At 51.7% G+C, this 61063-nt stretch overlaps 2 protein-coding genes across 4 annotated transcripts; both read left to right on the forward strand.

Moving 5' to 3' along the window:
* Positions 1–710: 710 nt before the first annotated feature.
* On the forward strand, positions 711–16573 carry cyp2c8l (cytochrome P450 family 2 subfamily C member 8 like). Of its 3 annotated transcripts, none has more exons than XM_031903194.1 (10): positions 711–918; positions 2340–2523; positions 3296–3458; positions 6371–6517; positions 7437–7597; positions 7730–7906; positions 9947–10088; positions 10592–10779; positions 15313–15454; positions 15837–16573. In XM_031903194.1, exons 2-10 carry the CDS (start codon positions 2344–2346, stop codon positions 16028–16030), a joined length of 1494 nt encoding a protein of 497 aa, XP_031759054.1. In that variant the 5' UTR covers positions 711–918; positions 2340–2343; the 3' UTR covers positions 16031–16573.
* A 21245-nt stretch (positions 16574–37818) lies between these two features.
* Positions 37819–60491, forward strand: LOC100497899 (cytochrome P450 2C20). The gene is made up of 10 exons (XM_031904454.1): positions 37819–37898; positions 46389–46571; positions 46919–47081; positions 50883–51029; positions 53022–53182; positions 53440–53607; positions 53991–54132; positions 57619–57806; positions 58129–58270; positions 59179–60491. The coding sequence occupies exons 1-10, from the start codon at positions 37866–37868 to the stop codon at positions 59370–59372; spliced, it is 1521 nt and encodes a 506-aa protein (XP_031760314.1). The 5' UTR covers positions 37819–37865; the 3' UTR covers positions 59373–60491.
* Positions 60492–61063: the final 572 nt, after the last annotated feature.

Genomic DNA, 61063 nt, shown 5'->3' on the forward strand with positions numbered 1-61063 from the left:
AAATAAATGCCAGTTGTACTGGAACTAGACACCAGTTAAAATGGAACTAGATGCCAGCTGTATTGGAACTAACCGCCGGTTGTATTGGAAGTAGATGCTAGTTGTATTGAAACAGGACGCTGGTTGTACTGGAACTAGATACCAGTTGTATTGGAAGTAGACCCCGGTTGTACTGGAACTAGATGCCGGTTGTACTGGAACTAGATGCCGGTTGTACTGGAACTAGATGCCGGTTGTACTGGAACTAGATGCCGGTTGTACTGGAACTAGATGCCGGTTGTATTGGAAGTAGACGCTGGTTGTACTTGAACCAGACGCCGGTTGTATTGGAAGTAGACTCCGGTTGTACTGGACATAGACGCTGGTTGTACTGGAACAAATGCCGATTGTACTGGCACAAATGGCGGTTTAATTGGAACTAGACGCCAGTTTAATTGGAGTCTTGTGAAACAATTCGCCAATGGGAAATGTGGAAATTCGCTGCAATTCCATGCCTGGCAAAATAATTCACTCATCACTAGATGCCATCTGAACTGGAAGTAGACGCCCCTTGTACTGGGGCCGCCACACACCGCAGTTACACAGCAGCTGCACCCGGAGACAGGGGAGCTACAACTGAACTTTGTTCTACTGTAAAGTTTATTTACATCAAGCTCCGCCCAGTCTAGACATTCCGCAAGTCCATTTCATGAAAACTCTAATGATTAAACCCGATTCCTCAGTGAGACCTGTGGGGGCTAAAGCAGAGTGGTAACGTTGGGCAGAGCATACTGTGCAGCCATTGGGCAAACTCAATAATCTTCATTGGGCAAGGGGAACTAGTGGGGGAGCTGAATCCATCAGGGAATGAGCTACTCTGATTGGACAAAGAGCTGACAGGAGGTGTGACCTGTTGTTGACTGGCCAACAATATTCCAGGTGAGCCCCGTTCCCTCCATTATAAGACTTGTACCCAGAGCAGCAACACCCCCAATGCAAATGTATTCCTGAATAATCAGAGCGTGAGTAGGGGATTGGGTAGGGGGTGAGTATGTATAATAATGGGGGCAGTGTGTGAGTAGGGGATTGGGTAGGGGGTGGGTATGTATAATAATGGGGGGCAGTGTGTGAGTAGGGGATTGGGTAGGGGGTGGGTATGTATAATAATGGGGGGGCAGTGTATGAGTAGGGGATTGGGCAGGGGGTGAGTAGGGGATTGGGCGGGGGGTGAGTAGGGGATTGGGCAGGGGGTGAGTAGGGGATTGGGCAGGGGGTGAGTAGGGGATTTCGCAGGGGGTGAGTAGGGGATTTGGTGTGGGGTATGTATATGTAATAATAATGGGGGCGGCAGGGGGTGAGTATGGGATTGGGCAGGGGCGGGTATGTATAATGGCAGGGGGTGGGTAGGGGATTGGGGGGGTGAGTAGGGGATTGGGCGGCGGGTGAGTAGGGGATTGGGCGGGGGATGAGTAGGGGATTGGGTGGGGGGTGAGTAGGGGATTGAGCAGGGGGTGAGTAGGGGATTTCGCAAGGGGTAAGTAGGGGATTGGGTGGGGGGCGGGTACGTATAATAACGGGAGGGCAGGGGGTGAGTAGGGGATTGGGCAGGGGCGGGTACTTATAATAACAGGGGGGGGCAGGGGGTGAGTTGGGGATTGGGCAGGGGGCGGGTATGTATAATAACAGGGGAGGGCAGGAGGTGAGTAGGGGATTGGGCAGGGGGCGGGTACGTATAATAACAGGGGGGGCAGGGGGTGAGTATGAGATTGGGCAGGGGGTGAGTAGGAGATTGGGCAGGGGGGTATGTATAACAATGGAGGGGGGGCAGGGGGGGAGTAGGAGATTGGGCAGGGGGTAAGAAGGGGATTGGACAGGGGGGTATGTATAACAATGGAGGGGGGGCAGGGGGTGAGTAGGAGATTGGGCAGGGGGGGTATGTATAATAACGGGGGGGGGCAGGGGGTGAGTAGGGGATTGGGCAGGGGGCGGGTACGTATAATAACAGGGGGGGCAGGGGGTGAGTATGAGATTGGGCAGGGGGTGAGTAGGGGATTGGGCAGGGGGGGTATGTATAATAACGGGGGGGGGGCAGGGGTGAGTAGGGGATTGGGCAGGGGGCGGGTATGTATAATAACAGGGGGGGCAGGGGGTGAGTAGGGGATTGGGCAGGGGGCGGGTATGTATAATAACAGGGGGGGCAGGGGGTGAGTATGAGATTGGGCAGGGGGTGAGTAGGGGATTGGGCAGGGGGCGGGTATGTATAATAACAGGGGGGGCAGGGGGTGAGTAGGGGATTGGGCAGGGCGGGTATGTATAATAACGGGGGGGGGACCAGTTCTGATACTTATTTCCTCTCACAGAACCATGGAAATCCTCTCCATCCTGACTTTGTTCTTCATCTTCCTGCTCACCCTCCTCTTCCTCTCCTCCCTGTGGAGACAACAGAAGAGAAGTCACGTCCTACCCCCGGGCCCAACCCCAGTCCCACTGCTGGGCACCCCCAACTATTTATACCGAGATGGGATTCTCAGATATTACCCCGAGGTGTGTTCTACATTAATGTCTGTCCCACTTCCTATGCTGATGGTGAGATCCCCTTTCCTCCCCACCCCCAATGTATCACTCATTCCCCCTCTCTTGGTAGGGAATCCCATAACCTGACTGCCCTTACAGTAAGGAACCCCTTCCTATGCTGATGGTGAGATCCCCTTTCCTCCCCACCCCCAATGTATCCCTCATTCCCCCTCTCTGGGTAGGGAACCCCATAACCTGACTGCCCTTACAGTAAGGAACCCCTTCCTATGCTGATGGTGAGATCCCCTTTCCTCCCCACCCCCAATGTATCACTCATTCCCCCTCTCTTGGTAGGGAACCCCATAACCTGACTGCCCTTACAGTAAGGAACCCCTTCCTATGCTGATGGTGAGATCCCCTTTCCTCCCCACCCCCAATGTATCACTCATTCCCCCTCTCTGGGTAGGGAACCCCATAACCTGACTGCCCTTACAGTAAGGAACCCCTTCCTATGCTGATGATGAGATCTCCTTTCCTCCCCACCCCCAATGTATCACTCATTCCCCCTCTCTGGGTAGGGAACCCCATAACCTGACTGCCCTTACAGTAAGGAACCCCTTCCTATGCTGATGGTGAGATCCCCTTTCCTCCCCACCCCCAATGTATCACTCATTCCCCCTCTCTGGGTAGGGAACCCCATAACCTGACTGCCCTTACAGTAAGGAACCCCTTCCTATGCTGATGGTGAGATCTCGGGCCAGTACCACCATAGATAATTCCCTTTTGCACATTTACGTTCCAGTTTCACAAGAAATACGGCGCAATGTTCACCCTCTGGCAAATGACAGACCCCGTTGTGGTTCTCTGTGGTTACGAGACAGTGAAAGACGCTCTGATCAACCACACGGAGCAGTTCAGTGACCGCCCGCTGTATCCGGCACTAGACAGTTACACCAAAGGATTCAGTGAGTGAGACCCTGTTATTGTGTATAGTAATTACTCGACTGGGGCGACTCTCTGGGACTCTCTCGGACTCTCTCAGACTCTTTTGGACTCTCTTGGACTCTCTCAGACTCTCTTGGACTCTCTCGGACTCTCTCAGACTCTCTTGGACTCTCTTGGACTCTCTCGGACTCTCTTGAACTCTCTCGGACTCTCTGGGACTCTCTGGGACTCTCTTGGACTCTCTCAGACTCTCTTGGACTCTCTCAGATTCTCTTGGACTCTCTCGGACTCTCTCAGACTCTCTCGGACTCTCTCAGACTCTCTTGGACTCTCTCAGACTCTCTCGGATTCTCTCGGACTCTCTTGGACTCTCTCAGACTCTCTTGGACTCTCTCAGATTCTCTTGGACTCTCTCGGACTCTCTCAGACTCTCTCGGACTCTCTCAGACTCTCTTGGACTCTCTCAGACTCTATCGGATTCTCTCGGACTCTCTTGGACTCTCTCAGACTCTCTTGGACTCTCTTGGACTCTCTTGGACTCTCTCAGACTCTCTCGGACTCTCTTGGACTCTCTCAGACTCTCTTGGACTCTCTCGGACTCTCTCGGACTCTCTCGGACTCTCTCGGACCAACACACCAGCACAATGTTACATGGCACTAAGGGTTTGAATTGGGCTGAGCTTAAAGGGCAAGATTTTTATAATGAATTGCTAATAGAGCCCCCACTCTGGTTGGGGCACCAACTGTGCTGCCTGCACTTGGGGGAGGGGCTTCTGGGACCAAGCATGCTAATTAAGGTGAGTGTTATGTGATGTCACAAGTATGCGCATAATAAACACGCCAACAAGCACCTCCCCTGCGGGTAACAGCTCCGCCCCCATGAACTGTACATGGCAGAGTGGGCCCTACGTTTGCTATAAATCGGTTACACCACTGGGGCAGAATAGGCAAAATTACTGGAGAAGGAGCTGTGTGTGTCTCAATGGCAGGGGGTATATGAGGACAATATTGAGTGTTCTACTGCCCCACAGTGCTCTACTGCCCCACAGTGTCCTACTGCCCCACAGTGTCCTACTGCCCCACAGTGTTCTACTGCCCCACAGTGCTCTACTGCCCCAGTGTCCTACTGCCCCACAGTGTTCTACTGCCCCACAGTGTTCTACTGCCCCACAGTGCTCTACTGCCCCACAGTGTCCTACTGCCCCACAGTGTTCTACTGCCCCACAGTGTTCTACTGCCCCACAGTGCTCTACTGCCCCACAGTGTCCTACTGCCCCACAGTGCTCTACTGCCCCACAGTGCTCTACTGCCCCACAGTGTCCTACTGCCCCACAGTGCTCTACTGCCCCACAGTGTCCTACTGCCCCACAGTGTTCTACTGCCCCACAGTGTTCTACTGCCCCACAGTGTCCTACTGCCCCACAGTGTCCTACTGCCCCACAGTGTTCTACTGCCCCACAGTGTCCTACTGCCGAACAGTGTTCTACTGCCCCACAGTGTCCTACTGCCCCACAGTGCTCTACTGCCCCACAGTGCTCTACTGCCCCACAGTGTCCTACTGCCCCACAGTGCTCTACTGCCCCACAGTGCTCTACTGCCCCACAGTGTCCTACTGCCCCACAGTGTCCTACTGCCCCACAGTGTTCTACTGCCCCACAGTGCTCTACTGCCCCACAGTGTTCTACTGCCCCACAGTGCTCTACTGCCCCACAGTGTCCTACTGCCCCACAGTGCTCTACTGCCCCACAGTGCTCTACTGCCCCACAGTGTTCTACTGCCCCACAGTGTTCTACTGCCCCACAGTGCTCTACTGCCCCACAGTGCTCTACTGCCCCACAGTGTCCTACTGCCCCACAGTGTTCTACTGCCCCACAGTGTTCTACTGCCCCACAGTGTTCTACTGCCCACAGTGTTCTACTGCCCCACAGTGTTCTACTGCCCCACAGTGCTCTACTGCCCCACAGTGCTCTACTGCCCCACAGTGTTCTACTGCCCCACAGTGCTCTACTGCCCCACAGTGTTCTACTGCCCCACAGTGCTCTACTGCCCCACAGTGTTCTACTGCCCCACAGTGCTCTACTGCCCCACAGTGCTCTACTGCCCCACAGTGCTCTACTGCCCCACAGTGTTCTTCTGCCCCACAGTGTTCTACTGCCCCATAGTGCCCCACAGTGTTCTACTGCCCCATAATGTTCTACTGCCTCACAGTGTTCTACTGCCCCATAATGTTCTACTGCCTCACAGTGTTCTACTGCCCCACAGTGTCCTACTGCCCCACAGTGTTCTACTGCCCCACAGTGCTCTACTGCCCACAGTGCTCTACTGCCCCATAATGTTCTACTGCCTCACAGTGTTCTACTGCCCCACAGTGTCCTACTGCCCCACAGTGTTCTACTGCCCCACAGTGCTCTACTGCCCCACAGTGTTCTTCTGTCCCACAGTGTTCTACTGCCCCATAGTGCCCCACAGTGTTCTAGTGCCCCATAATGTTCTACTGCCTCACAGTGTTCTACTGCCCCATAATGTTCTACTGCCTCACAGTGTTCTACTGCCCCATAATGTTCTACTGCCTCACAGTGTTCTACTGCCCCATAGTGCTCTACTGCCTCACAGTGTTCTACTGCCCCATAGTGCTCTACTGCCCACAGTGTTTTACTGCCCCACAGTGTTCTACTGCCCCATAGTGCTCTACTGCCCCATAATGTTCTACTGCCCACAGTGTTCTACTGCCCCATAATGTTCTATTGCCTCACAGTGTTCAACATCTCAGTTTCCTCTCACAAGGGTAGAGATAGGCCGGTGCCACAGAAAGGGTTGGCAGACTCCAGTTTTGCCCCCAACAAGATAGATGAGAAAGACCCATATTTGTGAAACTTTTGGATTAGAACAAGCTTAGAACTACAGATAAATCGATGCTCTTGTTCCCCTGCAGATTTTCTCAGTTCCAACAACCACTGGCGCCTGTTCCGGAGATTCATCCTGATGACCCTGAGGAACGTCGGGTTGGGGAAGAGGTCCCTGGAGGAGAAAAGTCTGAAGGAGGCCGAGCTGCTTGTTGAGGCCGTGTCTGAGATGGGAGGTGGGTCCAATGGAGGAGTGAGGCCGACAGGGTCATTACCCTACATATTTCCTCATAGTATCATTAATAAAAATGTGAGTGTAAACTCATGGTCTCATCCTTGGATCTCAGGTGTAAGCCCTTGCTTATGGTGGAGGCCAGGGTGTTGTGCCACTATAACTCTTGGGTGAGTGTTCTTGAACGTAACCATGAACTGTTTATTAAACTAAACCAATGAGTAACAGCAACAATAATGCAGGATTCACTCACAGTAGCACCAATCAGGTTTATTCTCACAACACTGGGTCAGTATGGTTCTATCCCCACTGGGTCAGTCAGGCACAATATGTAGCAACATCAGAACCATGGGTTTTCCCCAGCTTTTGGGAATCTCCTTCCAAGTGGAACCCAGGCAATGTTCATATCTAGCCCTGAGTCTGTACACTTGTTCCCTACTTCTGGGCAATAGTAAACCCAGGATCTCTAATGCCACTGACAAACCTCGTTGGAGCCAAAACCTGCTCTCTAGCTAACTCTATCTGTTACACCTAGTTTGACCTATTACAGAGTATATCCTAATCTATCTAGAGCTAAATCTAGGCCTAGGGGATCTGACTTACCCACAATTCTCAGCTTTACTTGCCAACCAACCACACGCTTCATACTTGACTGTTCCATCCGGGAGGCTGAAACAGCCCAAGTTTTAACAGGAGGTTCCTTGTTTGAGACCCGGTGGGGCTTCTCATGGGCCTTCTCATGCAAGGGGTTCCCCCAGACCAGAATGTCTCAGAGGAGAAGCAGGAAGGAGTTATGAGTTGGTCTTTTGGGTCACAGAATGGTCGGCATTGGCCCTGTATCTGTTATATAAAGGCAAATCAGTGTCAAAGTGCCCAACAATATCAATGCTTCAAGTCTCGTGTTTCTATCTACTGTCCTCTAGCAAAGTCTTTCAACCCAACCCAACTGCTAAGTTCTGCTGTAACCAACGCCATCGGCACCATCCTGTTTGGGCAACGTTTGGACTACAAGGACCAGAAACTCCTGGATCTGATTAGCCACATAAGGAAGCACTCTGACAATATCTTCTCTGCCAAACAGCAGGTACATTGGCTTACTGCCCCCCTTGCCCCAGTTGTGCTAATACCTTGTAGAGTTTCCCTTGTGGGACATAACCCGGAATCTGTAGATGAAATGGATTGTGGGTAACAAATCTCTTTCCTATGGTCTCCTCAGATCTGCAACATGTTTCCCGTTCTGCTAAAGTTGCCCTACCTGGGGCAAATAATTATGAAGAACAGCCTGTGCCTAGTGGCCTATGTGAGAGAGCAGCTGGATTTCCACAAGGAGACTCTTGATCTCTTTGCCCCCCCGAGGGACTTCATTGACCATTTTCTGCTGAAGATAAAGGAGGTGAGAACAGAAAGGAGACATTTCCCTCTCACCCTAACAATGATGGACGTTTGTTCCAGTGAAACGAGATTGAGCGCCAGGGGCGGGCCTAATGACTATTGTGCCCTAGGCAAGCCCATTGGTTCACTGCGCCCCACACGTAAGAGGCGGAGGCCGGGCACGACAGCTTTCTCTCTAGAGTTTGGGAGAGTTCAAGAAAGCTGTCTTGCCCTGCCTCTGTCTGTCTCCTGTGGGGCACAAAAGTTTCCTCAGGAGCCTCTGGAGGTACAGAAGGCCGGAACTAGGGGTAAATAGGCAGAAGAAGTTGTGCCCCCAAGTATTGTGCCCTAGGCACTTCTGCCCCCCCCAGTTCCCACCCTTGGGAGAGAACAGAGCCCTTTAAAGAAGAAGGAAAGGTTGAACATTAGGCACCCCCAGTCATTGTAATCACTTGCATTTGTTATCAGAAAACTGCCCCGGCCTGGGGTACATGTGGGTGAGCGTTCCTCATCCTTCTTTTCACGATGGGTGCGCACACAGGAGATTTTTTTTCTGTATTCGTCACTCTACTGCGCACGTGTCAGCCCCGGAATTTGGAAGAAAGGAGAAGGGAAGGAAGAGGATCACTTGCTCACATGTACCCCAGCCTGGGGCAGTTTCCTGCTAACAGGAGCACCAACCTGGGGTATCAGGCAAATGGTTACAATCACTGACGGGGCCTAACATTTGGCAGCCCCCCTGGTCATTCAACCTTTCCCTCTTTAACAGTCAAGTGAACCCACAAAACCATCAATTTCTAGCATGAAAATGAGCTACAGTTGACACAAAAGCTGACACTTTATAGCATTGTATCTGCACAACAGGCGCTACAGGAGAAAAGAATATTGAATGACTAGTAATATATATAGGCAATAGGGCAGTATAAGATAGAGACAATATAGGGTATAGGAATAAAGAGAGAATATACGGTATAGGAATAAAGAGAGAATATAGGGTATAGGAATACAGAGAGAATATAGGGTATAGGAATAAAGAGAGAATATAGGGTATAGGAATAAAGAGACACTATAGGGTATAGGAATAAAGAGAGAATATAGGGTATAGGAATACAGAGAGAATATAGGGTATAGGAATACAGAGAGAATATAGGGTATAGGAATACAGAGAGAATATAGGGTATAGGAATAAAGAGAGAATATAGGGTATAGGAATATAGAGAGAGAATATAGGGTATAGGAATATAGAGAGAATATAGAGTATAGGAATATATAGAGAGAATATAGAGTATAGGAATATAGAGAGAATATAGGGTATAGGAATATAGAGAGAGAATATAGGGTATAGGAATATAGAGAGAATATAGAGTATAGGAATATATAGAGAGAATATAGAGTATAGGAATATAGAGAGAATATAGGGTATAGGAATATAGAGAGAATATAGGGTATAGGAATATAGAGAGAATATAGGGTATAGGAATAAAGAGAGAATATAGGGTATAGGAATATAGAGAGAGAATATAGGGTATAGGAATATAGAGAGAATATAGAGTATAGGAATATATAGAGAGAATATAGAGTATAGGAATATAGAGAGAATATAGGGTATAGGAATATAGAGAGAGAATATAGGGTATAGGAATATAGAGAGAATATAGGGTATAGGAATATATAGAGAGAATATAGAGTATAGGAATATAGAGAGAATATAGGGTATAGGAATATAGAGAGAATATAGGGTATAGGAATTTAGAGAGAGAATATAGGGTATAGGAATATAGAGAGAATATAGGGTATAGGAAAATAGAGAGAATATAGGGTATAGGAATATAGAGAGAGAATATAGGGTATAGGAATATATAGAGAGAATATAGGGTATAGGAATATAGAGAGAATATAGGGTATAGGAATATAGAGAGAATATAGGGTATAGGAATATAGAGAGAGAATATAGGGTATAGGAATATATAGAGTGAATATAGGGTATAGGAATATAGAGAGAATATAGGGTATAGGAATATAGAGAGAATATAGGGTATAATATATTATTCTCTCTGCGCAGGAGAAGGGCAATAAGGATTCCAAGTTCTGTGACACGAGCCTCATCATGTTTATCTCCAGCATATTGGCCGCCGGGTCTGACAGCACCACCGCCACCCTCAAGTACTGCCTGGCGATCATTGCGCGTTTTCCCCATATTCAGGGTAAGGGGGGGTACATTGGGGGGGGTTACCCCTAGTAGTGATAGAGCAGCATTCATTATTTTGAAAGGGGGAGAGCAATGCAAGAGTTAAGTGTAGACATAGACCTTCATATCTCCCAAACCCAATAGTGACGGTCTAAAACTGCAAGTATCTCACTCACATAAATTGCAAAAGATATTGGGGCAGTTGGAATATGCTGACACCCATACATCTCTTGGGTTTAGATCTCATGTAATGGAGGAGAATAAGGACCTTGTTCATCATGTGTTTAAGATAATGAAGCCCCCATGTAACATTACCCCCCCCCCCCCCCCCCACGACAGTCTCAGGAACTCATCTTCCTGTTGTTACTTTCTTTATTCCTTTATTAATAATCTGTATTTAAGAAAAACAAGTGCATTAAAGGGGAAGTAAAGACAGAGATTCTCATGGGCTGAGCCAGGGTCAGGAGTTAGTAGCAGTGAGTGGGGGTTCAGTGTGTCCCCATTCTGTCTCCCCTCCAGCCAAAGTACAACGAGAGATCGATGATGTGACGGGGTCCCAGCGCCCCCCAGGGATGAGTGACCGCGCCCGGATGCCCTACACCAACGCCGTCATTCATGAACTGCAGAGGCACCTGGATCTGGCGCCTGCAGGGTTCTATCGTTCTCTGACCCAAGACATAGCGTTTCGTGGCTACACCCTGCCCAAGGTACGGAGAGATTTGGGAGATCGGGAAGTGTCGGGACGGGAATTCCCTGTATAATAATTTATCGTTGCTGGACCTGAAAGGGAACAGAGAGAAGCAACAAAACACATGAAGGGGCTAAAGGGCAGATTTTGCCAGTTAGTTTCCATTGGACAAAGTGCATTCTGGGTAGGATTAAATGGATTCATTAGTTTAGTATAAAGAAGGAGGGGCCAGTGACAGTGACCCTCATGTTCATTTTGGAGGGGGCGGGGCTTGTTTGAATGATCAAAGACTGTGGGAATAAAAGGGAATTTAGGGACATTTGTATCAGATTTACTCAAACCCAAAAGGTTGAATCCTGGTAGTGGGGATTATAGGGGTGTAAGGCAGGGAGGCCCCCCCATTCTCCAGGAAAAGGACTGGAACATCCATAGCATTAGGGGATTTCCAGAAACAGAAGGGTCTCTAGATTATGTATTTAGTTATGCTTCTGGCTATAGTTATGGTTATGGTTAGTGTTATGGTTAGTGTTATGGTTCTGGCTATAGTGATGGTTATGGTTAGTGTTATGGTTCTGGCTATAGTGATGGTTATGGTTAGTGTTATGGCTATAGTTATGGTTATGGTTAGTGTTATGGTTCTGGCTATAGTTATGGTTATGGTTAGTGTTATGGTTCTGGCTATAGTGATGGTTATGGTTAGTGTTATGGCTATAGTTATGGTTATGGTTAGTGTTATGCTTCTGGCTATAGTTATGGTTATGGTTAGTGTTATGGTTCTGGCTATAGTGATGGTTATGGTTAGTGTTATGGTTATGGCTATAGTGATGGTTATGGTTAGTGTTATGGTTATGGCTATAGTGATGGTTATGGTTAGTGTTATGGTTATGGCTATAGTGATGGTTATGGTTAGTGTTATGGTTATGGCTATAGTGATGGTTATGGTTAGTGTTATGGTTCTGGCTATAGTTATGGTTATGGTTAGTGTTATGGTTATGGCTATAGTGATGGTTATGGTTAGTGTTATGGTTCTGGCTATAGTTATGGTTATGGTTAGTGTTATGGTTATGGCTATAGTTATGGTTATGGTTATGGTTAGTGTTATGCTTCTGGCTATAGTGATGGTTAGTGTTATGGTTAGTGTTATGCTTCTGGCTATAGTGATGGTTATGGTTAGTGTTATGGTTAGTGTTATGGTTCTGGCTATAGTGATGGTTATGGTTATGGCTATAGTTATGGTTATGCTTAGTGTTATGCTTCTGGCTATAGTGATGGTTATGGTTAGTGTTATGCTTCTGGCTATAGTGATGGTTATGGTTAGTGTTATGGTTATGGCTATAGTTATGGTTATGGTTATGGTTAGTGTTATGCTTCTGGCTATAGTGATGGTTATGGTTAGTGTTATGGTTATGGCTATAGTTATGGTTATGGTTAGTGTTATGCTTCTGGCTATAGTGATGGTTATGGTTAGTGTTATGGTTATGGCTATAGTTATGGTTATGGTTAGTGTTATGCTTCTGGCTATAGTGATGGTTATGGTTAGTGTTATGGTTATGGCTATAGTTATGGTTATAGTTAGTGTTATGCTTCTGGCTATAGTGATGGTTATGGTTAGTGTTATGCTTCTGGCTATATTGATGGTTATGGTTAGTGTTATGGTTATGGCTATAGTTATGGTTATGGTTAGTGTTATGCTTCTGGCTATAGTGATGGTTAGTGTTATGGTTAGTGTTATGCTTCTGGCTATAGTGATGGTTATGGTTAGTGTTATGGTTAGTGTTATGGTTCTGGCTATAGTGATGGTTATGGTTAGTGTTATGGTTATGGCTATAGTTATGGTTATGGTTAGTGTTATGCTTCTGGCTATAGTGATGGTTATGGTTAGTGTTATGGTTATGGCTATAGTTATGGTTATGGTTATGGTTAGTGTTATGCTTCTGGCTATAGTGATGGTTATGGTTAGTGTTATGGTTAGTGTTATGGTTCTGGCTATAGTGATGGTTATGGTTAGTGTTATGGTTATGGCTATAGTTATGGTTATGGTTAGTGTTATGGTTAGTGTTATGGTTCTGGCTATAGTGATGGTTATGGTTAGTGTTATGGTTATGGCTATAGTTATGGTTATGGTTAGTGTTATGCTTCTGGCTATAGTGATGGTTATGGTTAGTGTTATGCTTCTGGCTATAGTGATGGTTATGGTTAGTGTTATGGTTATGGCTATAGTTATGGTTATGGTTAGTGTTATGCTTCTGGCTATAGTTATGGTTATGGTTAGTGTTATGCTTCTGGCTATAGTTATGGTTATGGTTAGTGTTATGGTTAGTGTTATGCTTCTGGCTATAGTTATGGTTAATGTTATGGTTAGTGTTATGCTTCTGGCTATAGTTATGGTTATAGTTAGTGTTATGCTTCTGGCTATAGTGATGGTTAGTGTTATGGTTAGTGTTATGCTTCTGGCTATAGTGATGGTTATGGTTAGTGTTATGGTTAGTGTTATGCTTCTGGCTATAGTTATGGTTATGGTTAGTGTTATGGTTAGTGTTATGCTTCTGGCTATAGTTATGGTTATGGTTAGTGTTATGGTTATGGCTATAGTTATGGTTATGGTTAGTGTTATGGATACAGATTTGAATATGGCTTTATGGATATGATTATGGTTTGATATTATTGATTCAAATGTTCCTCTCTAATTTCTCCCTAGTTCTTCTCCTGTTCCTCTCTAGTTTCTTTCTAGTTCTTCTCTTTTTCATTTCTAGTTTATCTCTAGTTCTTCTCTTGTTGCTCTCTAGTTTATCTCTAGTTCTTCTCTTGTTGCTCTCTAGTTTATCTCTAGTTCTTCTCCTGTTCCTCTTTAGTTTCTTTCTAGTTTTTCTCTTATTCATTTCTAGTTTCTCTCTAGTTCTTCTCTTGTTGCTCTCTAGTTCCTCTATATTTTCTCTCTAGTTCTTCTCCTGTTCATCTCTAGTTCTTCTCTTGTTCCTTTCTAGTTTCCATATAGTTCTTCTCTTGTTCCTATCCTGTTCCTCTCTAGTTTCTTTCTAGTTCTTCTCTTATTCATTTCTAGTTTATCTCTAGTTCTTCTCTTGTTGCTCTTTAGTTCCTCTATACTTTCTCTCTCGTTCTTCTCCTGTTCCTCTCTAGTTTCTTTCTAGTTTTTCTCTTGTTCCTCTCTAGTTCTTCTCTTGTTTCTTTCTAGTTGCCGTATAGTTCTTCTCTTGTTCCCATCTTGTTCCTCTTTAGTTTCTCTCTCGTTCTTCTCCTGTTCCTCTCTAGTTTCTTTCTAGTTTTTCTCTTGTTCCTCTGTAGTTCTTCTCTTGTTTCTTTCTAGTTGCCATATAGTTCTTCTCTTGTTCCTATCTTGTTCCTCTTTAGTTTCTCTCTAGTTCTTCGCCTGTTCCTCTCTAGTTGCTCTGTTGTTTCTCTGTAGTTCTTCATTTGTTCCCCTCTTGTTTCTTTCTAGTTCTTCTCTTGTTCTTCTCTAGTTTCTCGCTAGTTCTTCTTTTGTTCCTCTTTAGTTTCTATCTAGTTCTTCTCTAGTTTCTCGCTAGTTCTTCTTTTGTTCCTCTTTAGTTTCTTTCTAGTTCTTCTCTAGTTTCTCGCTAGTTCTTCTTTTGTTCCTCTTTAGTTTCTTTCTAGTTCTTCTCTAGTATCTTGCTAGTTCTTCTTTTGTTCCTTTTGCTAATCTTTCAAAAGTTTCGTGAAACGGTGAAAAATTCGTGAAACGGCAAAAATGTCGCACGTCAAAAAAAAATTGTTGCCCGCGGCTAATCTTTTGTCGTACGGCTATTCTTTTGTCTAATTTTTCCGCAGCAAATTTTTTCATACGTTTCGCGAAACAATGTGCCAATGGCGAAACGCTTAAATTCGCTGTGAATCCATGTCTGGCGAAACATTTCGCCCATCACTACTCTTTAGTTTCTTTCTGGTTCTTCTCTTGTTCCTCTCTAGTTTCTTTCTAGTTTTTCTCTTGTTCTTCTCTAATTCCTTTCTAGATGCTCACTAGTTCTTCTTTTGTTCCTCTTTAGTTTCTTTCTAGTTCTTCTCATGCTCCTCTCTAGTTTCTCCCTAGTTCTTCTCATGCTCCTCTCTAGTTTCTTTTTAGTTCTTCTTTTGTTCCTCACTAGTTTCTCTCTAGTTCTTCTCTTGTTCTTCTCTAATTCTTCTCTAGTTTCTCTCTAGTTCTTCTTTTGTTCATCTTTAGTTTCTTTCTAGTTCTTCTCTTGTTCCTCTCTAGTTTCTCTCTTGTTCCGCTCTAGTTTCTCTCTATTTCTTCTCATGTTCCTCTCTAGTTTCTCTCTAGTTCGTCTCCAGTTCCTCTCTAGTTTTTCTTTAGTTCTTCTCTTATTCCTCTTTAGTTTCTCTCTAGTTCTTCTGTTTTCTGTGCATTGGAGTGGTTCCCTGAGCATGCTGCATACCAGACACTGGACATGTTATTGAATTTGTTACTATATTTACTATAAGTCACCCAAGACTTATCACTTTACATGTATTTGTTCCATGGAATGTATCTGCTTAGAATAGTTGAAAGGGACCCAGCTGTGTTGGTCTCTGACAGGGCACCCGGATCCTCCCGTACCTCTCCTCTGTGCTGTTCGACCCCTCCCAGTGGGAGACCCCCGATGAGTTCAACCCGGGGCATTTTCTGGATGAGAAGGGACAGTTCCGGGCAAAGCCGGCTTTCATGGTATTTTCGGCGGGTGAGTATTGGCTACAAGATGGGTCAAAATGTGTCTGTGCAGCTCTGGGGCCACAAAGGAATTCTAGGGGTTCTCTTCCTGCCCTTCAGCACTACATTGTTAGATTGGAGCTGTACTTCCTGCAGTACTCACTGGTATTTAGTACTCTGCACCCCAACTTCCTGTTTGTGGGCCTTGGGTTCAATCACAGCCAAACTGTGCCGGGTCCATAGAGATGGGAAGGCTGAGACGGGAAGAACCTGACTGCACAGAACCCTCAACCCAACAGAACTACATTATTCACTATATAAATACTGTGATTCTGTCTGTTTGGCTTGAGATTTCCTTGTTTTTCTTGCCCTTTGTGCCAAATGTGCCCATATTGTGCCCCCTCTGCCCGCAGGGAAGCGCGAGTGCCTGGGGGTGAGTTTGGCCCGGATGGAGATTTTCCTCTTCTTCTCCGCTCTCCTCCAGAAATTCTCCCTCTGCCCAACGACTGGGGCCCAAATGGACATGAAATCTCTGCGCTTCAACAAGAGAACGATCATCCAGTCCTGGGAGATCTGCGCCATCCCTCGCTCCTCCCACACCGACTGATTGGCTGATAATTTAATGGTCATGTTACCCTTTAATTCGATCAATAGGAAAATCAATGTACCACCTATTATGTGCTGTACGTATAATTATATGTATCGTGGGTAACAGGGGTGCCATTGGGTGGGAGTCAGGTCTCCTCCGGGTCTGTTATGGGCTGGCTCCTGCTACATTGTGTCTGAGTCAGAACCAACAGTGCACTCTATAGCCAAGTGCCAACTTTATTGGTATGACCCATGTGAGGGCCACACGTGATCTGTTTCTAAGGCCAGAGATCTGTGGGTGAAGCAGCAGGAATCCTGGGAAGGGAAGTTTCACTGCTACTTTAATTATTTGTGCCAATTTGGGTCCCTAAGTCACTGACCCCCTGTATTAATGGCTAATCAGTCTCACATCAACAAAACCTTATTGTACAAAATGTTCTGATCAAAGGGTCACAGAATGACCTGAGAAAGGAATGCTGGGTAATGTATAACAAATATTGTGCCCTGCGTGTCCCTTCTTAATGGCACTTTGTCTAATTAAAATGTTCTGAACGATCGGAAACATCTGAAAATGCATTTAACAGTCTTAACAAACAGTGAGTGTAGGAGGCCACTCATTTCAATGATAAAGATCCGAGACAGGTGGGGGCGGGACAAACTCCTATACAGGTGGGGGCGGGGCAGACTCCTATACAGGCACAGGTGGGGGTGGGACAGACTCCTATACAGGCACAGGTGGGGGTGGGAGAGACACCTATACAGGCACAGGTGGGGGCGGGACAAACTCCTATACAGGTGGGGGTGGGACAGACTCCTATACAGGCACAGGTGGGGGTGGGAGAGACACCTATACAGGCACAGGTGGGGGTGGGACAAACTCCTATACAGGTGGGGGCGGGGCAGACTCCTATACAGGCACAGGTGGGGGTGGGAGAGACACCTATACAGGCACAGGTGGGGGGGGGACAGACACCTATACAGGCACAGGTGGGGGTGGGACAAACTCCTATACAGGTGGGGGCGGGGCAGACTCTTATACAGGCACAGGTGGGGGTGGGAGAGACACCTATACAGGCACAGGTGGGGGTGGGACAGACACCTATACAGGCACAGGTGGGGGCGGGACAAACTCCTATACAGGTGGGGGCGGGGCAGACTCTTATACAGGCACAGGTGGGGGTGGGAGAGACACCTATACAGGCACAGGTGGGGGTGGGACAGACACCTATACAGGCACAGGTGGGGGTGGGACAGACACCTATACAGGCACAGGTGGGGGCTGGGACAGACACCTATACAGGCACAGGTGGGGTGGGACAGACACCTATACAGGCACAGGTGGGGGTGGGAGAGACACCTATACAGGCACAGGTGGGGGTGGGACAGACACCTATACAGGCACAGGTGGGGGTGGGACAGACACCTATACAGGCACAGGTGGGGGGGGGAGACACCTATACAGGCACAGGTGGGGGGGGACAGACACCTATACAGGCACAGGTGGGGGGGGGACAGACACCTATACAGGCACAGGTGGGGGGGGACAGACACCTATACAGGCACAGGTGGGGGGGGACAGACACCTATACAGGCACAGGTGGGGGGACGACAGACACCTATACAGGCACAGGTGGGGGTGGGACAGACTCCTATACAGGCACCGGCAGGGGCGGGACAAACTCCTATACAGGTGGGGGCTGGGACAGACACCTATACAGGCACAGGTGGAGGTGGGAGAGACACCTATACAGGCACAGGTGGGGGCGGGACAGACACCTATACAGGCACAGGTGGGGGTGGGACAGACACCTATACAGGCACAGGTGGGGGTGGGACAGACACCTATACAGGCACAGGTGGGGGTGGGACAGACACCTATACAGGCACAGGTGGGGGTGGGAGAGACACCTATACAGGCACAGGTGGGGGTGGGACAGACACCTATACAGGCACAGGTGGGGGGGGGCAGACTCCTATACAGGCACAGGCGGGGGCGGGACAAACTCCTATACAGGTGGGGGCTGGGACAGACACCTATACAGGCACAGGTGGGGGCGGGACAGACACCTATACAGGCACAGGTGGGGGTGGGGCAGACACCTATACAGGCACAGGTGGGGGTGGGGCAGACACCTATACAGGCACAGGTGGGGGTGGGACAGACACCTATACAGGCACAGGTGGGGGTGGGGCAGACACCTATACAGGCACAGGTGGGGGTGGGACAGACACCTATACAGGCACAGGTGGGGGTGGGACAGACACCTATACAGGCACAGGTGGGGGTGGGACAGACTCCTATACAGGCACAGGTGGGGGTGGGACAGACACCTATACAGGCACAGGTGGGGGTGGGGCAGACACCTATACAGGCACAGGTGGGGGGGGGGGGGACAGACACCTATACAGGCACAGGTGGGGGTGGGACAGACTCCTATACAGGCACAGGTGGGGGTGGGACAGACACCTATACAGGCACAGGTGGGGGTGGGACAGAAACCTATAAAGGCACAGGTGGGGGTGGGACAGACTCCTATACAGGCACAGGTGGGACAGACACCTATACAGGCACAGGTGGGGGTGGGGCAGACTCCTAAACAGGCACAGGCGGGGGCGGGACAAACTCCTATACAGGTGGGGGGCTGGGACAGACACCTATACAGGCACAGGTGGGGGCAGGACAGACACCTATACAGGCACAGGTGGGGGTGGGGCAGACACCTATACAGGCACAGGTGGGGGTGGGGCATACACCTATACAGGCACAGGTGGGGGTGGGACAGACTCCTATACAGGCACAGGTGGGACAGACACCTATACAGGCACAGGTGGGGGTGGGACAGACTCCTATACAGGCACAGGTGGGGGCGGGACAGACTCCTATACAGGCACAGATGGGGGTGGGACAGACTCCTATACAGGCACAGGTGGGGGTGGGACAGACTCCTATACAGGCACAGGTGGGGGTGGGACAGACTCCTATACAGGCACAGGTGGGGGTGGGACAGACTCCTATACAGGCACAGGTGGGGGCATGACAGACTCCTATACAGGCAAAGGTGGGGGCGGGACAGACTCCTATACAGGCACAGGTGGGGGCGGGACAGACTCCTATACAGGCACAGGTGGGGGCGGGACAGACTCCTATACAGGCACAGATGGGGGCGGGACAGACTCCTATACAGGCACAGGTGGGGGGGACAGACTCCTATACAGGCCACAGGTGGGGGTGGGAGAGACACCTATACAGGCACAGGTGGGGGTGGGAGAGACACCTATACAGGCACAGGTGGGGGTGGGACAGACACCTATACAGGCACAGGTGGGGGGGACAGACTCCTATACAGGCACAGGTGGGGGTGGGAGAGACACCTATACAGGCACAGGTGGGGGTGGGACAGACACCTATACAGGCACAGGTGGGGGTGGGACAGACACCTATACAGGCACAGGTGGGGGCGGGACAGACACCTATACAGGCACAGGTGGGGGCGGGACAGACTCCTATACAGGCACAGGTGGGGGCGGGACAGACACCTATACAGGCACAGGTGGGGGTGGGACAGACTCCTATACAGGCACAGGTGGGGGCGGGACAGACACCTATACAGGCACAGGTGGGGGCGGGACAGACTCCTATACAGGCACAGGTGGGGGCGGGACAGACACCTATACAGGCACAGGTGGGGGTTGGGCAGGGGCAGATTTTGGATACTGAGCTCCTTTAAAGGGCAAGTCAACCCCAAAAATAATGTTTTCCATAATGAAAGAAAACATAATTCTCAGCAACTTTCCAATATGAAATAATTACAAATTTGTAGCACTTTCAATGTTATTTGTAAATGTAATTGTTATTGAAAGCTGCATTTGCTGAACTCCTGGTTGTTACATTTTAAACAATGTTGCAAAGGTCGGTCTCCCCCAGCGAGTCAGGTCTGTCAGGCTGCTGCCTTGTGTTACACTGTTTCAGGGGTCAGTCTCCCCCAGCGAGTCAGGTCTGTCAGGCTGCTGCCCTGTGTTACACTGTTTCAGGGGTCAGTCTCCCCCAGCGAGTCAGGTCTGTCAGGCTGCTGCCCTGTGTTACACTGTTTCAGGGGTCAGTCTCCCCCAGCGAGTCAGGTCTGTCAGGCTGCTGCCTTGTGTTACACTGTTTCAGGGGTCAGTCTCCCCCAGCGAGTCAGGTCTGTCAGGCTGCTGCCTTGTGTTACACTGTTTCAGGGGTCGGTCTCCCCAGCGAGTCAGGTCTGTCAGGCTGCTGCCTTGTGTTACACTGTTTCAGGGGTCGGTCTCCCCCAGCGAGTCAGGTCTGTCAGGCTGCTGCCCTGTGTTACAGTGTTTCAGGGGTCGGTCTCCCCCAGTGAGTCAGGTCTGTCAGGCTGCTGCCTTGTGTTACACTGTTTCAGGGGTCGGTCTCCCCCAGCGAGTCAGGTCTGTCAGGCTGCTGCCTTGTGTTACACTGTTTCAGGGGTCGGTCTCCCCCAGCGAGTCAGGTCTGTCAGGCTGCTGCCTCGTGTTACAGTGTTTCAGGGGTCGGTCTCCCCCAGCGAGTCAGGTCTGTCAGGCTGCTGCCTTGTGTTACACTGTTTCAGGGGTCGGTCTCCCCCAGCGAGTCAGGTCTGTCAGGCTGCTGCCTTGTGTTACACTGTTTCAGGGGTCGGTCTCCCCCAGCGAGTCAGGTCTGTCAGGCTGCTGCCTCGTGTTACACTGTTTCAGGGGTCGGTCTCCCCAGCGAGTCAGGTCTGTCAGGCTGCTGCCTTGTGTTACAGTGTTTCAGGGGTCGGTCTCCCCCAGCGAGTAAGGTCTGTCAGGCTGCTGCCTCGTGTTACAGTGTTTCAGGGGTCGGTCTCCCCCAGCGAGTCAGGTCTGTCAGGCTGCTGCCTCGTGTTACACTGTTTCAGGGGTCGGTCTCCCCCAGCGAGTCAGGTCTGTCAGGCTGCTGCCTCGTGTTACACTGTTTCAGGGGTCGGTCTCCCCCAGCGAGTCAGGTCTGTCAGGCTGCTGCCTTGTGTTACACTGTTTCAGGGGTCGGTCTCCCCCAGCGAGTCAGGTCTGTCAGGCTGCTGCCTTGTGTTACAGTGTTTCAGGGGTCGGTCTCCCCCAGCGAGTCAGGTCTGTCAGGCTGCTGCCCTGTGTTACAGTGTTTCAGGGGTCAGTCTCCCCCAGCGAGTTCAGGTCTGTCAGGCTGCTCCTTGTGTTACACTGTTTCAGGGGTCAGTCTCCCCCAGCGAGTCAGGTCTGTCAGGCTGCTGCCTTGTGTTACACTGTTTCAGGGGTCGGTCTCCCCCAGCGAGTCAGGTCTGTCAGGCTGCTGCCCTGTGTTACAGTGTTTCAGGGGTCGGTCTCCCCCAGCGAGTCAGGTCTGTCAGGCTGCTGCCTTGTGTTACAGTGTTTTCAGGGGTCAGTCTCCCCAGTGAGTCAGGTCTGTCAGGCTGCTGCCTTGTGTTACAGTGTTTCAGGGGTCGGTCTCCCCCAGCGAGTCAGGTCTGTCAGGCTGCTGCCTTGTGTTACACTGTTTCAGGGGTCAGTCTCCCCCAGCGAGTCAGGTCTGTCAGGCTGTTGCCTTGTGTTACACTGTTTCAGGGGTCGGTCTCCCCCAGCGAGTCAGGTCTGTCAGGCTGCTGCCTTGTGTTACAGTGTTTCAGGGGTCGGTCTCCCCCAGCGAGTCAGGTCTGTCAGGCTGCTGCCTTGTGTTACAGTGTTTCAGGGGTCAGTCTCCCCAGCGAGTCAGGTCTGTCAGGCTGCTGCCTTGTGTTACAGTGTTTCAGGGGTCGGTCTCCCCCAGCGAGTCAGGTCTGTCAGGCTGCTGCCTTGTGTTACACTGTTTCAGGGGACGGTCTCCCCCAGCGAGTCAGGTCTGTAAGGCTGCTGCCTTGTGTTACACTGTTTCAGGGGTCGGTCTCCCCCAGCGAGTCAGGTCTGTCAGGCTGCTGCCTTGTGTTACACTGTTTCAGAGTTTCAGTCTCCCCCAGTGAGTCAGGTCTGTCAGGCTGCTGCCTTGTGTTACAGTGTTTCAGGGGTCAGTCTCCCCCAGTGAGTCAGGTCTGTCAGGCTGCTCCTTGTGTTACACTGTTTCAGGGGTCAGTCTCCCCCAGCGAGTCAGGTCTGTCAGGCTGCTGCCTTGTGTTACACTGTTTCAGAGTTCAGTCTCCCCCAGCGAGTCAGGTCTGTCAGGCTGCTGCCTTGTGTTACACTGTTTCAGGGGTCAGTCTCCCCCAGCGAGTCAGGTCTGTCAGGCTGCTGCCTTGTGTTACACTGTTTCAGGGGTCAGTCTCCCCCAGCGAGTCAGGTCTGTCAGGCTGCTGCCTTGTGTTACACTGTTTCAGGGGTCAGTCTCCCCCAGCGAGTCAGGTCTGTCAGGCTGCTGCCTTGTGTTACACTGTTTCAGGGGTCAGTCTCCCCCAGCGAGTCAGGTCTGTCAGGCTGCTGCCTTGTGTTACACTGTTTCAGAGTTCAGTCTCCCCCAGTGAGTCAGGTCTGTCAGGCTGCTGCCTTGTGTTACAGTGTTTCAGGGGTCAGTCTCCCCCAGTGAGTCAGGTCTGTCAGGCTGCTGCCTTGTGTTACACTGTTTCAGGGGTCAGTCTCCCCCAGTGAGTCAGGTCTGTCAGGCTGCTCCTTGTGTTACACTGTTTCAGGGGTCAGTCTCCCCCAGCGAGTCAGGTCTGTCAGGCTGCTGCCTTGTGTTACACTGTTTCAGAGTTCAGTCTCCCCCAGCGAGTCAGGTCTGTCAGGCTGCTGCCTTGTGTTACACTGTTTCAGGGGTCAGTCTCCCCCAGCGAGTCAGGTCTGTCAGGCTGCTGCCTTGTGTTACACTGTTTCAGGGGTCAGTCTCCCCCAGCGAGTCAGGTCTGTCAGGCTGCTGCCTTGTGTTACACTGTTTCAGGGGTCAGTCTCCCCCAGCGAGTCAGGTCTGTCAGGCTGCTGCCTTGTGTTACACTGTTTCAGGGGTCAGTCTCCCCCAGCGAGTCAGGTCTGTCAGGCTGCTGCCCTGTGTTACACTGTTTCAGGGGTCAGTCTCCCCCAGCGAGTCAGGTCTGTCAGGCTGCTGCCCTGTGTTACACTGTTTCAGGGGTCAGTCTCCCCCAGCGAGTCAGGTCTGTCAGGCTGCTGCCTTGTGTTACACTGTTTCAGGGGTCAGTCTCCCCCAGCGAGTCAGGTCTGTCAGGCTGCTGCCCTGTGTTACACTGTTTCAGGGGTCAGTCTCCCCCAGCGAGTCAGGTCTGTCAGGCTGCTGCCTTGTATTACACTGTTTCAGGGGTCAGTCTCCCCCAGCGAGTCAGGTCTGTCAGGCTGCTGCCTTGTGTTACACTGTTTCAGGGGTCAGTCTCCCCCAGCGAGTCAGGTCTGTCAGGCTGCTGCCTTGTGTTACAGTGTTTCAGGGGTCAGTCTCCCCCAGCGAGTCAGGTCTGTCAGGCTGCTGCCCTGTGTTACACTGTTTCAGGGGTCAGTCTCCCCCAGCGAGTCAGGTCTGTCAGGCTGCTGCCCTGTGTTACACTGTTTCAGGGGTCAGTCTCCCCCAGCGAGTCAGGTCTGTCAGGCTGCTGCCCTGTGTTACACTGTTTCAGGGGTCAGTCTCCCCCAGCGAGTCAGGTCTGTCAGGCTGCTGCCCTGTGTTACACTGTTTCAGGGGTCAGTCTCCCCCAGCGAGTCAGGTCTGTCAGGCTGCTGCCTTGTGTTACAGTGTTTCAGGGGTCAGTCTCCCCAGCGAGTCAGGTCTGTCAGGCTGTTGCCTTGTGTTACACTGTTTCAGGGGTCAGTCTCCCCCAGCGAGTCAGGTCTGTCAGGCTGCTGCCTTGTGTTACACTGTTTCAGGGGTCAGTCTCCCCCAGCGAGTCAGGTCTGTCAGGCTGCTGCCTTGTGTTACACTGTTTCAGGGGTCAGTCTCCCCCAGCGAGTCAGGTCTGTCAGGCTGCTGCCTTGTGTTACACTGTTTCAGGGGTCAGTCTCCCCCAGCGAGTCAGGTCTGTCAGGCTGCTGCCTTGTGTTACACTGTTTCAGAGTTCAGTCTCCCCCAGTGAGTCAGGTCTGTCAGGCTGCTGCCTTGTGTTACAGTGTTTCAGGGGTCAGTCTCCCCCAGTGAGTCAGGTCTGTCAGGCTGCTCCTTGTGTTACACTGTTTCAGGGGTCAGTCTCCCCCAGCGAGTCAGGTCTGTCAGGCTGCTGCCTTGTGTTACACTGTTTCAGAGTTCAGTCTCCCCCAGCGAGTCAGGTCTGTCAGGCTGCTGCCTTGTGTTACACTGTTTCAGGGGTCAGTCTCCCCCAGCGAGTCAGGTCTGTCAGGCTGCTGCCTTGTGTTACACTGTTTCAGGGGTCAGTCTCCCCCAGCGAGTCAGGTCTGTCAGGCTGCTGCCTTGTGTTACACTGTTTCAGGGGTCAGTCTCCCCCAGCGAGTCAGGTCTGTCAGGCTGCTGCCTTGTGTTACACTGTTTCAGGGGTCAGTCTCCCCCAGCGAGTCAGGTCTGTCAGGCTGCTGCCCTGTGTTACACTGTTTCAGGGGTCAGTCTCCCCCAGCGAGTCAGGTCTGTCAGGCTGCTGCCTGTGTTACACTGTTTCAGGGGTCAGTCTCCCCCAGCGAGTCAGGTCTGTCAGGCTGCTGCCTTGTGTTACACTGTTTCAGGGGTCAGTCTCCCCCAGCGAGTCAGGTCTGTCAGGCTGCTGCCCTGTGTTACACTGTTTCAGGGGTCAGTCTCCCCCAGCGAGTCAGGTCTGTCAGGCTGCTGCCTTGTGTTACACTGTTTCAGGGGTCAGTCTCCCCCAGCGAGTCAGGTCTGTCAGGCTGCTGCCTTGTGTTACACTGTTTCAGGGGTCAGTCTCCCCCAGCGAGTCAGGTCTGTCAGGCTGCTGCCTTGTGTTACAGTGTTTCAGGGGTCAGTCTCCCCCAGCGAGTCAGGTCTGTCAGGCTGCTGCCCTTGTGTTACACTGTTTCAGGGGTCAGTCTCCCCCAGCGAGTCAGGTCTGTCAGGCTGCTGCCTGTGTTACACTGTTTCAGGGGTCAGTCTCCCCCAGCGAGTCAGGTCTGTCAGGCTGCTGCCCTTGTGTTACACTGTTTCAGGGGTCAGTCTCCCCCAGCGAGTCAGGTCTGTCAGGCTGCTGCCTTGTGTTACACTGTTTCAGGGGTCAGTCTCCCCCAGCGAGTCAGGTCTGTCAGGCTGCTGCCTTGTGTTACAGTGTTTCAGGGGTCAGTCTCCCCCAGCGAGTCAGGTCTGTCAGGCTGCTGCCTTGTGTTACAGTGTTTCAGGGGTCAGTCTCCCCCAGCGAGTCAGGTCTGTCAGGCTGCTGCCTTGTGTTACACTGTTTCAGGGGTCAGTCTCCCCCAGCGAGTCAGGTCTGTCAGGCTGCTGCCTTGTGTTACACTGTTTCAGGGGTCAGTCTCCCCCAGCGAGTCAGGTCTGTCAGGCTGCTGCCTTGTGTTACACTGTTTCAGGGGTCAGTCTCCCCCAGCGAGTCAGGTCTGTCAGGCTGCTGCCTTGTGTTACACTGTTTCAGGGGTCAGTCTCCCCCAGCGAGTCAGGTCTGTCAGGCTGCTGCCTTGTGTTACACTGCTTCAGGGGTCAGTCTCCCCCAGCGAGTCAGGTCTGTCAGGCTGCTGCCTTGTGTTACACTGTTTCAGGGGTCAGTCTCCCCCAGCGAGTCAGGTCTGTCAGGCTGCTGCCTTGTGTTACACTGTTTCAGGGGTCAGTCTCCCCCAGCGAGTCAGGTCTGTCAGGCTGCTGCCTTGTGTTACACTGTTCAGGGGTCAGTCTCCCCCAGCGAGTCAGGTCTGTCAGGCTGCTGCCTTGTGTTACACTGTTCAGGGGTCAGTCTCCCCCAGCGAGTCAGGTCTGTCAGGCTGCTGCCTTGTGTTACACTGTTTCAGGGGTCAGTCTCCCCCAGCGAGTCAGGTCTGTCAGGCTGCTGCCTTGTGTTACAGTGTTTCAGGGGTCAGTCTCCCCCAGCGAGTCAGGTCTGTCAGGCTGCTGCCTTGTGTTACACTGTTTCAGGGGTCAGTCTCCCCCAGCGAGTCAGGTCTGTCAGGCTGCTGCCTTGTGTTACAGTGTTTCAGGGGTCAGTCTCCCCCAGCGAGTCAGGTCTGTCAGGCTGCTGCCTTGTGTTACACTGTTTCAGGGGTCAGTCTCCCCCAGCGAGTCAGGTCTGTCAGGCTGCTGCCTTGTGTTACACTGTTTCAGGGGTCAGTCTCCCCCAGCGAGTCAGGTCTGTCAGGCTGCTGCCTTGTGTTACACTGTTTCAGGGGTCAGTCTCCCCCAGCGAGTCAGGTCTGTCAGGCTGCTGCCTTGTGTTACACTGTTTCAGGGGTCAGTCTCCCCCAGCGAGTCAGGTCTGTCAGGCTGCTGCCTTGTGTTACACTGTTTCAGGGGTCAGTCTCCCCCAGCGAGTCAGGTCTGTCAGGCTGCTGCCTTGTGTTACACTGTTTCAGGGGTCAGTCTCCCCCAGCGAGTCAGGTCTGTCAGGCTGCCGCCTTGTGTTACACTGTTTCAGGGGTCGTCTCCCCAGCGAGTCAGGTCTGTCAGGCTGCGCCTTGTTACACTGTTTCAGGGTCGTCTCCCCCAGCGAGTCAGGTCTGTCAGGCTGCTGCCTTGTGTTACACTGTTTCAGGGGTCGTCTCCCCCAGCGAGTCAGGTCTGTCAGGCTGCTGCCTTGTGTTACACGTGTTTCAGGGGTCAGTCTCCCCCAGCGAGTCAGGTCTGTCAGGCTGCTGCCTTGTGTTACACTGTTTCAGGGGTCAGTCTCCCCCAGCGAGTCAGGTCTGTCAGGCTGCTGCCTTGTGTTACACTGTTTCAGGGGTCAGTCTCCCCCAGCGAGTCAGGTCTGTCAGGCTGCTGCCTGTGTTACACTGTTTCAGGGGTCAGTCTCCCCCAGCGAGTCAGGTCTGTCAGGCTGCTGCCCTGTGTTACAGTGTTTCAGGGTCAGTCTCCCCAGCGAGTCAGGTCTGTCAGGCTGCTGCCTTGTGTTACAGTGTTTCAGGGGTCAGTCTCCCCCAGCGAGTCAGGTCTGTCAGGCTGCTGCCCTGTGTTACACTGTTTCAGGGTCAGTCTCCCCCAGCGAGTCAGGTCTGTCAGGCTGCTGCCTTGTGTTACATTGTTTCAGGGGTCAGTCTCCCCCAGCGAGTCAGGTCTGTCAGGCTGCTGCCTTGTGTTACACTGTTTCAGGGGTCAGTCTCCCCCAGTGAGTCAGGTCTGTCAGGCTGCTGCCTTGTGTTACATTGTTTCAGGGGTCAGTCTCCCCAGCGAGTCAGGTCTGTCAGGCTGCTGCCTTGTGTTACACTGTTTCAGGGGTCAGTCTCCCCCAGCGAGTCAGGTCTGTCAGGCTGCTGCCTTGTGTTACACTGTTTCAGGGGTCAGTCTCCCCCAGCGAGTCAGGTCTGTCAGGCTGCTGCCTTGTGTTACACTGTTTCAGGGGTCGGTCTCCCCCAGCGAGTCAGGCCTGTCAGGCTGCTGCCTTGTGTTACACTGTTTCAGGAGTCAGTCTCCCCCAGCGAGTCAGGTCTTTCAGGATGCTGCCTTGTGTTACAGTGTTTCAGGGTCAGTCTGCCCCAGCGAGTCAGGTCTGTCAGGCTGCTGCCTTGTGTTACACTGTTTCAGGAGTCAGTCTCCCCCAGCGAGTCAGGTCTTTCAGGATGCTGCCTTGTGTTACAGTGTTTCAGGGGTCGGTCTCCCCCAGTGAGTCAGGTCTGTCAGGCTGCTGCCTTGTGTTACACTGTTTCAGGGGTCAGTCTGCCCCAGCGAGTCAGGTCTGTCAGGCTGCTGCCTTGTGTTACAGTGTTTCAGGGGTCGGTCTCCCCCAGTGAGTCAGGTCTGTCAGGCTGCTGCCTTGTGTTACACTGTTTCAGGGGTCAGTCTCCCCCAGCGAGTCAGGTCTGTCAGGCTGTTGCCTTGTGTTACACTGTTTCAGGGGTCAGTCTCCCCCAGCGAGTCAGGTCTGTCAGGCTGCTGCCTTGTGTTACACTGTTTCAGGAGTCAGTCTCCCCCAGAGAGTCAGGTCTGTCAGGCTGTTGCCTTGTGTTACAGTGTTTCAGGGGTCAGTCTCCCCCAGCGAGTCAGGTCTGTCAGGCTGCTCCTTGTGTTACACTGTTTCAGGGGTCAGTCTCCCCCAGCGAGTCAGGTCTGTCAGGCTGCTGCCCTGTGTTACACTGTTTCAGGGGTCAGTCTCCCCCAGCGAGTCAGGTCTGTCAGGCTGCTGCCTTGTGTTACAGTGTTTCAGGGGTCAGTCTCCCCCAGCGAGTCAGGTCTGTCAGGCTGCTCCTTGTGTTACACTGTTTCAGGGGTCAGTCTCCCCCAGCGAGTCAGGTCTGTCAGGCTGCTCCTTGTGTTACAGTGTTTCAGGGGTCAGTCTCCCCCAGTGAGTCAGGTCTGTCAGGCTGCTGCCTTGTGTTACAGTGTTTCAGGGGTCAGTCTCCCCCAGCGAGTCAGGTCTGTCAGGCTGCTGCCCTGTGTTACACTGTTTCAGGGTCAGTCTCCCCCAGTGAGTCAGGTCTGTCAGGCTGCTGCCCTGTGTTACACTGTTTCAGGGTCCAGTCTCCCCCAGCGAGTCAGGTCTGTCAGGCTGCTGCCCTGTGTTACACTGTTTCAGGGGTCAGTCTCCCCCAGCGAGTCAGGTCTGTCAGGCTGCTGCCCTGTGTTACACTGTTTCAGGGGTCAGTCTCCCCAGCGAGTCAGGTCTGTCAGGCTGCTGCCCTGTGTTACACTGTTTCAGGGGTCAGTCTCCCCCAGCGAGTCAGGTCTGTCAGGCTGCTGCCCTGTGTTACACTGTTTCAGGGGTCAGTCTCCCCCAGCGAGTCAGGTCTGTCGGGCTGCCTCCTTGTGTTACAGTGTTTCAGGGGTCAGTCTCCCCCAGCGAGTCAGGTCTGTCAGGCTGCTGCCCTGTGTTACACTGTTTCAGGGGTCAGTCTCCCCCAGCGAGTCAGGTCTGTCAGGCTGCTGCCTTGTGTTACACTGTTTCAGGGGTCAGTCTCCCCCAGCGAGTCAGGTCTGTCAGGCTGCTGCCTTGTGTTACAGTGTTTCAGGGGTCAGTCTCCCCCAGCGAGTCAGGTCTGTCGGGCTGCTCCTTGTGTTACAGTGTTTCAGGGGTCAGTCTCCCCCAGCGAGTCAGGTCTGTCAGGCTGCTGCCTTGTGTTACAGTGTTTCAGGGGTCAGTCTCCCCCAGCGAGTCAGGTCTGTCAGGCTGCTGCCTTGTGTTACACTGTTTCAGGGGTCAGTCTCCCCCAGCGAGTCAGGTCTGTCAGGCTGCTGCCTTGTGTTACACTGTTTCAGGGGTCAGTCTCCCCAGCGAGTCAGGTCTGTCAGGCTGCTGCCTTGTGTTACAGTGTTTCAGGGGTCAGTCTCCCCCAGCGAGTCAGGTTCTGTCAGGCTGCCGCCTTGTGTTACAGTGTTTCAGGGGTCAGTCTCCCCCAGCGAGTCAGGTCTGTCAGGCTGCCGCCTTGTGTTACACTGTTTCAGGGGTCAGTCTCCCTCAGCGAGTCAGGGCTGTCAGGCTGCCGCCTTGTGTTACACTGTTTCAGGGGTCAGTCTCCCCCAGCGAGTCAGGTCTGTCAGGCTGCCGCCTTGTGTTACAGTGTTTCAGGGGTCAGTCTCCCCCAGCGAGTCAGGTCTGTCAGGCTGCCGCCTTGTGTTACACTGTTTCAGGGGTCAGTCTCCCTCAGCGAGTCAGGTCTGTCAGGCTGCTGCCTTGTGTTACACTGTTTCAGGGGTCAGTCTCCCCCAGTGAGTCAGGCCTGTCAGGCTGCTGCCTTGTGTTACACTGTTTCAGGGGTCAGTCTCCCCCAGCGAGTCAGGTCTGTCAGGCTGCTGCCTTGTGTTACAGTGTTTCAGGGGTCAGTCTCCCCCAGCGAGTCAGGTCTGTCAGGCTGCCGCCTTGTGTTACACTGTTTCAGGGGTCAGTCTCCCTCAGCGAGTCAGGGCTGTCAGGCTGCCGCCTTGTGTTACACTGTTTCAGGGGTCGGTCTCCCCTAGCGAGTCAGGTCTGTCAGGCTGCTGCCTTGTGTTACACTGTTTCAGGGGTCGGTCTCCCTAGCGAGTCAGGTCTGTCAGGCTGCTGCCTTGTGTTACACTGTTTCAGGGGTCGGTCTCCCCCAGCGAGTCAGGTCTGTCAGGCTGCTGCCTTGTGTTACACTGTTTCAGGAGTCGGTCTCCCCCAGCGAGTCAGGTCTGTCAGGCTGCTGCCCTGTGTTACACTGTTTCAGGAGTCAGTCTCCCCCAGCGAGTCAGGTCTGTCAGGCTGCTGCCTTGTGTTACACTGTTTCAGGGGTCGGTCTCCCCCAGCGAGTCAGGTCTGTCAGGCTGCTGCCTTGTGTTACACTGTTTCAGGAGTCGGTCTCCCCCAGCGAGTCAGGTCTGTCAGGCTGCTGCCCTGTGTTACACTGTTTCAGGAGTCAGTCTCCCCCAGCGAGTCAGGTCTGTCAGGCTGCTGCCTTGTGTTACAGTGTTTCAGGGGTCAGTCTCCCCCAGTGAGTCAGGTCTGTCAGGCTGCTGCCTTGTGTTACAGTGTTTCAGGGGTCAGTCTCCCCCAGCGAGTCAGGTCTGTCGGGCTGCTCCTTGTGTTACTGTGTTTCAGGGGTCAGTCTCCCCCAGCGAGTCAGGTCTGTCAGGCTGCTGCCTTGTGTTACACTGTTTCAGGGGTCAGTCTCCCCCAGCGAGTCAGGTCTGTCAGGCTGCTGCCCTGTGTTACACTGTTTCAGGGGTCAGTCTCCCCCAGCGAGTCAGGTCTGTCAGGCTGCTGCCCTGTGTTACACTGTTTCAGGGGTCAGTCTCCCCCAGCGAGTCAGGTCTGTCAGGCTGCTGCCCTGTGTTACACTGTTTCAGGGGTCAGTCTCCCCCAGCGAGTCAGGTCTGTCAGGCTGCCGCCCTGTGTTACACTGTTTCAGGGGTCAGTCTCCCCCAGCGAGTCAGGTCTGTCAGGCTGCCGCCTTGTGTTACACTGTTTCAGGGGTCAGTCTGCCCCAGCGAGTCAGGTCTGTCAGGCTGCTGCCTTGTGTTACAGTGTTTCAGGGGTCAGTCTCCCCCAGCGAGTCAGGTCTGTCAGGCTGCCGCCTTGTGTTACACTGTTTCAGGGGTCAGTCTCCCCCAGCGAGTCAGGTCTGTCAGGCTGCTGCCCTGTGTTACACTGCTTCAGGGGTCAGTCTCCCCCAGCGAGTCAGGTCTGTCAGGCTGTTGCCTTGTGTTACAGTGTTTCAGGGGTCAGTCTCCCCCAGCGAGTCAGGTCTGTCAGGCTGCTGCCCTGTGTTACACTGCTTCAGGGGTCAGTCTCCCCCAGCGAGTCAGGTCTGTCAGGCTGCTGCCTTGTGTTACACTGTTTCAGGGTCAGTCTCCCCCAGCGAGTCAGGTCTGTCAGGCTGCTGCCCTGTGTTACACTGTTTCAGGGTCAGTCTCCCCCAGCGAGTCAGGTCTGTCGGGCTGCTCCTTGTGTTACAGTGTTTCAGGGGTCAGTCTCCCCCAGCGAGTCAGGTCTGTCAGGCTGCCGCCTTGTGTTACACTGTTTCAGGGGTCAGTCTCCCCCAGCGAGTCAGGTCTGTCAGGCTGCTGCCCTGTGTTACACTGCTTCAGGGGTCAGTCTCCCCCAGCGAGTCAGGTCTGTCAGGCTGTTGCCTTGTGTTACAGTGTTTCAGGGGTCAGTCTCCCCCAGCGAGTCAGGTCTGTCAGGCTGCTGCCCTGTGTTACACTGTTTCAGGGGTCAGTCTCCCCCAGCGAGTCAGGTCTGTCAGGCTGCTCCTTGTGTTACAGCGTTTCAGGGGTCAGTCTCCCCCAGCGAGTCAGGTCTGTCAGGCTGCTGCCTTGTGTTACAGTGTTTCAGGGGTCAGTCTCCCCCAGCGAGTCAGGTCTGTCAGGCTGCTGCCTTGTGTTACATTGTTTCAGGGGTCAGTCTCCCCCAGCGAGTCAGGTCTGTCAGGCTGTTGCCTTGTGTTACAGTGTTTCAGGGGTCAGTCTCCCCCAGCGAGTCAGGTCTGTCAGGCTGCTGCCCTGTGTTACACTGTTTCAGGGGTCAGTCTCCCCCAGCGAGTCAGGTCTGTCAGGCTGCTGCCTTGTGTTACAGTGTTTCAGGGGTCAGTCTCCCCCAGCGAGTCAGGTCTGTCAGGCTGCTGCCTTGTGTTACAGTGTTTCAGGGGTCAGTCTCCCCCAGCGAGTCAGGTCTGTCAGGCTGCTGCCTTGTGTTACACTGTTTCAGGGGTCAGTCTCCCCCAGCGAGTCAGGTCTGTCAGGCTGCTGCCTTGTGTTACAGTGTTTCAGGGGTCAGTCTCCCCCAGCGAGTCAGGTCTGTCAGGCTGCCGCCTTGTGTTACAGTGTTTCAGGGGTCAGTCTCCCCCAGCGAGTCAGGTCTGTCAGGCTGCCGCCTTGTGTTACAGTGTTTCAGGGGTCGGTCTCCCTCAGCGAGTCAGGGCTGTCAGGCTGCCGCCTTGTGTTACACTGTTTCAGGGGTCGGTCTCCCCCAGTGAGTCAGGGCTGTCAGGCTGCCGCCTTGTGTTACACTGTTTCAGGGGTCGGTCTCCCCCAGCGAGTCAGGTCTGTCAGGCTGCTGCCTTGTGTTACACTGTTTCAGGGGTCAGTCTCCCCCAGTGAGTCAGGTCTGTCAGGCTGCCGCCTTGTGTTACACTGTTTCAGGGGTCAGTCTCCCCCAGTGAGTCAGGTCTGTCAGGCTGCTGCCTTGTGTTACACTGTTTCAGGGGTCGGTCTCCCCCAGCGAGTCAGGTCTGTCAGGCTGCTGCCCTGTGTTACACTGTTTCAGGGGTCGGTCTCCCCCAGTGAGTCAGGGCTGTCAGGCTGCCGCCTTGTGTTACACTGTTTCAGGGGTCGGTCTCCCCCAGCGAGTCAGGTCTGTCAGGCTGCTGCCTTGTGTTACACTGTTTCAGGGGTCGGTCTCCCCCAGCGAGTCAGGTCTGTCAGGCTGCTGCCCTGTGTTACACTGTTTCAGGGGTCGGTCTCCCCCAGTGAGTCAGGGCTGTCAGGCTGCCGCCTTGTGTTACAGTGTTTCAGGGGTCGGTCTCCCCCAGCGAGTCAGGTCTGTCAGGCTGCTGCCTTGTGTTACACTGTTTCAGGGGTCGGTCTCCCCCAGCGAGTCAGGTCTGTCAGGCTGCTCCTTGTGTTACACTGTTTCAGGGGTCGGTCTCCCCCAGCGAGTCAGGTCTGTCAGGCTGCTGCCTTGTGTTACACTGTTTCAGGGGTCAGTCTCCCCCAGCGAGTCAGGTCTGTCAGGCTGCCGCCCTGTGTTACACTGTTTCAGGGGTCAGTCTCCCCCAGCGAGTCAGGTCTGTCAGGCTGCCGCCCTGTGTTACACTGTTTCAGGGGTCAGTCTCCCCCAGCGAGTCAGGTCTGTCAGGCTGCCGCCTTGTGTTACACTGTTTCAGGGGTCAGTCTCCCCCAGCGAGTCAGGTCTGTCAGGCTGCTGCCCTGTGTTACACTGTTTCAGGGGTCAGTCTCCCCCAGCGAGTCAGGTCTGTCAGGCTGCTGCCCTGTGTTACACTGTTTCAGGAGTCGGTCTCCCCCAGCGAGTCAGGTCTGTCAGGCTGCTGCCCTGTGTTACACTGTTTCAGGGGTCAGTCTCCCCCAGCGAGTCAGGTCTGTCAGGCTGCTGCCCTGTGTTACACTGTTTCAGGGGTCAGTCTCCCCCAGCGAGTCAGGTCTGTCAGGCTGCTGCCCTGTGTTACACTGCTTCAGGGGTCAGTCTCCCCCAGCGAGTCAGGTCTGTCAGGCTGTTGCCTTGTGTTACAGTGTTTCAGGGGTCAGTCTCCCCCAGCGAGTCAGGTCTGTCAGGCTGCTGCCCTGTGTTACACTGTTTCAGGGGTCAGTCTCCCCCAGCGAGTCAGGTCTGTCGGGCTGCTCCTTGTGTTACAGTGTTTCAGGGGTCAGTCTCCCCCAGCGAGTCAGGTCTGTCAGGCTGCCGCCTTGTGTTACACTGTTTCAGGGGTCAGTCTCCCCCAGCGAGTCAGGTCTGTCAGGCTGCTGCCCTGTGTTACACTGCTTCAGGGGTCAGTCTCCCCCAGCGAGTCAGGTCTGTCAGGCTGTTGCCTTGTGTTACAGTGTTTCAGGGGTCAGTCTCCCCCAGCGAGTCAGGTCTGTCAGGCTGCTGCCCTGTGTTACACTGTTTCAGGGGTCAGTCTCCCCCAGCGAGTCAGGTCTGTCAGGCTGCTCCTTGTGTTACAGTGTTTCAGGGGTCAGTCTCCCCCAGCGAGTCAGGTCTGTCAGGCTGCTGCCTTGTGTTACAGTGTTTCAGGGGTCAGTCTCCCCCAGCGAGTCAGGTCTGTCAGGCTGTTGCCTTGTGTTACACTGTTTCAGGGGTCAGTCTCCCCCAGCGAGTCAGGTCTGTCAGGCTGCTGCCCTGTGTTACACTGTTTCAGGGGTCAGTCTCCCCCAGCGAGTCAGGTCTGTCAGGCTGCTGCCTTGTGTTACAGTGTTTCAGGGGTCAGTCTCCCCCAGCGAGTCAGGTCTGTCAGGCTGCTGCCTTGTGTTACAGTGTTTCAGGGGTCAGTCTCCCCCAGCGAGTCAGGTCTGTCAGGCTGCTGCCTTGTGTTACACTGTTTCAGGGGTCAGTCTCCCCCAGCGAGTCAGGTCTGTCAGGCTGCTGCCTTGTGTTACAGTGTTTCAGGGGTCAGTCTCCCCCAGCGAGTCAGGTCTGTCAGGCTGCCGCCTTGTGTTACAGTGTTTCAGGGGTCAGTCTCCCTCAGCGAGTCAGGGCTGTCAGGCTGCCGCCTTGTGTTACACTGTTTCAGGGGTCGGTCTCCCCCAGTGAGTCAGGGCTGTCAGGCTGCCGCCTTGTGTTACACTGTTTCAGGGGTCGGTCTCCCCCAGCGAGTCAGGTCTGTCAGGCTGCTGCCTTGTGTTACACTGTTTCAGGGGTCGGTCTCCCCCAGCGAGTCAGGTCTGTCAGGCTGCTGCCTTGTGTTACAGTGTTTCAGGGGTCAGTCTCCCCCAGCGAGTCAGGCCTGTCAGGCTGCTGCCTTGTGTTACACTGTTTCAGGGGTCAGTCTCCCCCAGCGAGTCAGGTCTGTCAGGCTGCTGCCTTGTGTTACAGTGTTTCAAGGGTCAGTCTCCCCCAGTGAGTCAGGTCTGTCAGGCTGCTGCCCTGTGTTACACTGTTTCAGGGGTCAGTCTCCCCCAGCGAGTCAGGTCTGTCAGGCTGCTGCCTTGTGTTACAGTGTTTCAAGGGTCAGTCTCCCCCAGTGAGTCAGGTCTGTCAGGCTGCTGCCCTGTGTTACAGTGTTTCAGGGGTCAGTCTCCCCCAGCGAGTCAGGTCTGTCAGGCTGCTGCCTTGTGTTACACTGTTTCAGGGGTCAGTCTCCCCCAGCGAGTCAGGTCTGTCAGGCTGCTGCCTTGTGTTACAGTGTTTCAGGGGTCAGTCTTCCCCAGCGAGTCAGGTCTGTCAGGCTGCTGCCTTGTGTTACACTGTTTCAGGGGTCAGTCTCCCCCAGCGAGTCAGGTCTGTCAGGCTGCTGCCTTGTGTTACACTGTTTCAGGGGTCAGTCTCCCCCAGCGAGTCAGGTCTGTCAGGCTGCTGCCTTGTGTTACACTGTTTCAGGGGTCAGTCTCCCCCAGCGAGTCAGGTCTGTCAGGCTGCTGCCTTGTGTTACACTGTTTCAGGGGTCAGTCTCCCCCAGCGAGTCAGGTCTGTCAGGCTGTTGCCTTGTGTTACACTGTTTCAGGGGTCAGTCTCCCCCAGCGAGTCAGGTCTGTCAGGCTGCTGCCTTGTGTTACAGTGTTTCAGGGGTCAGTCTCCCCCAGCGAGTCAGGTCTGTCAGGCTGCTGCCCTGTGTTACAGTGTTTCAGGGGTCAGTCTCCCCCAGCGAGTCAGGTCTGTCAGGCTGCTGCCTTGTGTTACAGTGTTTCAGGGGTCAGTCTCCCCCAGCGAGTCAGGTCTGTCAGGCTGCTGCCTTGTGTTACACTGTTTCAGGGGTCAGTCTCCCCCAGTGAGTCAGGTCTGTCAGGCTGCTGCCCTGTGTTACAGTGTTTCAGGGGTCAGTCTCCCCCAGCGAGTCAGGTCTGTCAGGCTGCTGCCTTGTGTTACACTGTTTCAGGGGTCAGTCTCCCCCAGCGAGTCAGGTCTGTCAGGCTGCTGCCTTGTGTTACAGTGTTTCAGGGGTCAGTCTCCCCCAGCGAGTCAGGTCTGTCAGGCTGCTGCCTTGTGTTACAGTGTTTCAGGGGTCAGTCTCCCCCAGCGAGTCAGGTCTGTCAGGCTGCTGCCTTGTGTTACACTGTTTCAGGGGTCAGTCTCCCCCAGCGAGTCAGGTCTGTCAGGCTGCTGCCTTGTGTTACAGTGTTTCAGGGGTCAGTCTCCCCCAGCGAGTCAGGTCTGTCAGGCTGCTGCCTTGTGTTACACTGTTTCAGGGGTCAGTCTCCCCCAGCGAGTCAGGTCTGTCAGGCTGCTGCCTTGTGTTACACTGTTTCAGGGGTCAGTCTCCCCCAGCGAGTCAGGTCTGTCAGGCTGCTGCCTTGTGTTACAGTGTTTCAGGGGTCAGTCTCCCCCAGCGAGTCAGGTCTGTCAGGCTGCTGCCCTGTGTTACAGTGTTTCAGGGGTCAGTCTCCCCCAGCGAGTCAGGTCTGTCAGGCTGCTGCCTTGTGTTACAGTGTTTCAGGGGTCAGTCTCCCCCAGCGAGTCAGGTCTGTCAGGCTGCTGCCTTGTGTTACACTGTTTCAGGGGTCGGTCTCCCCAGCGAGTCAGGTCTGTCAGGCTGCTGCCTTGTGTTACAGTGTTTCAGGGGTCAGTCTCCCCCAGCGAGTCAGGTCTGTCAGGCTGCTGCCCTGTGTTACAGTGTTTCAGGGGTCTGTCTCCCCCAGCGAGTCAGGTCTGTCAGGCTGCTGCCTTGTGTTACAGTGTTTCAGGGGTCAGTCTCCCCCAGCGAGTCAGGTCTGTCAGGCTGCTGCCTTGTGTTACAGTGTTTCAGGGGTCGGTCTCCCCCAGCGAGTCAGGTCTGTCAGGCTGCTGCCCTGTGTTACAGTGTTTCAGGGGTCAGTCTCCCCCAGTGAGTCAGGCCTGTCAGGCTGCTGCCTTGTGTTACACTGTTTCAGGGGTCGGTCTCCCCCAGCGAGTCAGGTCTGTCAGGCTGCTGCCTTGTGTTACAGTGTTTCAGGGGTCAGTCTCCCCCAGCGAGTCAGGTCTGTCAGGCTGCTGCCTTGTGTTACACTGTTTCAGGGGTCAGTCTCCCCCAGCGAGTCAGGTCTGTCAGGCTGCTGCCTTGTGTTACACTGTTTCAGGGGTCAGTCTCCCCCAGCGAGTCAGGTCTGTCAGGCTGCTCCTTGTGTTACAGTGTTTCAGGGGTCAGTCTCCCCCAGCGAGTCAGGTCTGTCAGGCTGCTGCCTTGTGTTACACTGTTTCAGGGGTCAGTCTCCCCCAGCGAGTCAGGTCTGTCAGGCTGCTGCCTTGTGTTACACTGTTTCAGGGGTCAGTCTCCCCCAGCGAGTCAGGTCTGTCAGGCTGTTGCCTTGTGTTACAGTGTTTCAGGGGTCAGTCTCCCCCAGCGAGTCAGGTCTGTCAGGCTGCTGCCCTGTGTTACACTGTTTCAACAGTCTGAGCCCCCAGGGCAGAGGAATAGAAATGGACAGGCAGACACTGCTTCTAATAGCAATTATATATACAAATAACTCAAAAACCATTACAAACTTGTAATAAATGTATGTTGCAAAGCTGCTTATAATTTTGGTTTCTTTTCCTTTAAGGGGATATTGTCCCTTTAATTCTGCTTTATCTGCGCTTTGTTCTCTGTCCCACTCTCCTAGCTCAGTCAGTTCCAGGCACCTAAAGCCAGCAGTGCTGTGGGCATGGATACAGCCTGGCACTAACCCAGCCTGGCACTAACCTGTTGCACAACTCAGTTACATATAACTATCTGCCCCCTCCGCCCCCTGCTCTCAGCAACCTGGATAATCTGCAGCCCCCCCAATGCTTCTCATTTGTGCAACTGAACTCCTTATGGTAAGTGTCTGGGGGTGTGGGAGGTAAGGGAATGGGGGTATAGGGGTAAGGGAATGGGGGTATAGGGGTAAGTGAATGGGGGTATAGGGGTAAGGGAATAGGGATATAGGGGTAAGGGAATGGGGGTATAGGGGTAAGTGAATGGGGGTATAGGGGTAAGGGAATAGGGATATAGGGGTAAGGGAATGGGGGTATAGGGGTAAGGGAATGGGGGCATAGGGGTAAGGGAATGGGGATATAGGGGTAAGGGAATGGGGATGTAGGGGTAAGGGAATGGGGGATATAGGGGTAAGGGAATGGGGGTATAGGGGTAAGGGAATGGGGATATAGGGGTAAGGGAATGGGGATATAGGGGTAAGGGAATGGGGGTATAGGGGTAAGGGAATGGGGATGTAGGGGTAAGGGAATGGGGGATATAGGGGTAAGGGAATGGGGATATAGGGGTAAGGGAATGGGGGATATAGGGGTAAGGGAATGGGGATATAGGGGTAAGGGAATGGGGATATAGGGGTAAGGGAATGGGGATATAGGGGTAAGGGAATGGGGGTATAGGGGTAAGTGAATGGGGGTATAGGGGTAAGGGAATAGGGATATAGGGGTAAGGGAATGGGGGTATAGGGGTAAGTGAATGGGGGTATAGGGGTAAGGGAATAGGGATATAGGGGTAAGGGAATGGGGGTATAGGGGTAAGGGAATGGGGGTATAGGGGTAAGGGAATGGGGATATAGGGGTAAGGGAATGGGGATGTAGGGGTAAGGGAATGGGGGATATAGGGGTAAGGGAATGGGGGTATAGGGGTAAGGGAATGGGGATATAGGGGTAAGGGAATGGGATATAGGGGTAAGGGAATGGGGGTATAGGGGTAAGGGAATGGGATGTAGGGGTAAGGGAATGGGGGATATAGGGGTAAGGGAATGGGATATAGGGGTAAGGGAATGGGGGATATAGGGGTAAGGGAATGGGGATATAGGGGTAAGGGAATGGGGATATAGGGGTAAGGGAATGGGGATATAGGGGTAAGGGAATGGGGATATAGGGGTAAGGGAATGGGGGATATAGGGGTAAGGGAATGGGGATATAGGGGTAAGGGAATGGGGGATATAGGGTAAGGGAATGGGGGTATAGGAGTAAGGGAATGGGGATATAGGGGTAAGGGAATGGGGATATAGGGGTAAGGGAATGGGGATGTAGGGGTAAGGGAATGGGGGATATAGGGGTAAGGGAATGGGGGTATAGGAGTAAGGGAATGGGGATATAGGGGTAAGGGAATGGGGATATAGGGGTAAGGGAATGGGGATATAGGGGTAAGGGAATGGGGGTATAGGGGTATGGGAATATAGGGGTAAGGGAATGGGGATATAAGGGTATGGGAATGGGGATATAGGGGAAAGGGAATGGGTGTATAGGGGTAAGGGAATGGGGATATAGGGGTAAGGGAATGGGGATATAGGGGTAAGGGAATGGGGATATAGGGGAAAGGGAATGGGGGTATAGGGGTAAGGGAATGGGGATATAGGGGTAAGGGAATGGGGGTATAGGGGTAAGGGAATGGGGCTATAGGGTTAAGGGAATGGGGATATAGGGGTAAGGGAATGGGGATATAGGGGTAAGGGAATGGGGGTATAGGGGTAAGGGAATGGGGATATAGGGGTAAGGGAATGGGGATATAGGGGTAAGGGAATGGGGGTATAAGGGTATGGGGATATAGGGGTAAGGGAATGGGGATAAAAGGGTATGGGAATGGGGGTATAGGGGTAAGGGAATGGGGATATAGGGGTAAGGGAATGGGGATATAGGGGTAAGGGAAAGGGGGTATAGGGGTAAGGGAATGGGGATATAGGGGTAAGGGAATGGGGATATAGGGGTAAGGGAATGGGGATATAGGGGTAAGGGAAAGGGGATATAGGGGTAAGGGAATGGGGGTATAGGGGTAAGGGAATGGGGGTATAGGGGTAAGGGAATAGGGATATAGGGGTAAGGGAAAGGGGATATAGGGGTAAGGGAAAGGGGATATAGGGGTAAGGGAATGGGGATATAGGGGTAAGTGTGTAAGTATATAACTGTGTGAGTATTCAGTAGAATTAAGACTAAAACATCTGAGCTTTGAGTCTGAGACCCAGTCACAATGGTAATGGGATTGTCAGCGAGGCAGGGGTTAATCTTTCTATGTACATGACTGGGAGTTGGAGTTGTGTGGAGCCGCTGGGGTAAGGGGGCAAAGTGGCACTGTGAGTAGCTGACAGTCAGTGTTGCCCCCTCCTCTGTTCAGGGACGGACATTACTGTACTCAAATGGGTGCCCCTTTCCCTTGAGATATAGAGACTGCTGCGGGGTCACCCCCTATGTTGGGCCATTCTGAGCGGCTGTTTGGTCTCCCCAATATATAGACCTGAGTGCCCCCCCACTACACTGGGCACCACAGACCCCATTACTCCCCATGTGCCTTGGTGTAGGGTCTATGGGGCGCCCCAACCTCTGTCTCAGGGTGTTGCTGATGTTCCAGTTACATATGGCATGACTATGCTGCTTTGCCTGCTAAGCCCCTCCCCTTTGATAGTTGGGTGGAGGCACAATGTATGACAATGTAGCTGGGCGTGGCTAGGGGAGGCACAATGTATGACAATGTAGCTGGGCGTGGCTAGGGGAGGCACAATGTATGACAATGTAGCTGGGCGTGGCTGGTGGAGGCACAATGTATGACAATGTAGCTGGGCGTGGCTAGGGGAGGCACAATGTATGACAATGTAGCTGGGCGTGGCTAGGGGAGACACAATGTATGACAATGTAGCTGGGCGTGGCTAGGGGAGGCACAATGTATGACAATGTAGCTGGGCGTGGCTAGGGAAGGAACAATGTATGACAATGTAGCTGGGCGTGGCTAGGGGAGACACAATGTATCACAATGTAGCTGGGCGTGGCTAGGGGAGACACAATGTATCACAATGTAGCTGGGCGTGGCTAGGGGAGGCACAATGTATGACAATGTAGCTGGGCGTGGCTAGGGGAGGCACAATGTATGACAATGTAGCTGGGCGTGGCTAGGGAAGGCACAATGTATGACAATGTAGCTGGGCGTGGCTAGGGGAGACACAATGTATGACAATGTAGCTGGGCGTGGCTAGGGGAGGAACAATGTATCACAATGTAGCTGGGCGTGGCTAGGGGAGACACAATGTATCACAATGTATCTGGGCGTGGCTAGGGGAGGCACAATGTATCACAATGTAGCTGGGCGTGGCTAGGGGAGGCACAATGTATCACAATGTAGCTGGGCGTGGCTAGGGGAGGCACAATGTATGATAATGTAGCTGGGCGTGGCTAGGGGAGGCACAATGTATCACAATGTAGCTGGGCGTGGCTAGGGGAGGAACAATGTATCACAATGTAGCTGGGCGTGGCTAGGGAAGGCACAATGTATCACAATGTAGCTGGGCGTGGCTAGGGGAGACACAATGTATCACAATGTAGCTGGGCGTGGCTAGGGGAGGAACAATGTATCACAATGTATCTGGGCGTGGCTAGGGGAGGCACAATGTATCACAATGTAGCTGGGCGTGGCTAGGGGAGACACAATGTATGACAATGTAGCTGGGCGTGGCTAGGGGAGACACAATGTATCACAATGTAGCTGGGCGTGGCTAGGGGAGGCACAATGTACGACAATGTAGCTGGGCGTGGCTAGGGGAGGCACAATGTATCACAATGTAGCTGGGCGTGGCTAGGGAAGGAACAATGTATGACAATGTAGCTGGGCGTGGCTAGGGAAGGAACAATGTATCACAATGTATCTGGGCGTGGCTAGGGGAGGCACAATGTATCACAATGTAGCTGGGCGTGGCTAGGGGAGGCACAATGTATCACAATGTAGCTGGGCGTGGCTAGGGGAGGCACAATGTATGATAATGTAGCTGGGCGTGGCTAGGGGAGGCACAATGTATCACAATGTAGCTGGGCGTGGCTAGGGGAGGAACAATGTATCACAATGTAGCTGGGCGTGGCTAGGGAAGGCACAATGTATCACAATGTAGCTGGGCGTGGCTAGGGGAGACACAATGTATCACAATGTAGCTGGGCGTGGCTAGGGGAGGAACAATGTATCACAATGTATCTGGGCGTGGCTAGGGGAGGCACAATGTATCACAATGTAGCTGGGCGTGGCTAGGGGAGACACAATGTATGACAATGTAGCTGGGCGTGGCTAGGGGAGACACAATGTATCACAATGTAGCTGGGCGTGGCTAGGGGAGACACAATGTACGACAATGTAGCTGGGCGTGGCTAGGGGAGGCACAATGTATCACAATGTAGCTGGGCGTGGCTAGGGAAGGAACAATGTATGACAATGTAGCTGGGCGTGGCTAGGGGAGACACAATGTATCACAATGTAGCTGGGCGTGGCTAGGGGAGGCACAATGTATCACAATGTAGCTGGGCGTGGCTAGGGGAGGCACAATGTATCACAATGTAGCTGGGCGTGGCTAGGGAAGGCACAATGTATCACAATGTAGCTGGGCGTGGCTAGGGGAGGCACAATGTATCACAATGTAGCTGGGCGTGGCTAGGGGAGACACAATGTATGACAATGTAGCTGGGCGTGGCTAGGGGAGACACAATGTATCACAATGTAGCTGGGCGTGGCTAGGGGAGACACAATGTATCACAATGTAGCTGGGCGTGGCTAGGGGAGACACAATGTATCACAATGTAGCTGGGCGTGGCTAGGGGAGGCACAATGTATGACAATGTAGCTGGGCGTGGCTAGGGGAGGCACAATGTATCACAATGTAGCTGGGCGTGGCTAGGGGAGACACAATGTATCACAATGTAGCTGGGCGTGGCTAGGGAAGGAACAATGTATGACAATGTAGCTGGGCGTGGCTAGGGGAGGCACAATGTATCACAATGTAGCTGGGCGTGGCTAGGGAAGGAACAATGTATGACAATGTAGCTGGGCGTGGCTAGGGGAGGCACAATGTATGACAATGTAGCTGGGCGTGGCTAGGGGAGGCACAATGTATCACAATGTAGCTGGGCGTGGCTAGGGAAGGAACAATGTATGACAATGTAGCTGGGCGTGGCTAGGGGAGGCACAATGTATGACAATGTAGCTGGGCGTGGCTAGGGGAGGCACAATGTATGACAATGTAGCTGGGCGTGGCTAGGGGAGGCACAATGTATGACAATGTAGCTGGGCGTGGCTAGGGAAGGCACAATGTATGACAATGTAGCTGGGCGTGGCTAGGGGAGACACAATGTATGACAATGTAGCTGGGCGTGGCTAGGGGAGACACAATGTATCACAATGTAGCTGGGCGTGGCTAGGGGAGGCACAATGTATCACAATGTAGCTGGGCGTGGCTAGGGGAGGAACAATGTATCACAATGTAGCTGGGCGTGGCTAGGGGAGGAACAATGTATCACAATGTAGCTGGGCGTGGCTAGGGAAGGCACAATGTATCACAATGTAGCTGGGCGTGGCTAGGGGAGACACAATGTATCACAATGTAGCTGGGCGTGGCTAGGGGAGGCACAATGTATCACAATGTAGCTGGGCGTGGCTAGGGGAGGAACAATGTATCACAATGTAGCTGGGCGTGGCTAGGGAAGGCACAATGTATCACAATGTAGCTGGGCGTGGCTAGGGGAGACACAATGTATGACAATGTAGCTGGGCGTGGCTAGGGGAGGAACAATGTATCACAATGTATCTGGGCGTGGCTAGGGGAGGCACAATGTATCACAATGTAGCTGGGCGTGGCTAGGGGAGACACAATGTATGACAATGTAGCTGGGCGTGGCTAGGGGAGGCACAATGTATGACAATGTAGCTGGGCGTGGCTAGGGGAGACACAATGTATGACAATGTAGCTGGGCGTGGCTAGGGGAGGCACAATGTATCACAATGTAGCTGGGCGTGGCTAGGGGAGACACAATGTATGACAATGTAGCTGGGCGTGGCTAGGGGAGGCACAATGTATCACAATGTAGCTGGGTGTGGCTAGGGGAGACACAATGTATCACAATGTAGCTGGGCGTGGCTAGGGGAGACACAATGTATCACAATGTAGCTGGGCGTGGCTAGGGGAGGAACAATGTATGACAATGTAGCTGGGTGTGGCTAGGGGAGGCACAATGTATCACAATGTAGCTGGGCGTGGCTAGGGGAGGCACAATGTATGACAATGTAGCTGGGCGTGGCTAGGGGAGGCACAATGTATGACAATGTAGCTGGGTGTGGCTAGGGGAGGCACAATGTATCACAATGTATCTGGGCGTGGCTAGGGGAGGCACAATGTATCACAATGTAGCTGGGCGTGGCTAGGGGAGGCACAATGTATCACAATGTAGCTGGGCGTGGCTAGGGGATGCACAATGTATGACAATGTAGCTGGGCGTGGCTAGGGGAGGAACAATGTATGACAATGTAGCTGGGCGTGGCTAGGGGAGGCACAATGTATCACAATGTAGCTGGGCGTGGCTAGGGGAGGCACAATGTATCACAATGTAGCTGGGCGTGGCTAGGGGAGGCACAATGTATCACAATGTAGCTGGGCGTGGCTAGGGGAGGCACAATGTATCACAATGTAGCTGGGCGTGGCTAGGGGAGGCACAATGTATTACAATGTAGCTGGGCGTGGCTAGGGGAGGCACAATGTATCACAATGTAGCTGGGCGTGGCTAGGGGAGGCACAATGTATCACAATGTAGCTGGGCGTGGCTAGGGGAGGCACAATGTATCACAATGTAGCTGGGCGTGGCTAGGGGAGGCACAATGTATCACAATGTAGCTGGGCGTGGCTAGGGGAGACACAATGTATGACAATGTAGCTGGGCGTGGCTAGGGGAGGCACAATGTATCACAATGTAGCTGGGCGTGGCATGGGGAGGCACAATGTATCACAATGTAGCTGGGCGTGGCATGGGGAGGCACAATGTATCACAATGTAGCTGGGCGTGGCTAGGGGAGGTTGTTGCCCCCACTATTCCCAGCTACAGTCAGGTGATCCCAATGGAGCTAATAAAAGGGCAACCATAAGGGAGTTTTAACCTTATACGCAAGCATGTTGCAGGTAAAACTTAGTCCCTTTGCTCAGTACTAATCTTAAATTACTTATTTAGGTCAGTTAGGGTAGGATGGCCAGAAGGGATGACTTTGACGTAGTTGGCCAGCTTGAAGTATATTGCAATGTACGGACAAACAATCCCTCTTTTTGAGGTGGGGAGGGAAGGCATTTCTTAGTAGTTAAATGCCCTAGTGTCCAATTTCTACATATTGATAATGGGTGAGTGCAGAGGATTTTTTGCGGTTGTTTACGTGGCTAGGGATGGCACAATGTATCACAATGTAGCTGGGCGTGGCTAGGGATGGCACAATATATCACAATGTAGCTGGGCGTGGCTAGGGATGGCACAATATATCACAATGTAGCTGGGCGTGGCTAGGGGAGGCACAATGTATCACAATGTAGCTGGGCGTGGCTAGGGGAGGCACAATGTATCACAATGTAGCTGGGCGTGGCTAGGGGAGGCACAATGTATCACAATGTAGCTGGGCGTGGCTAGGGGAGGCACAATGTATCACAATGTAGCTGGGCGTGGCTAGGGGAGGCACAATGTATGACAATGTAGCTGGGCGTGGCTAGGGGAGGCACAATGTATCACAATGTAGCTGGGCGTGGCTAGGGAAGGCACAATGTATCACAATGTAGCTGGGCGTGGCTAGGGGAGGCACAATGTATCACAATGTAGCTGGGTGTGGCTGGGGGGGGCACAATGTATGACAATGTAGCTGGGCGTGGCTAGGGGAGGCACAATGTATCACAATGTAGCTGGGCGTGGCTAGGGGAGGCACAATATATGACAAAAGTTTCACTTTCCTACCAGCAATTAAACAATTAAAGCCAAATCCCAAGTACTTACTGGTACATACCATAAAAATGGAACTAATAGGCCTCTAAGGGCTGAGTTGGGCAGAAAGAGGTACAGGAAAGCGAAGAACCCCTTGGCCCAATGGAACCCACCCAAGGGCATGGAAGGAATTGAGTTTAGCAACAGACAGAGCTCCTATTCTCATTGGGTCCCATTCAGGCTGGGATTGTGTAATAAAGAACATATTGATGGAAAAGACATGGAGAAAGGGGTAAGAAGGGGATCAGGGCAAGTCTGCTGATGGGGAAGATTTAGATCTGGTTCTGGTCCTGTTTCCAATCCTGTGTCCAATAAAAGCCAAAATTTCACCTCAAAAGGGAACATGCAGTGACTTTTGCCACCCACGGGAGGTGCCACCTGAGGAAGGTCCTGCTCACCGAGCTCTATGGCCACTGGGCAGGTATAAATGGGGCGTATTCACATTCTGTACCCCGGTACCACATTAGCTCCATACAGACAGTACTTAACTAAAGGGAAAGAACCTACTAAATCCCCTCGCTGTGTCTCCCAGATATCGGTGGCATTCAGGGCACCCTAGTAAGTGAGCTTTGTCTCTTACAGACCATGGACGTCCTCTCCGGCCTGACCTTGTTCCTTATCTTCCTGCTCACCCTCCTCTTCCTCTCTGCTTTGTGGAAACAACAGAAAAGATCCTCCGTCCTACCCCCAGGACCAACCCCAATTCCACTGCTGGGCACCCCCCGTTATGTAACGTTTAATATTATCTGCAAGCACTTCCCTAAGGTACAGTATGTGTCAATGTAAATAAAGTAGGGGCAAGGGTACATGGGGCTCATAAATTTGCCCCACCATATACAAATAGTCTCTAGTGGTCTCAGTGCTGCCCTCTATGGGGTAGAACGTACTGAGCAGGGTATTTAGCGGCACATGTTCTTCTTGGCTGAATGTAGTATTTTGTTCCAGAACCGGGATTCCCTTCTAGAAACAGAAATAGAAGAAACGTGCCCAGGCACCCATCAGGCTCCCATGGGGAGATCTGGCTGTAGAAGGAGGAAAGCGGGGGGACTGATAGGAAAGGGGAACCAGGGGCACATCTGTATGATCACCATCTTGCCCCATTGTGCTTTCAGCTTCAAGAGAAATATGGCAATGTGTTTACCATCTGGCAACTGGGGGACCCCATTGTGATTCTCTGTGGGTACAAAATGGTAAAAGAGGCTCTGATCAACCATGCGGAGGAGTTCAGCCAACGCCCCACTCTCCCATTGGGCGATGAGCTCACAAAGGGATACAGTAAGTTACAGTAGGACAAGATGAAGATAGGAGGACAAGATGAAGACAGTAGGGCAAGATGGAGACATTAGGGCAAGATGGAGACAGTAGGACAAGATGAAGACAGTAGGACAAGATGAAGACAGTAGGGCAAGATGGAGACAGTAGGACAAGATGGAGACAGTAGGGCAAGATGGAGACAGTAGGGAGAGATGGAGACAGTAGGGCAAGATGGGGACAGTAGAGCAAGATGGAGACAGTAGGGCAAGATGGAGACAGTAGGACAAGATGGAGACAGTAGGACAAGATGAAGACAGTAGGGCAAGATGGAGACAGTAGGACAAGATGAAGACAGTAGGGCAAGATGGAGACAGTAGGGCAAGATGGAGACAGTAGGGCAAGATGGGGACAGTAGAGCAAGATGGAGACAGTAGGGCAAGATGGGGACAGTAGGGCAAGATGGGGACAGTAGGGCAAGATGGAGAAAGTAGGGCAAGATGGGGAAAGTAGGGCAAGATGGAGACAGTAGGGCAAGATGGGGAAAGTAGGACAAGATTGAGGCAGTAGGGTAAGATGGGGACAGTAGGGCAAGATGGAGACAGTAGGGTAAGATGGGGACAGTAGGGCAAGATGGAGACAGTAGGGAGAGATGGGGACAGTAGGGCAAGATGGAGACAGTAGGACAAGATGGGGACAGTAGGGAAAGATGGAGACAGTAGGGCAAGATGGGGAAAGTAGGACAAGAATGAGACAGTAGGGCAAGATGGGGACAGTAGGGCAAGATGGAGACAGTAGGGCAAGATGGGGACAGTAGGGCAAGATGGAGACAGTGGGGAGAGATGGGGACAATAGGGCAAGATGGAGACAGTAGGGCAAGATGGGGACAGTAGGGCAAGATGGAGACAGTAGGGCAAGATGGAGACAGTAGGGCAAGATGGGGACAGTAGGGCAAGATGGGGACAGTAAGGCAAGATGGAGAAAGTAGGGCAAGATGGAGACAGTAGAGCAAGATGGAGCCAGTAGGGCAAGATTGAGACAGTAGGGCAAGATGGGGACAGTAGGGCAAGATGGGGACAGTAGGGCAAGATGGAGACAGTAGGGCAAGATGGGGACAGTAGGGCAAAATGGAGACAGTAGGGCAAGATTGACACAGTAGGGCAAGATGGAGACAGTAGGGCAACATGGAAACAGTGGGATAAGATGGAGACAGTAGGGCAAGATGGGGACAGTAGGGCAAGATGGGGACAGTAGGGCAAGATGGGGACAGTAGGGCAAGATGGAGACAGTAGGGCAAGATGGGGACAGTAGGGCAAGATGGGGACAGTAGGGCAAGATGGGGACAGTAGGGCAAGATGGAGACAGTAGGGCAAGATGGGGACAGTAGGGCAAAATGGAGACAGTAGGGCAAGATTGAGACAGTAGGGCAAGATGGAGACATTAGGGCAACATGGAAACAGTGGGATAAGATGGAGATGGTAGGGCAAGATGGAGACAGTACGATAAGATGGAAAAAGTAGGGAAAAATGGAGACAGTAGGGCAAGATGGATACAGTAGGACAAGATGGGGACAGTAGGGAAAGATGGAGACAGTAGGACAGGATGGAGACAGTAGGGCAAGATGGAGACAGTAGGGAAAGATGGAGACAGTAGGACAGGATGGAGACAGTAGGACAAGATGGAGACAGTAGGGCAAGATGGAGACAGTAGGGAAAGATGGAGACAGTAGGACAGGATGGAGACAGTAGGACAAGATGGAGACAGTAGGGCAAGATGGAGACAGTAGGGCAAGATGGAGACAGTAGGACAAGATGGAGACAGTAGGGCAAGATGGAGACAGTAGGGCAAGATGGAGACAGTAGGGAAAGATGGAGACAGTAGGACAGGATGGAGACAGTAGGACAAGATGGAGACAGTAGGGCAAGATGGAGACAGTAGGACAAGATGGAGACAGTAGGACAGAATGGAGACAGTAGGACAAGATGGAGACAGTAGGGAAAGATGGAGACAGTAGGGAAAGATGGAGACAGTAGGACAGGATGGAGACAGTAGGACAAGATGGAGACAGTAGGGCAAGATGGAGACAGTAGGACAAGATGGAGACAGTAGGACAGGATGGAGACAGTAGGACAAGATGGAGACAGTAGGGCAAGATGGAGACAGTAGGGAAAGATGGAGACAGTAGGACAGGATGGAGACAGTAGGACAAGATGGAGACAGTAGGGCAAGATGGAGACAGTAGGACAAGATGGAGACAGTAGGACAAGTCAGAGACAGTAGGACAAGATGGGGACAGTAGGACAAGATGGGGACAGTAGGGCAACATGGAGACAGTAGGACAAGACAGAGACAGTAGGACAAGATGGGGACAGTAGGACAAGACAGAGACAGTAGGACAAGATGGGGACAGTAGGGCAAGATGGAGACAGTAGGGCAAGATGGGGACAGTAGGGCAAGATGGGGACAGTAGGACAAGATGGAGACAGTAGGACAAGATGGGGACAGTAGGGCAAGATGGGGACAGTAGGACAAGACAGAGACAGTAGGACAAGATGGAGACAGTAGGGCAAGACGGGGACAGTAGGACAAGACAGAGACAGTCGGACAAGATGGGGACAGTAGGGCAAGATGGGGACAGTAGGACAAGATGGAGACAGTAGGACAACATGGGGACAGTAGGGCAAGATGGGGACAGTAGGACAAGATGGGGACAGTAGGGCAAGACGGGGACAGTAGGACAACACAGAGACAGTAGGACAAGATGGGTACAGTAGGACAAGATGGGGACAGTAGGGCAAGATGGGGACAGTAGGACAAGATGGGGACAGTAGGGCAAGATGGGGACAGTAGGACAAGACAGAGACAGTTGGACAAGATGGGGACAGTAGGACAAGATGGGGACAGTAGGGCAAGATGGGGACAGTAGGACAAGACAGAGACAGTTGGACAAGATGGGGACAGTAGGGCAAGATGGGGACAGTAGGACAAGATGGGGACAGTAGGGCAAGACCGAGACAGTAGGGCAAGATGGAGACAGTAGGACAAGATGGGGACAGTAGGGCAAGATGGGGACAGTAGGACAAGATGGGGACAGTAGGGCAAGATGGGGACAGTAGGACAAGACAGAGACAGTAGGGCAAGATGGGGACAGTAGGACAAGACAGAGACAGTAGGACAAGATGGGGACAGTAGGGCAAGATGGAGACAGTAGGGCAAGATGGGGACAGTAGAACAAGACAGAGACAGTAGGATAAGATGGGGACAGTAGGGCAAGATGGAGACAGTAGGGCAAGATGGGGACAGTAGGACAAGAATGAGACAGTAGGGCAAGATGGAGACAGTAGGGCAAGACAGAGACAGTAGGACAAGACAGAGACAGTAGGACAAGATGGGACAGTAGGGCAAGATGGGGACAGTAGGACAAGACAGAGACAGTAGGACAAGATGGGACAGTAGAGCAAGATTGGACAGTAGGGCAATATGGAGTTTGAATAAAATGGGAGTGGCGAGGGTGCAGCGAGGGAGCATAGGGTGGTATCAGCAGATGTGGGGTCCAAGCAAAAAGTACTGATAATAGCAGCAGAGCCATAAGTAGATGATGATTGGGCCAAATCAACCTTTATTTTATGTTTAAGAAGCAGTAACGCCATAAAGTGAAAATATCTAACTCTTCTTAGTATTTTGGCAATATTGGTACTTTAAAAGCAGTAGGACAGAGCCAGTCAATGGATATGAAACTGAGATGGGCGAGTTCTGCTCCTCTCTGGGTGGAGACACCCAATAGTTGGGCAGCCCCCGGCCAAAGACTTGACTTATTCCCTGCAGATTTTCAGAGTTTCACCACTCACTGGCGCCATTTCCGCCGATTTATCCTGACAACGCTGAGGAACATCGGGGTGGGGAAGGTGCCCGTAGAGGAAAGAAGCTTCATGGAGGCCCAGCAGCTTATTGAGGCGATGTCCCAAATGGAAGGTGGGTACCACTATACCTTTATTTGTTATCATTTATTATAATGCTCAGCCTTTTCCCCCTCAGCCTCTTGTTATTACTGATGTAACTGGGGCAAAGCTGTTGTCTGGCCAAAACCTTCCCTATCAGCTTCTATTGCCCTCCAGTTTATTATAACCCCCTTACAAAATGCCATCAAGGGATTAGCCAAGTTGCCAGGGGCAACTTCCTTAGGGTTAGTGAAATATGACAGTGGGACAAGAAGCCTCATAGTGAGTCTTGGATGAAGCATTGGCTACAGTCTGGCCAAAGGGAACATCACCAGGGCCCAGAGAAGGAGAGATAGGGGAGTGCTTCATCTGTAAAGAGATTATACTGAGCCCTTAAAGAGTGCGGTTATTTAGCAATGAGGAACGAGAGAGATGGAGAACCTTGTGGAACACAAGACTGAGATTTGTAAGAGTTGAGGGACGAGAGCTCTGTTCTCTTGGGGTTATTGGTAGACAGTGGTGGTGATAGAGTTGGGGGTTTGTGTCTCTATTAGTTAATAGTTGTAGTCGAGCGCTATTGTCTTCTAGCAATTGGCAGCCATGGGAGCTCTGGTCTCTTAGATTGGGGTGAGAACCAGAATTCTCTGGGAGCTGATGTGGATGAGAACATAAGTGTTAATGGTGTCCTTCTCCTGGTGGATCCCTATAGGCCCCCCTTATGGTCTCAATTAATTGGATCAGTCCAATTACTGTTTGGGTGGCCAAATTGTGCAGATCTGCTTGTTTGGTGACCAGAAGAGAATTGCCGTGGGTGTATGGCCAGTATAGCTGAGACCTGGTGGGATGGAAGATGTAACTGGGTGGGGATTTCAGCTGGGCTAAAGGTTATACAGTAAATGATCATTGGTGTCTGCTATAACCCCCCCCCCCATATAAGTGAGGAGGATGAGGCCCAGCTACTGTTACACATGGGGGGGGCTTCACAACTAGTGATGACAAATCTGCCCCATAGGCATTTTTCATGGCTACCGAGCAACTTTTATTCATGACTTTTTCTCACTCAAACGACATGAAAGACAATGGGCGAGTTTTCTCACCGATGGTGAAATGTGAAATTTTGCTACAAATCCGTGCCTGGTGAAAAAATATTCATCACTATTCCCAAATGGGTCATGTTGCTGTTATGGGGGACTTTAATTATCCAGACACTGACTGGAGTAATGGGGCGGCCAAGTCAGAAAAAGCTAGTAGGTTAGTAAAATGCTAAATGGCAATTTTTTATTTCGGGCAGTTCCGGAACCAACTAGGAATGACTCTATTTTGGACTTGGTGATATCTGATAATACTGAACTCATCTCTTTATTGGCATAGGGGGGGCATTTAGGGTATAGGGATCATAACATGGGCTCCTTTGGGATAATGTTGCACAGACAGCTCTATAAGGGGGAACAAAGGCACTAACCCCCATATGTAATAAAAGGCACTAAGTTTGGCCAGGAGCAGTAACCCATAGCAACAAATCAGCAGAAAAGTGGCCTTGAAATGAAAAGGTTGGCCAACCGTTGCTCTAGATGTTAATGGAATAAGAAATGTTGTCCAAAAGGTGACGGAGTGTGAACTTACTGAGGATGTTCAGCCCTGATTTACATCTCATAGAAACCATAGAGACCCATCAGTTTGGTGCCCCAGACATTCTATGTGAAACCTTGGCTTATAGACCCCTTATGAGCTCCTCCTTGGTGTGGCGGAGTGAGAACTTACTGAGGGTGTTCAGCTCTGATTTACATCTCATAGAAACCAAAGAGACCCATCAGTTGGGTGCCCCAGACATTCTATGTGAAACCTTGGCTTATAGACCCATAATGAGCTCCTCCTTGGTGTGGCGGAGTGAGAACTTACTGAGGATGTTCAGCCCTGATTTACATCTCATAGAAACCATAGAGACCCATCAGTTTGGTGCCCCAGACAGTCTATGTGAAACCTTGGCTTATAGACCCCTAATGAGCTCCCCCTTGGTGTATTCCAGGAAAGCCTTTCAACCCCATCGGCCTCCTGGGATGCGCAGTGTTCAACATGATGAGCTTCGTTCTATTTGGGAAACGTTTTGACTACAAGGACAAGAAACTTCACGATTTGATTTCAAACACAAGGAACCATATAAATAACGTGCTCTCCAGAACCTCTCAGGTACAGTGGGGTGGGTACGAATAAGGCTCCAATAGTTTCTTGCCCTCTTTATATGAATTTGGGGTATTTGTATTACCCTCCAGCCCCAGATATGTCACAGAACTACAACCACCAGCACCGGCCAACAGCTGAAGCCTCTCAGGCAGGATATGGGGAACAAGTGGGGTCTCCTTGGGAGAATTAAGGGAGCACATCTTGATAAGAACAATTGTAACCACCAACCCCTCAGAATTTCTGTATTTTCTACCCCCTTGCAGATCATCCGTGTGTTTCCAATAATCCTGAAGTTTCCGTTCTTGTGGAAGATGCACTGCAAAGACACCTTGTGCCTCCAGTCATTTGTTAAGGAGCAGATCCAGTCCCACAAGGAGAATCTGAACAAGCCCAGGGATTTTATTGACTTCTTTCTCCAGAAGATAAAAGAGGTGAGAACTCAGAACAAGTCCCTCTTCTTCCTCCATCTTCACTTAGTGCTACAACCCATGAGGGGTTGCAGTCTGTGCTACTGACCACTGAGGGCCAATGGCAAGTTGCTGGAGGCAAAGGCAACTTGCACAGGGATAAACCTATCAACAGTGCCATGAAACGGGGCCCAGAAGCCTTAGCCAAGGGTGTGGGCAATTATTGGTGTGTACAAGAGTCACAACATAGGACACAAGTATCTCTTATTATACAGCTGAAGAAAAGTGTTTTGTAGTAAATTCCTTCATTTAAAGGTATCACTGACCAATGGTCTTCTCTAAAGTGAGCACCCTAAATGCATCAACATCTGACTGAGAGGGGATCCCACCCCATTCTGTTTCTGCAGGAAGAGGGAAATGAGGACTCCATTTTCTGTGACACCAGCCTGCACATGTTCATCACCAACCTATTGGGTGCAGGCACTGACGGCATCACTTCCACCCTGAAGTACTGCCTGGCAAGGATTGCCCAGTTCCCAGAAATCCAGGGTAATGGGGGCAATGGGGTTTATTTGTGGTCTCCATCCATTCTTCATTACCAGGAAGATGAAATTGGTTTAGATAGGAAATAAGAAAGGGCCTAAGGCAACATGAAGACGTCAGAGGAGGAGTAAATTAGCAAAGGAAGGACAACAAATGCCCAACAGAATAAGAAAAAGTGCACAAATGGGGCAGGCAGCAAACCTAGTGGCTGGGCAGGCAAACACCCACATGGAATTGGGGAGATATGGGCTGTGGGTCAGGCAGTCAGAGCATGCATGCCATTGGATGGGAAAGGGAATCCCTAGGGTGAAGGTTGCCCTCCTCATTGGCAGAGTCCTCCTTAATTTGTTTGGGCTCAAATAATGTGTAGGATCCCCTGTTGGGTGGGTACAAGAGCCCAAAGTGATAGGAATAGAAATATTATAAAAGTCCAATGACATCACAGTAGTAGTTTTGCCAAATCCATCACGACCCCCCCCCCCCAGAGGACGTGCGTTGATGGGGTTCCCCTCAGAAGGGAGACGCCCAGACATACTGTCAATCAAACCAGTTTGGGAAAAATGTTAAACTTCTGCCGGATTCCTGGGAGTCTGGAGTTCCTTGGGGCAGGGGGTCAGTTGACTCATATTCATTCCTTTCCTGTGTCTTCGTCTAATGGTCTTCCCATTAAACCTTGAGTCTAAGAGTCTTCCCATTAAACCTTGAGTCTAAGAGTCTTCCCATTAAACCTTGAGTCTAAGAGTCTTCCCATTAAACCTTGAGTCTAAGAGTCTTCCCATTAAACCTTGAGTCTAAGAGTCTTCCCATTAAACCTTGAGTCTAAGAGTCTTCCCATTAAACCTTGAGTCTAAGAGTCTTCCCATTAAACCTTGAGTCTAAGAGTCTTCCCATTAAACCTTGAGTCTAAGAGTCTTCCCATTAAACCTTGAGTCTAAGAGTCTTCCCATTAAACCTTGAGTCTAAGAGTCTTCCCATTAACCCTTGAGTCTAAGGGGCACATTTACTATGGGTCGAATCCGAGTCCGAATTGGAAAAATCCGATTTGAAAACGAACATTTTGCGACTTTTTCGTATTTTTTGCGATTTTTTCGGCACCTTTACGATTTTTCGGAAATTATCGCGACTTTTTCGTTACCAATACGATTTTTGCGAAAAAACGCGAGTTTTTCGTAGCCATTCTGAAAGTTGCGATTTTTTCGTAGCGTTAAAACTTGCGCGAAAAGTTGCGCTTTTTTCATAGCGTTAAAACTTAAAAGGCGCAGCGTTTTGCGCAAGTTTTAACACTACGAAAAAAATCGCAACTTTTTGCGCAAGTTTTAACACTACGAAAAAATCGCAACTTTCGGAATGGCTACGAAAAACTCGCGTTTTTTCGCAAAAATCGTATTGGTAACGAAAAAGTCGCGTTAATTTTCCGAAAAAATCGCAAAATACCGATCATTACGAAAAAAACGCAATCGGACGCATTCGGCCCGTTCGTGGCTTAGTAAATGTGCCCCTAAGAGTCTACCCATTAAACCTTGAGTCTAAGAGTCTTCCCATTAAACCTTGAGTCTAAGAGTCTTCCCATTAAACCTTGAGTCTAAGAGTCTTCCCATTAAACCTTGAGTCTAAGAGTCTTCCCATTAAACCTTGAGTCTAAGAGTCTTCCCATTAAACCTTGAGTCTAAGAGTCTTCCCATTAAACCTTGAGTCTAAGAGTCTTCCCATTAAACCTTGAGTCTAAGAGTCTTCCCATTAAACCCCGAGTCTAAGAGTCTTTGAACTGCAGCAGCTACATCATGGGGGTCCTTAAACTCTACATATGCAAAGCCAAAGGGCTTTTGAGCAACCAAAACAGACATAGTGCTTCCACAATTTCAGGATGAACAAATGCCCCCGGCTGGGGTTGTTGTGAGACTGCTCCCCTAGGTGACTGTGGATATTTGGCCTGTAAGCAAGAGCTGGAGCCACACTTGTAGAAGTTTTTAGTTCTGTGGTACAATCCCAGGGGGGCAACCCTGTTAGCTGACTGCAAGGCAGAGGGCAGATGGGGGTCTCCAGCCTTGGGGCAGAACTGGTTGTCCCTAAGACAACTGCATCTGACTTTCCAGTAACTTTTCTTTCTTTCAGTCTAGTGGCTTCCCCTAGGGGATCGACCCCACACCCACAGGGGCACGTTCCTCTAGAAATTCCTCCATTAAGCAAAGCTGGTGAAGTCCCTCAAGTGTTTTCACCCCACTAGTTCTATCCCACTGGTTAATGGTGCGATCTTGCCAGGTGGTGCGATGTAACCAGTTGGCAAAGACCCAATGGGTATCTGTAGGCTCCTTAGCTATGATTTAAAGGCCTGGTGGTCTCTGGGTAAATGACATTATTCTCAAGAACTTTTTTTCACCTCCCCATAGTCAGTCCACTGAGGGTAAGTCCGTTCCCTATAAACATCACCGGCCTTGCCAGTTAACTTGCTTGCCAAGATTTTTGGCCACTCTTCCCATGGAACATTGTAATCCTCCCAAATTATTTCAAAGGTCTCCAAGACCTTCTGAGAAGCCAATTCAAAGACCCTCAGGTGATCTTCAGCAGAAAGGCCAGGTCCCAACACAGTGATCCACTGATTATATTGATCTATAACAAGATCTGTGACCCTGACCTGCTCATCCCCTGCTTGAATGGCAGAATCCAATGGGGGAGCAGCTGTTTCTTCCACATCAGATACCAAATGATCTTCTATAACAACAGGAGAAGTTCATTATAGTGCAGCTCTCGGGGCATTAGATGCAGCCCACCCTGCCTCATTCTGCCCCTCTAAATGGAACTCCTGGTAGTGCATGATCTCTCCCTGGTACAGGCTATGTAGTTGATCCTCTACTTTTTGTCTTCACAAAAAGTCAAAATTGGGGTCCTTTGGATGTGTGCCCAGAAGGATCCCACCGCTGTCACCAAATGTCACGAAAATGACTTAACAAACATATGCCCACCCACTGAAGAGTAACCACGCGGCATCCCAATACTTTATTTTTGTCCAATCACATCACACAGCAACAAATACTTCTATGGAAGTAACATAACGAAAAGGCGGTTCCTAATGTCCCATGGAAGTATATTCCCAGTGCACAGAAAACAATGGGCAAAGAGTAACTGAAGGGGTAGATCTGAGGTGCAGGAGTCTTTTCCTCTGACTTCCCAAGCTCTATTTGGGGCTCAGACAAGACATGTGGACAAGACCAAGTGCATGGAGGTGGCTGTGACGCGAGGGTGCAGGAAGTCACATGATTAACAAACAAATTGGCATTAGCCTTGCCCGAGCACCACCCAAGGATTCCAGGCCCAATATCTTGTTTAGGAAATTTGCTCACCTTCTCTACATATCTATGTATCATATGTGGGGCCCTCAGGGACATCTGAACTGCAGCTCTGGACCCCCCTCCAGGTTAGAGAGACACTATGGGGACCCCTAGAGGCCAATCCCATGGCTCCCCACTAATCTGTTTGTGTCTGACTCTCCCCCAGCCAAGGTGCAGCAAGAGATCGATGATGTGACGGGGTCCCAGCGCCCCCCAGGGCTCAGCGACCGGCCCCACTTGCCTTACACCAACGCTGTGATTCATGAGCTGCAGAGGCACCTGGATCTGGCGGCTACGGGGTTCTATCATGCGCTCAGTAAAGACACCGAGTTCCAAGGATTTACCCTCCATAAGGTACAGAGCAGCCGGGAATGGGCCCAGCGCTTATGGGGGGTTATTGGGCCCCGGGGGCACGGGGTCTGGCATAGGGCACTTCTTTCTCAGGCAAAGTGACCCCTTCCTATTTAGTTCTACCTGCTGCAGCAGTCGCAATCTGTAGGTGCCTTCCTACCAATAGAATGGAAACATTGGGCCCCTGGGCCTCCAGGGCCACTAATTGGCATGAGGTAGAAATGTACTAAATGGCAGGTCCGTCTGGCTCGATATCCCAGTCCAACAGTTCCTCAGTGTAACACTGACCCCCCCCATGTGACCCGGCTGTGTTGGTCTCTGCCAGGGCACCCGGGTCATCCCGTACCTCTCCTCGGTGCTGTTCGACCCAACCCAGTGGGAGACCCCAGATGAGTTCAACCCGGGGCATTTTCTGGATGAGAAGGGGCAGTTCCGGGCAAAGCCGGCTTTCATGGTATTTTCTGCAGGTGAGTATTGGCTACAAGATGGGTCAGAACTAGGACCAGAGGAGGCCCAATATTCTCCAGCAGAATCTGGGCCACACTCACAGACTGGAGGTTATGGGGGTAAATTATAAACAAAAATGTTGATCTGTTGCCGTGCCAACAATGTGAATGATAAATACGTTCCCAGGACCTGAGTTTTACCCATTTGGACTCATTCGGCGCCAATGCCAGAAACTGAGGTTATTTGTTTGATGATACAATTCCTACGCAGTGATGTGCGGCTTGGTCCAAAGCCCATGGGGTGGGGTAATTACATGTCCAACAGATAAACAACAACTTTAGCCCCCACTACAAACACTTGTTTATAAAATGGGGGGGCTAATAAAGCTTTGAACAAAAGATAAAGATCCCAAGAAGTAAAGTGAATGTGGGTATAAAAGAGACTCCCCCTAGTGATGAATGGAGGGTAGAACAACTAAACGCAATTATAAACTCCAATACCCCCCATATATATTCTGTGTATGTGCCCCCCCTGGAGCCTATGATGAAGTGCTGGGTAAGTATGAATATCTATTAGAGGTTGTTGTTGTTGCTTTTTAATGTATTGAAATAAATTTGTAAATTTTTTACTAACTGTAAGGGGTATTGGAGTTTACAATAAAGCTTTGAGCACAGATTGCCCCCACCCCGGTACCAATTCACCCTTATAATCCAATGACATTTCCCTGCCCCACCTATAGCCCCCACCATGCCAGTCTCTGCCCTGAGTGTATATCTAGGATCCCTGCCATAAAGTGAGACAGGGCTGCTGTTTTTCCTCAGAAAGGAAGTAGAGGCAGTCACATGGCTACCAGAGAGCTGCACTTCCTGTTACAGACAGCCCCACAGGATATGAGTGAAGGCAGATCCTGACACTGTGATTTTTGCAGGGAAGCGCGAGTGCCTGGGGGTGAGTTTGGCCCGGATGGAGATTTTCCTCTTCTTCTCCGCTCTCCTCCAGAAATTCACCTTCTGCCCAACGACTGGGCAACGACTGAGCCCGAGACCCCCGATACCCACCAAGTTCCACTTTATATTAACCTCTCAGATCAAAGCTGTCCTGCGTTCCTCTAAGGCTGCCTGACCAGGCGGTGAGTCAGTAGCCATGCCCCAGCTTTAGTAGCCATCGGGTAAATCAATAGCCATGTCCCAGCTTTAGTAGCCATCGGGTAAATCAGTAGCCATGCCCCAGCTTTAGTAGCCATAGGGTAAATCAATAGCCATGCCCCAGCTTTAGTAGCCATCGGGTAAATCAGTAGCCATGTCCCAGCTTTAGTAGCCATAGGGTAAATCAATAGCCATGCCCCAGCTTTAGTAGCCATCGGGTAAATCAGTAGCCATGTCCCAGCTTTAGTAGCCATAGGGTAAATCAGTAGCCATGTCCCAGGTTTAGTAGCCATCGGGTAAATCAGTAGCTGTGCCCCAGCTTTAGTAGCCATCAGGTAAATCAGTAGCCATGTCCCAGCTTTAGTAGCCATCGGGTAAATCAGTAGCCATGTCCCAGGTTTAGTAGCCATCGGGTACATCAGTAGCCATGCCCCAGCTTTAGTAGCCATCGGGTAAATCAGTAGCCATGTCCCAGCTTTAGTAGCCATCAGGTAAATCAGTAGCCATGTCCCAGCTTTAGTAGCCATCAGGTAAATCAGTAGCCATGTCCCAGCTTTAGTAGCCATCAGGTAAATCAGTAGCCATGTCCCAGCTTTAGTAGCCATCAGGTAAATCAATAGCCGTGCCCCAGCTTTAGTAGCCATCAGGTAAATCAGTAGCCATGTCCCAGCTTTAGTAGCCATCAGGTAAATCAGTAGCCATGTCCCAGCTTTAGTAGCCATCAGGTAAATCAGTAGCCATGTCCCAGCTTTAGTAGCCATCAGGTAAATCAGTAGCCATGTCCCAGCTTTAGTAGCCATCAGGTAAATCAATAGCCGTGCCCCAGCTTTAGTAGCCATCAGGTAAATCAGTAGCCATGTCCCAGCTTTAGTAGCCATCAGGTAAATCAGTAGCCATGTCCCAGCTTTAGTAGCCATCAGGTAAATCAGTAGCCACGTGCCAGCTAGATGCTGTGTGCCAAGGGTGTGTTGCTATGGGGAATTCAGACCAGGCAATGTTTTTGAATTATTTGTTTTGTCTCCTTTTTTATCTTTTTATGAAACAGTCAAACAATATCTTCCAAAAAATAAAAGAATAAAACATTTAAGAAATGAAACGGTTAATTCAACAAAATTCTAAACAAGGTTCCAGCAGATTTCTCTAGTTACCCAATGGGAGGCCGCTATGTAGAACAAGGTTTGGGCGCTGAGGTCCCTCCCTCTCCCAGTTACCCAATGGGATGCTGCTATGTAGAACAAGGTTTGGGCGCTGAGGTCCCTCCCTCTCCCAGTTACCCAATGGGAGGCCGCTATGTAGAACAAGGTTTGGGCGCTGCGGTCCCTCCCTCTCCCAGTTACCCAATGGGAGGCCGCTATGTAGAACAAGGTTTGGGCGCTGAGGTCCCTCCCTCTCCCAGTTACCCAATGGGAGGCCGCTATGTAGAACAAGGTTTGGGCGCTGAGGTCCTCCCTCTCCAGTTACCCAATGGGACGCCGCTATGTAGAACAAGGTTTGGGTGCTGAGGTCCCTCCCTCTCCCAGTTACCCAATGGGATGCTGCTATGTAGAACAAGGTTTGGGAGCTGAGGTCCCTCCCTCTCCCAGTTACCCAATGGGAGGCCGCTATGTAGAACAAGGTTTGGGTGCTGAGGTCCCTCCCTCTCCCAGTTACCCAATGGGAGGCCGCTAT

Source organism: Xenopus tropicalis, chromosome 6, assembly GCF_000004195.4.
Source record: "Xenopus tropicalis strain Nigerian chromosome 6, UCB_Xtro_10.0, whole genome shotgun sequence".
Taxonomy (NCBI): Eukaryota; Metazoa; Chordata; class Amphibia; order Anura; family Pipidae; genus Xenopus; species Xenopus tropicalis.

Excerpts from the sequence above, each read along its gene's own strand:
- LOC100497899 (XM_031904454.1), top strand. The coding sequence starts at position 37,866 with ATGCTTCTCATTTGTGCAACTGAACTCCTTATG. Across the intron at positions 47,082-50,882 it reads TGAGCTCACAAAGGGATACA|ATTTTCAGAGTTTCACCACT; the intron begins GTAAGTTACAGT and ends TATTCCCTGCAG. Across the intron at positions 58,271-59,178 it reads TTTCATGGTATTTTCTGCAG|GGAAGCGCGAGTGCCTGGGG; the intron begins GTGAGTATTGGC and ends TGATTTTTGCAG.
- cyp2c8l (XM_031903194.1), top strand. The coding sequence starts at position 2,344 with ATGGAAATCCTCTCCATCCTGACTTTGTTCTTCATCTTCCTGCTCACC. Across the intron at positions 2,524-3,295 it reads TTCTCAGATATTACCCCGAG|TTTCACAAGAAATACGGCGC; the intron begins GTGTGTTCTACA and ends TTTACGTTCCAG. Across the intron at positions 3,459-6,370 it reads CAGTTACACCAAAGGATTCA|ATTTTCTCAGTTCCAACAAC; the intron begins GTGAGTGAGACC and ends GTTCCCCTGCAG.